Source organism: Arachis hypogaea, chromosome 9 (assembly GCF_003086295.3).
Source record: "Arachis hypogaea cultivar Tifrunner chromosome 9, arahy.Tifrunner.gnm2.J5K5, whole genome shotgun sequence".
Lineage (NCBI taxonomy): Eukaryota > Viridiplantae > Streptophyta > Magnoliopsida > Fabales > Fabaceae > Arachis > Arachis hypogaea.
This window is the reverse complement of record NC_092044.1, coordinates 101,814,476-101,886,564: the sequence shown is the minus strand read 5'-3', so window position 1 is coordinate 101,886,564 and position 72,089 is coordinate 101,814,476. Positions and strand designations below refer to the sequence as shown.

Here is a 72,089-nt window from a genome sequence, read left to right as displayed (position 1 = left end):
GCATGGTCAGTCTATCCCCAAGGCTCTAATTAGGATAAACTGCTCTGATACCATAATGTAACACCCTCACTATCAGAAGTCACGCTTCCGGCTGCGCCACTCTGATAGCAAGAAGTATTACGACTAATTTACATACTAAATACTAAAATAGGAGCCTGTGACTCGCCACTGTATCGCTGATTTCTTTGAAAATCGGAATCAACACTTTATCTTAAGAAAAATACAAACAGGCATAGATTCATATACAAGACTCCTTACATAATAACTCATAATATAGCATACATATAAAACATACAATTCCTATCCCTCTTACAAACTTGTAATAACAAAAACGATGGAAGAAAATAATCTAATTAATACAACATATAAACCAAACGCAGTATAACTCTTCTTAATGCTTCTTCATCCAGTTCCTGAAAAGGTAAAGCTGTAGGGGGTGAGAACCTAACTACACGGTCTCACCACGGAGTTTCAAAGTTGTCATAAGAAGATATTTAATAGGAAAATTATTTTCAAGCTCAGTGATATCATTGCCTTATGAATCTTTTAAAAAAATCCATAGGTAATTGTTCAAAACCTTTTCAAAGAAACAATGTTTAATCTTTCCTTTCTTATAAGAAAATTGAAAGATAGAAACCAACCACCCAATCAAACAACACAATCATTAATTCAGCACTAAAGTTCTATCTCAAATGTAGCACGCCAGGACAAACACAGGCAAGGCAGACAAGGAAAGCACAAATAGGCAGCAGTTACAGCAAAAAAGTTCAAGTAGCAGTTACGAACAGTTTAGCAATTAGGCAAACCAAAACAAGTTCAAACTCGAGCAAAGCATACAAATGCATATGATGCATGCCTGTCCTATGGCTGATGAGGCTCATCTGTCGGTTATCCAGCCAACCCGACAAGCCTGAATTGTACTTAGACTGTCTCCCGACGTGCATCCCCAAGAGTCTATGCATAGCTTTTTCTCAAATAATCAATATTGCTCAATGGGGGTAACATTCCCGGGAATTTATATAGTATCCGGTCACCCACTTACGTCATAAGGTCAACAGAGTATCGAGTTTTCAACCTGGTACACATGGTGGCAAGCCACGGCACTTAATCCAGAGAACCTCGTATCTCAGATATTTCAAATTCATAAGCCATGTGAATAATTCAAAGTTCACATCTCATCATTCTCAACATCATAATCATTCATCAATCCAAATCTCATTTCCAAGTTCATTTCAAAGCCCTATTTCAAAGAAAACCCTCATCATCCTCTTTTTCATTCTGTTTGTTAACAATCTCAATCCCAAAACAAAATTCTTTCTTTGATAGACAAATCAATATTAAAACGTATCATGCTTAAAAATAAATCTTTTTAATTAATTACTTTAAATAAAACTTTCAATTTTATAAAATTTCGGCAGCATCTCCTCTAAAACTCGGACACTGCCACTCTTTTCGGATCCCATCCAAACATTTCTCAAACATTTTCTCAACCATTTCCAAATCTCAAACATTTTCCAGAATTGAACCAGTACCAATGTCAAATTATTTTCAAATCAACCAATTCTAACAATAAAACTCTTTTTAAATTTGAAGCAGCTCAAATATTAAATCATTCATAAAATCAAACCAACTCACAATTAAACTGTTCCCAGAATCAATTTATTTTCATATCTCAAATTATTTCCAAAATTGTTTCATTTTTATTACTAAGTAAACTCTAAAATTAAGAAAATCCACCTTTCTTAATAATCAAGTAAATGACATTCCAAACCGGTTTTTATCCACAACCACACACCACTCACGCAATCAAGCACCCAATAATTCAGTCCAACAAACCATCACATCCATAAGATAAATATAATCACATAAGTAAATCTCTTTGCATCAATATATATTTATCACAACTCTGTAATATAAGATAGATTTTAAAAAAATCCCTACCTCAGTTAGCTGAGTCCACGTAACTTATCGTAATAATTATCTTTTCTTTCAATTCATGGCGACAGCGACAACAATGACCCCCACAGAAACAACAAAAACCTCGACGCCTCTTATAACAACCGTGTCAATGCGAATTGCAATGACAGTGACTGAAATAGTTTCAAGATACTGGAGACAAGGACATATATCAAAAATTGAATCAAAACAAGCATATGACAATAATAATTATAAGGGTTCTAGATGGAAAACTCGTTGCAGCTACAGAAAAACAGAGCGGTGGAGCCGCAAGAAGCAGAAATCAAACCAGGAAATCCGTTCTGGCAGCGGTAGCATTAATCTGAGTGATTAAAGTAGCAGAGATACCAACAGTAATCAGAACAATGAAACAGAATAGAAGCAGAACAGGTTTCAAGAAAAGCAAGAGACAGGGTTACTGGTGAATCTGGCCCGGTTTGGCAACAGCGTACGTAAAGCTTCTGTTTGGCGGTGAGATGCGCCGGTGGCAACCCTAGCGACAGCCAGGCGTGGCGGTGGCTGAAGCTTCATCAACGGTGACTTGGCAGTGGCCTGAACGGCGACGTCAAGGCTTGAACGGCGGCGACTGGGCAACACTGGCTCCGACGGCGCGCAGCAACATGGGTGCATCGACGGTGAACCCAGTAGCTTCGGTGACGGCGGAGAAAAGGCGGTGACGACGCTGTGCGTGACCCTCCTCTCACCGCGTCTCTCTCTCCTCGGCTTCAATGGTGACGACGGCGGCTCTAAGGCGGACCAGCAGCGACGTCAACGGCTCAGGCTGGACGGACGGACAGCAGCGGCGACGTGCTTCCTGGCGAGGATGACGGCTGCGACAGAGACCCGCGAGGACGACGACGAACGCGAGGCAATGGCGGCTTTTCCTCTGCATGCGTCTCTGCTCCCGACGACGGCCAAGGCAACCCGACGGCGTAGCTTAGCCGCTCCGGCGCCCTTCCACAGGCGCTCTCTCACCCCCAGATCTCCCTCTCTTTCTCCCCCTCTCCTTCTTTTTTTTAGATCTCCCTTTCCTTTTTTTTTTGTTTGAAGCTGATAAGGTTAGGGTTTTGGGGAAAGGGTAAGACCGGGGGGGGGGGGTTAAAGGTTAAAATTAGGGTAGTTTAGGAAATTTTAATAAAATTAAGGGTATAAAGTATTAATTAAAAATCTAATTTAATCTATTAAAATTATTTTGAAAATATTATTTGATTATTAATTTACTAATTGACTTTTAATCGAATATTTTAATTTAAAATTAAAAATAATATAATTAATTTTCTTTGTTTTATAAAATTAAAGTATAAAATTCTTATTCTTTTGCGACTGTAAAGCTGTATAACTTAAATATAGAAAATTATTCAATAATTATAAAATTAAGTAAAAAATTTTTAATTTAATGGTCAAAACTTAATTTAACTACTTTTAATAAAATAATTTCTAAAAATAAAGTCTTTAATGAATAAATAAATTGAAATTAACTCATAATATTTTTTTTAAAAAATTATGGGTCTAACATATATCTGTTAAATAAATAAACGTCCACACATTTTTTACAGCAATTTTATTAAGAGTTTTCTATTGGATGTAAATTATTCATGCCGTTTTTTTTTAATTATAGATATGCTTTTAACATAATAAAAATAAAATAGTTTAAAAAATTTGTTCTAAAAAAATTTACACAATTATAATTTTTGTACCAATATATAATAATTTATTATACATATAAATTTCATCCATCTAAATTCATTCATGAAGTACCTCAAAAAATTTATACCGAACTAATTTTTTTTAATCTTAGAACCATTTTATATTTTAGAATTCAAAATTTTGTATTTTTATTTTTATTCAAAGTTTATTTTTATGTTTTATTGTAGTTCTATTAATAAAAAAAATATTAACATTAATTTTAATTTTTAACTTTTAAGATAAATAAAATGATGAGAGCTTTTTCATAAACTAGATGACAGAAAAACGACTTATTATAAAAAAAATAAAGTTTATTTATTGAATATATAAATACATATAATTCACTCTTAATTGTAATTAAAATAAATATAAATTTATTCAATTTATTAAACTTTACATTAATTATTAAAATCATGATATAATGCATGTACTCAATGAAAATAAAGTTTAATTTAAATAATTATAGATAAATAAAATAAGTAATAAAAAACATACATAAAAGTTAACTTTTTTGTTATTTGGTACAAAAATAATATAGTGTAATAATTATGAACTAATATATAATGGTAATTATAACTAAAAGAGTGTTGTGAATACACATTTTTAAATTTGTTTTAAATTAACTAGAATTGAAAAAATAAATAAATTTAATATATAAATAACTAATTTGTAAACAATGTCAGTAACTCTCTATCTTGATTTTGTTACACAACATAATCACATAAATTTTTTATATACTTTTTTAATTTAAATTTATTTATTTTATTTTTTTACATATATTAAATAACTTAAAATAGTTTATTTTTTTATAATTTATTTTATAATTATTGATTTTAAATTTATAATTTTAAAAATAAAAATATAAAATTTTTTATAACACAATAGAAATGGCAATATAATAAAACATAGCCACAACACAATGAATACACTTACTAATAAACTAACCAAAAAAATAAAATCCAAAGGCCAAAACTGCAGCGCGTTCCCCTTACCCCCAAAATCCCTTCATTTCAATTTTTTCAATTTTGGTCTCATCACTCACAGAACCTCCATTTTCGAGTTGAAAAACCAAACCCTTCCAACCCCCTAGTTTGATTGCTTCAACGGTTTCACGGTCACCTTTCGTAGGTCTCGTCTGTCCTTGGCCTCGAGCTGGTCGGCCCATCGTCTCGCCGTCGTGTACCCCTCACCGCCGTCTCGCCCAGTCGTTGTCGTTTCGCCGCTCTCTGCCACTTCGCCTGGTCGCTGTCGTATCGCCGATCGCCCTCATCTCTGCGTTGTCCTGCTCCCCATTAAAGGTTAGTGGCATTATAGTATCTGGATTTTGTGTTGGTTGGTGGCTGTTGGTGGATTCATTTTTGAAGCTAGAACATTTAATATGCGAATGATTTGTGTTAATTTTTATCGCTTCTTTATGAAATATTTGTGTTAATTTTTATATGCTATTGTGAACATGTTTTTTAGTTGTATTTTTTTCGGTTAAAAATTTAATTTATCAAGGGACGTTTTATGATTTAGACTGAAATTAGAAAAAGTATAAAATGAGGTTTCAAATAGTACATACATGAGACACAGAAAAACAATGTTACTTACTTGGATGAAGATCCATATAATTGTCTATTGGTGTGAAAATTAAGGCCTTTAAAAAACTGAAAAACGAAAAAACAAATTCATCGTGTGAAACCAAAACAATTTAATTTGAACAATTCATTGTAGCATATAAATAAATCTTTAAAGAGAAACACAAAAAGAGGAGAACCAGATAGGTGAGTGATGCTTCAGAAATAATTTGTGCTGAACTTGTGTAAACTGATTTTATTGCTTATTAGTAAAGTTTATTTAATTGAAATGGCACGTTTATATACTTTTGAGAAACACAGACTTTTATAACTGATTAGTTCAACAAACATTTGAAATTAAACCGATATTCGCTACTTTTTTGTTAACCTAACAATTTAAATCCATATAAATTATGCAAGCGGTTCAATTTAATTTTTTAAAGAAGCAATAGTTAACCTTTTTAAGTTCATCCCGTAACTTCATAAGAGATTGGGGGCGACAATAAAGGAACAGGGATACATTGCATAATACAAATTTAAGGTGATTTGAAAATTAAAACAATATATTTGAAATGATTAATGTTAAATCCATAGGTCAAATATTGTTGTGATCTCCTCCTAATTCTAAGCATTTTCTGTTTTCTCCATACGTCCCAATTTTTTTATAACTCTCAAACTCTCACCTAAGCTGCACGTCATTCTCATCAGGTGAGAGACTTCTCCCTTTCAAACCCTTACATGAGTTAAACCCTTTCTCTTTGAAATTTTTTTCTATTGCATGTTGAATATAAGACTGTCTTTCTATATGTTCTCAAGCTTCATGCATTTTGGTATACAGTACAATTAAGGAGTCAGAGATCTTTTCTACTGTGCTACACAAAACAACCACTTCTTACAATTTGTCCACATCCATCAATAAGAAACTGAGACCAACCAAGTAAATATTGGATTTGAAATTTAATCTCCAAAGTTAATATATAACTTTTCACTTATATAAGTGTTCTTACTTACCAGATCAAGAAATAATTTGATATACTATAAAATTTATTACACATTCAAATTTATTTATAAACTAAATTTAATTAGGTTAAATAATAAGACTTGAAATAATATTAAATATAATTAATTTTTTTATATTAAACTAATTTATTTAGACTTGATTGATTAAAAACTTAAATTATGTTAAAAAGAAAATAAATTCTAATATTCTATTTATCATGAACTATCATGTAATGTGCCTTACAGTATTCCATATAGATATTCATAATTTTTTATTCCCTAATATTTCTGTATAGTTTGTATTCTCTATTTGCATTAAGGGTATCATTAAGTTGTGCTTGTCATTTGTCTAGTAATATTGTTTTCTATCAAGGTTTATAAGGATGCCTAGGAAACCACAGTACAACATTATACGGGAACCCCCGAAAGATGTCAGAACTAATGCCGAAACTGAAGAGACTACGATAAGAGTTTGTGGTTAACATTTCTTGACGTAACCTTATGTGAAAGTTAGATATCCTTCAATTATATCATTGAGCCATGTTGTAAATTTTTTGTCGCAAAATTACTAGTTTATGAATTCAATTAAGTCTCAATATTAATTCTTTTTTGTAAAAATATAATTCTAAATGATTTTATATTGCCTTAAGGTTGGGTCCATGACTAGAGGAGCTCAGACATAACGTGAGCAACCACGTGATAGAGCTCCTCCAATTTTGTTCTCAGCTAATAGAGCTCTGGCATCCCATAATAATGAATCGTTTCATGCAGAGCGCAACGATCAAAGGCTAGTGCAGTCAAGCAGTGCTGATGACCCTCAAACTCTCACAGGACGCATAGAGACTCGGCATCCTGCGAAAGTGGCTGATCATGAATTTGAGGATGAGGATTACGACCCGTAGGCGGATGAAGTTCCGTCGTTTGATGACCACATTGACGACTTGTTTGCTGCCCAAGAAGTCGAAGGTCAACAAAACAACGAGAAACGCAAAGATACAGATTTCTGGAAAGTTACTATTATCGGTAAACTTTTTTCCTCCTATTTTCGTAAACAGTTATCTTTAAAGTCCTTTACTTCTATTTTCCTTTTGTGCAATGATTAGATAGTAATTTTGTTTCCCATACACTTCGTAGAGGACGTCGTGAGAAAAGTTTATGGGCTGAGCGTGATAACTGTTTCCCCGACTACTAAAAATAGGGTTTTTTCGGACAAAAATTTCAAACAAAATTTATTTCGTCTGAATGCTTTTTCATTTCGGACAAATTTGAGACAAATGTTGAACAATTTTTAGTGGAGACATTGGAATAATATATTCTGTCCTAAATTTGTCTAAATTTTATCCCAAATTTTGGCACCAATTTTTTTTTTTATGGCGCCAAAATTTGGATACAGATTAGCAACACATTTCAGACAAAAACTATAATTCGTCTGTATTCTATCTGAATATGTGCAATAACTTCAGACAGATTTGGGATGCATTTTGAAAAATGTTAATTCTATCCCACATTTGTCTATAATAAGTCTTACATGCTTTTACTATAGCTAAGCCTTTGAAGTAGCTAAAATTTTTTTCCACAAATTTGGGACGAAAATAATATCATTTGTAAATTCTGTTTGAAAGTGCATCAGTTTTCAAACGAATTTTAAATGTTTATTGAAAAATTTTAAAATTTAGTGTAAAAATATTATTTTTATTTTAAATTAGTCTATTATTTTTTAATTTATTCTTTTAATTATTTACTTTATAATAATTCAAAATTTAATTTTGTAACAAATTTAAGATAAACTGTATCTAAAAGAATCACATATATAAAAACTTAAAAATAAATTATATCCAATCTTCTAAAAAACTAATACAAATAATAAATAATAATAAAAAAATCACGTAAAATAAAAAAATCATATACTTTTTTTCATATAAGATTAAGGTATATTAAAAATTAAAAAAAGAAAGTACAAATAAATACATTTTATAGTGCACTTTTTCATACTATTCAGTTTGATCTTCATCCTCATTGTTCTCATCCTCGTCTTTGTCTTCATCCTCATCCTCGTTCTCATCCCCAAGTTTCTCATCATCATCATCATCATCATCATCATCATCATCATCATCATCATCATATATTGTACTATTGGTATCCAGTAAATCAATAATAGTATCAATATCATTTGAGATATGATTGTTAGATTGATTTGTGGCATCTTCTTGATATGCAAAATCTTCTGTTGTTTCAATCTCAATCTCACCTCTTGCTTTAGTCTTGAATACAAATCACTATTATGCTTTTTCTCTGGTGTTGCTCATTGGATGAGATACAAAATATACTTGGATTGCTTTATGTGCAATGATAAATGGATCATATTTACCATATCATCAATTCTTTCGAATCGACGTATGATTCCATACTCTTTGTTTACCTTTGTTCCCTTGCCAATTGTGGGATCAAACCATTCACATTTAAATAGTACAACTCTTTTTAGTGGTAGCTCAGTATACTCAACTTGAATAATTTCATCAAGCTATCCATAGAAATCATTTTCATATTCACCGTAACCTATGCCTTTGACACATATTCCATAATTCTGAGTTGACTTTCCAGTTGAGTGAGATCTTGTGTGAAACTTAAAGCCATTGACTTTGTGAATAGGCCAACATTTAACAATTCTCAAAGGACCCCATGCCAAGGAATGAATATTCAAATTCGTCAAATTATTTAAAGGATCATGAACCTATATTAAATAAGAACCAATAAATTAGAATACAATATGTCATCTACCAAAAAATGTGTGTACAATAAGACTATCATATCTTGACTTACATAATTTTTAAACCACTTTGCAAAATCCACTTCAATAAATTAATCAACTTGTTCATCACTTAAAGTAATATGACCTTGACGTATGAAGTCCACAAAAATACTATAGTACATGAATTTCAAAGAAATTTAAATTATTAATATAAGAAAATATTATTATTAGTAAGAATATACATAGGAAGATAAATACTCACTCAATATATGGCTTAATTTTATCACAATTTATTAGTATATGAATCATGGCTGCACTGAATTCTTTGTCATCTAAATAACGACTCTTGCATTCACCAGCCAAACAACCAGGCAAATTAAAAATAGACAAAATTGGTTGCATTGAATCATCACTCTTATCATTTTGCTTTGCGACAATGCTAGTTTGGTTAAAATAGTACTCACAAAAGTGAGAAATCTCCTCAATTAGATATGATTCAATGATAGATCCTTCAATATGTTGTAACTACTATAAAGATTAAATGGCTTGTTAATTTGATTATTACTCACCTTTGTTCATTGTTAATTTGCTTGCTAATTTTTGTGCATCCTCTGCTAGCTTGAATTGGTTTTTTTCTTTTTATTTATGCATGTTTTTCCTGTTTTCAATGTCAATTTCAATAATGCTTAAAAAGTTTAGCTTGTTGAGGCTGTTATGAATTGAATGCTGTTGAAAATTGCTTGATTATGCTAAATTTCTGAATTGCACACCACATGTTTGTTTGAATGCCTATGTGATGCTTTGCATTTGATATATATGTTGTAGCTACTATAGAGATTAAATGGATTGTTAATTTTGATTCTTACTCAACTTTGTTCATTGTTAATTTGCTTGCTAATTTTTGTGCATCCTCTACCAGCTTGAATTGGTTTTTTTTCTTTTTATTTATGCATGCTTTTCCTATGTTTAATGTCAATTTCAATAACGTTTAAAAACTTTAGCTTGTTGAGGCTGTTATGGATTGAATGCTGCTAAAAATTGCTTGATTATGCTGAATTTTTGAATTGCACACCACATGTTTGATTGAATACCTGTGTGATGCTTTGCATTTGATTTATATGTTGTAGCTACTATAAAGATTAAATGGCTTCTTAATTTGATTGTTACTCAACTTTGTTTATTGTTAATTTGCTTGCTAATTTTTGTGCATCTTCTACCAGTTTGATTTGTTTTTTTTTTCTTTTTATTTATGCGTACTTTTCCTGTTTTCAATGTCAATTTCAATAATGTTTAAAAAGTTTAGCTTCTTGAAGCTGTTATGGATTGAATGCTGCTGAAAATTACTTGATTATACTGAATTTTTGAATTGCACACCACATGTTTGATTGAATGCCTATGTGATGATTTGCATTTGATTTATATGTTGTAGCTACTATAAAGATTAAATGGCTTCTTAATTTTATTGTTACTCAACTTTGTTCATTGTTAATTTGCTTGCTAATTTTTGTGCATCCTTTGCCAGTTTGGTTTGTTTTTTTTCTTTTTATTTATGCATGCTTTTTATGTTTTCAATGTCAATTTCAATAATGTTTGAAAAGTTTAGCTTGTTGAGGCTGTTATGGATTGAATGCTGCTGAAAATTGCTTGATTATGCTGAATTTCTGAATTGCATACCACATGTTTGATTGAATGCCTATGTGATGCTTTGCATTTGATTTATAAGTTGAAGCTACTATATAGATTAAATGGCTTGTTAATTTGATTGTTACTCAACTTTGTGCATTGTTAATTTGTTTGCTAATTTTTGTGCATCCTCTGCCAGCTTGAATTATTTTTTTCTTTTTTATTTATGCATGCTTTTTATGTTTTCAATGTGAATTTCAATAATGTTTAAAAAGTTTATCTTATTGAGGCTGTTATAGATTGAATGCTGCTAAAAATTGCTTGATTATGCTGAATTTCTTAATTGCATACCACATGTTTGATTGAATGCTTATGTGATGCTTTGCATTTGATTTATATGTTGTAGCTACTATAAAGATTAAATGGCTTTAATTCGATTGTTACTCAACTTTATTCATTGTTAATTTGCTTGCTAATTTTTGGGCATCCTCTGTCAGCTTGATTTGTTTTTTTTTCATTTTATTTATGCATGCTTTTCCTGCTTTCAATGTCAATTTCAATAATGTTTAAAAAGTTTAGCTTGTTGAGGCTGTTAGGGATTGAATGCTACTGAAAATTGCTTGATTATGCTGAATGTCTGAATTGCACACTACATGTTTGATTGAATGCCTATGTGATGCTTTGCATTTGATTTATACGTTGTAGCTACTATGAAGATTAAATGGCTTCTTAATTTGATTGTTACTCAATTTTTTTCATTGTTAATTTGCTTGCTAATTTTTGTGCATCCTCTGCCAGCTTGAATTTTTGTCTTTTTATTTATGCAAACTTTTTCTATTTTCAATGTCAATTTCAATAACGTTTAAAAAGTTTAGCTTGTTGAGGTCGTTATGGATTGAATGCTGCTGAAAATTGCTTGATTATGCTGAATTTTTGAATTGCATACCACATGTTTGATTGAATGCCTATGTGATGCTTTGCATTTGATTTATATGTTGTAGCTACTAAGGAGATTAAATGGCTTGTTAATTCAATTGTTACTCAACTTTGTTCATTATTAATTTGCTTGCTAATTTTTGTGCATCCTCTACCAGCTTGATTTGTTTTTTTTTTCTTTTTATTTATGCATGCTTTTTCTGTTTTCAATGTCAATTTCAATAATGTTTAAAAATTTAGCTTGTTGAGGCTGTTATAGATTGAATGCTGCTAAAAATTGCTTGATTATGCTGAATTTATGAACCGCACACCACATGTTTGATTGAATGCCCATGTGATACGTTGCATTTGATTTATATGTTGTAGCTATTATAAAGATTAAATGGCTTCTTAATTTGATTGTTAATCAACTTTGTTCATTGTTAATTTGCTTGCTAATTTTTGTGCATCCTCTGCCAGTTTGGTTTGTTTTTTTTCTTTTTATTTATGCATGCTTTTCCTGTTTTCAATGTCAATTTCGATAATGTTTAAAAAGTTTAGCTTGTTGAGGATGTTATGGATTGAATGCTGCTAAAAATTGCTTGATTATGCTGAATTTCTGAATTGCACACCACATGTTTGATTGAATGCCTATGTGATGCTTTGTATTTGATTTATATGTTGTAGCTACTATAAAGATTAAATGGCTTGGACACTAATAAATTTCCTAAAATTTGATGTAGTGGAAATCTAAGAATAATGGTTGTTATGGATTGAATGCTACTGAAAATTGCTTGATTATGATGAATTTCTGAATTACACACCACATGTTTGATTGAATGCCTATGTGATGCTTTGCATTTGATTTATATGTTGTAGCTACTATAAAGATTAAATGGCTTGGACACTAATAAATTTCCTGAAATTTGCTGTAGTGAAAATCTAAGAATACTGGCCTTGGCCCGTAACTACTTTTATGTGTACTTTTTGCAAGCTTTAGAGAACTATAAAGCAACCATAAATTGATGTTTATTATTTTTACAAAGAAACATTCAAATGATAAAGACATAATTGTTTCATCTAGAAATACAAATTAATTGGTGATTTTTCATCTTCTTTAGATATTGTTGATCATTTGCATGAGCTGATTAACAAAATGAGAATAAGGGGAAGCCTCATACTTGCAACAGCTCTTTCTCTCTAGAAGCCTTCCATTGTCGAAACTGCTCTAGAAGCCTTCCATTGTCAGTGATTTCGTGTGGTCTTTACTTGTAGAAGCTTTTATAGGAAATAAATAACAAATAATTAATAGGAATTGAAGAAGTGGTGCCTGTGGTCTGTTTTTTTTAGTCATATGGTACGTGTGGTCCTTATACAATCTCAAGAGTTGTGAACCCCTTCGTGAATTATTTAAGTTTGTTAACCTTTTGATTGTATCCTTTGTATGGCTTCTTTTTAGAAAAGAGGGAGTCAGTAACAAGCTACACGCACACATACTTTAGTGAAGACTACGACATAATCATGCATTCTTATGAAGAAAAAGAGTAAAAAGGTATTTATGACTGGAATTTTATCGCTAAAACACCTAGCGTTTTATTATGTGATTATTTGATGTAATTGACTTTGGTTTTTGACTATGAATTATAATTATCATTGATATTATTGTGATTATAGTTTAATGGTTGGATTTACTTTGATTATGTCTGTGTTGCGATTATTGTTTTGGTTGAATTGATTGCTTGTAAATGAACCATGTTGCTGCCTTGTTAGAATTGGTAAACGAGAAACTAGGAGAAAATTATTGAGTTAGAATGATATTACTAAGTAGTAACATGAATAAGTGATAAATTAATTACTAGTATTTTTTGTTTCCACCTTTCACACATATAGTATTATCCTTGCTATGAACTTCTTAAAATGCTCATGTGTACATATATATTAGTAGTTTAGTATTAAAGCATAGTAGCATTTTATCTTACATCCTAATTGATTATTTTGGTAGCTAAGTATTATTTTACATTGTTATTATTTTAATTCTTTTGATGATGTACATGTTACTGAAATTTAAATGCAATGTCTTACGAATCTTATAAATTTTTGTTGTTTTAGATGTCAGGTTCTAAAAAAAATAAAAAACACTTGTCAATTAAAGTACAAAAGTCTGTTAATAATGAGGTGATTAGTGCACACAAAACTAAGCTTTCACACCATAAACCTACAAAATCACGAGCTCCAGTTCCTTCACATGTATCTAAAAAGCCTTCAGCATTACCACCCTCTTTTTCGTAGCCACCACAAAAATTCAAGAGAAATTTACTATCATCCCATGCCGATCATACACCATCACCATCACCATCACCAACTGAATCACCATACTGTTCACCTATCCAACCTCAATCATTTGATAATGCTCTTAATAATGAACGAAATTTACATCATGCTCACTCATCGGATGAAAATCATCAAGATGAATCTCTTACTCAAGAAGGTGAACCTGTCACTCAAGAAGGGCTTTTAGCAAAGAGTAAGTACAACAATCACTTTTGTGTTTTAACGTTCTCTCTATATTGTTTTTATTGTGAATACATGTGTAATTACTCATTATTTGATCTTCTTATAGGTTTAATTCATGTACTGCTGTTTGTCATGTAACAACTGCCATTAAAAGCAAATTTTCAGAATTCTGCCCTACATTGATACATGCCAGTGATCAAATGCGAGATTTGTGGTTTATTGAATTTAAGGTAAGTATTTATTATCATTTTTTTTGTTATTTTGATATTATACATAGTGGGTAATTCAATGTATATGTTTGTTTTCTTTTATAGAAATATTATATGTGGGAACTTCAACACAATGCAAAAATTCGTCAAATTTTTTAGATTAAAGGGAGTGCTCGATTAAGAGGGTTGATGAATCAGGAGAGACTCAATTATTCAAAAGACCCTAACAATGTACCAAAATATAATCCTGAACCCGTTTGGCGTCAACTATTACATTATTGGGCTACATATCCGCATTTTAAGAACTGGTCAGCAGCAAATACTGTGAATCGAGCATCAAATGCTGGAAGTTTCATGCATACTGGTGGTTCCATATCTGTGGGTGAACATGCATGCAAAATGGTAAGATAAAAATAGTTTAATTTTAGTCTTATTCTTATTATGTGCAATATTTTCTTATTCTTTTATCTTTCCTATCGATTAAAACTATTATATTATAGGAGAAAGCTACGGGAGTAAAACCTTCTCTAGAGGAGCTTTATACTAAATGCAACACCAAAAAGGACAAAAGTTGGATTGATGAAAGATCTGAAAAAGTCATTGTATGTGATGCTAGTTTGTTCTTTTTTTGTCGTTTTCAAAAATAATTTTCACTATATATTAGTATTTGTTCATGGCATAATTGGTTGTGATTAAAATGAATTAGTTTTGTAGGGTGAATTCAAAAAGCGAAAGACAGAACTTTCTCAAGTAGCTTTATCCTTGGATAATGAGGAAAATGTTGAGGCATCTAAGGAAAGCCTAGATATACCAGATGATTACACTATTTGGAACAAAGTTGTGACAAAGGAAAAAAAGAAAGCTGCTTTTGGTTTAGGTTCTTTTAGTTTAGATCTCTCTTCAAAGTTGGATTCCAGAAATTGCTCAGAGACATCCAAAGACAATCTTAATATTGAGCAAGAACTTCACATGTGGAAAGAAAAGGTAAAGGAGCAATAAATGATCAATGAAGAGCAAAAGGTTAAGTTGAATGATGCTGAGCATAAGTTAAAGGATTAAGGACGTCAACTAAAAGCTCAACAGAAAATAATTGGTTCTACTGAAAAGACACTTCATGCTTTGTATAAAAAGTTGAATCTCCCACTTCCTTCAACCATGTCTGTTCTTGCGGATGATGAGCTTGGGACAGATCTAGTGATGATGAGGATGATAACATGAGTGATTGATATCTAGAGTATATATTTTTTCTTATTTAGATTAAGGAATTTTTAGGTGAATTAGTTAGTACATTTGATTTTATTCATGATATTTGACCTTTTTAAAGGCTTTTTTTGTTTTAGTTTAATTGTTTTTTTATTTTGGTTTGATTACATTTATGGATAAGTATTTTAATAATAAATATTTTTTTAACTCTTTTATGGTAATTGGCTTTTTCATGACTTTATTATGTGTTTATAATTTTGATGATGTAATATGAAAAAAATGATTATGATGGTCTTAATAGAAAGCAAATCGAATACATTTTTTTCTAAAATATTTATATATTAAATAGCAAATTATTTTGTATGAAAATTGTTTGAATTATTATATTAAATTTGTGCAAAAATAATTTTTTGTTTTGTATGAAATTTGTTTCAAATACGTAAATTCTTTTAAATTAAATTTGTCTGAAATTTAATTGAAAATAAATATTTGATTTGTCTAAAATTTGTTCGAAAAAAATTTGTAATATTTAACTAAATTTGTTAGAAATTTGTCTGAAATAAAGTATATTTTTTGTTTGAAATTTGTCTAAAAAGAATTTTTTATGTTTGAAATTTGTCTGAAATACGTTGTCTTTATGTTGGCTAATCTGTCTAAAATTCGTCTAAAATACATCATAATAGTTAGAAATCTAGCAGATAAATGCCTATTCGAAATCTGTCACAAAATCGTTTGAAAAAAAATTCGGACAAAATTTCAGACAAAATGTAAATTAGCAACAAGGCTTTTTGGGACAAAAAAAATTCGTCCCAATTTTGTTTGATAGAAAAAATTTGTCTCTAATTTGTTCAAAATTTATTTTAATTTCGTCTCAAAATTTGTCCGAAAAAACCCTATTTCTAGTAGTTTCTTCCAATACAAAGATAGTACTCCCATTTAACAAAGAGCTGCAATCGATTAGTCAGGCAGCTGGATTATTCAATAGTTTCTTAGGGAGTTTGGGTGCAGATTATTCCTAGTTCCCCATATATGCAGATAGTTGGAAGCATGTGAACAAAGTTAAGAAAGAACATGTATACAACATGATCAAGGTTCATCTTTAAGCTTCAATAATTTAAGCAATTTTAGTTTTCTGTTTTTTTTGTAAGATCTTTTGCATAGGTAAATTATATGGTTGATAAAATTTTCAAATTTCGTTTTTCACATGTTTATTTCAGCACTTCTATTTTATACGTAATTGCGACTGCTTGTACTGGATTTGAGTGTCATACTTTATCAATTTAAATTAGCTTATAATGGTTGTGGATATTCTTCAAATTATCAGTCTTATGCTTGTTAGTTAGTCTTGGTTAATGACAATGTCAACTAATTGCAGCGAGTCTTTCACTATGAGGACGATACCGGAGGAAAAATAAAGCGCGGAATTATGAAGAGGATAGGAAAGAACTGGAAGGATACAAGGCACAACTTGTATCATAAGTGTTACAAAGAAACAAGGACTTATAAGGAAAATCTTGAGCATTGCCAAAAAGGAATAGAAGAAAATGAATGGAAACGGTTCCTTAACTATTGCCAGAAGGAAAAAACAAAGGTAAGCCTTGGTATTCTTTATTATTTCCACAAAACATATATGTGTATATATTTTACACCTGTTACGTTTTATATTCAACATGTCTTTCTCATTTATATTTGTTCTGTTATTTGTTCATAAAAAAAGTGTAAACAAAACGCTTTAAATCGGAGCAAGCAACTTTACACACATACTGGGGGCTCCGAAACATTGGCAAGAAAAAAAAGACGAAGTGGTAATAAGTAATTATTTGCATTAAGATTTTGATTAATCTTCCTGAATATGTTATTGTTGTTTATATAATTGTGTCGATATCAATGATATAGGAGAAAGAGCAAGGAAGGCCCGTTGGTAGAGGAGAGTTGTTTATTATGACTCATAAGAAAAAAATGGCTCGTATATCCATTCTGATGCGCGTGTTGTTAGTGTAAGTCATGTCTGAAAATTTTAAATTTAGCTTACTGTATATATCGTGCTACTGTTAACTCATGCTTTCCAATGTATTGTATATTTATAGGAAGCAATTGCGAATGTTGAGAGGCAGGATGAATCCTCTAAGCACCTTTCACAAAATGATTTGCTAGCACAAGTTCTTAGAAAGGAGCACCCAGGACGAGTTCATGCCTTAGGTGCTGGACCATGTCCCACCCAAGTCTTTAGTAATGTTGCTGGACGACTGTCGGGTTCTGCAGAGCCCAATGAAGAGTATGAGAGGAGAATTGCAGAATTGACGGCTAAGCTAGAAGAAGAGTAGGCAAAGAGACAGTCGATACATAAGATCTTGGGATATCTAGTCCAACAGCAAGGAGGCAATTTGCCAGCCGAGGTTGCTGCAGAGCTGGCTTTTATGGGCAGTATACTGGACTCGTCACGCGCGGGGCCATCTTCATCTGGCAATCACGACCCGCAACAGAAATTTTGAATTTCAATAAATGTTTTTAGATACTTTTGCATTTAAGTTGGTTTAGTGATTTATGCTTATTTTCTTCAAGTTAAGCATTCTTACTTTATTTTGGATGATGTTATGACAATCTCATTATATATGTTATGTTTGTATATATATAATTTTGTTTGTTATGTTATTTGGTTGTTTTACTTGGTTACAATTTTTTTAAATTAATTAAAAATTAAAAAATTAAAGTTTAATAAACAGACGTTTTTAAAAGAGGCAAAATAATAAAAAACCTGAAATTTTAATAGGAAACCGCAAAACAATCATATTGTTCATTTTTCTGATATAGCGGCGGTTATCACCCGCCACAAAACGGCTTTCTTTTCAAATTATTGACATTTAGTGGCAGTTGAAAACTGCTGCAAAATTGGAAATATCATTTTTGACCCTCTTATGACAACGGGTAATAACCGCCACAAAACTAATTCACATTTCGCGGAGGTTATTCCAGCGGTTGAAAAAAACCGCCGCTAACCGTTTGCCCGTGTCTCATCTTTTGGTGGTTAATTAACTGCCGTAAAATGTTTTGCGACAGTTCAAACCCACCGTAAAACGGCTCCAAAAACCGCCGTAAAGTAGGTAAATCTTATTAGGTGTCATAGCTAATCAATGAAAGAAAGTATGTGTCATGCTTTTAGATAATTTAAATTAATAGAATAAGTTATAATTAAATTAAATTTCAATAATTATAAAATTTTATTTAATTATTTTTATTAAAAATAATTTTTTTAAAAATAAAATCTCAATATAATATAATAACTCATAAATAACTAATTATTTAATTTCAAAAATTTGAGATGTTACATATTTCATTCTAGAGTTTGATTAGTCCAGTTTGCATACGTAGATACTACTTAATGATTAGGAGCGTTAGTTAAGATTTCACGTCCTAGTTGACTAACGAAGAGAGATTGCGTTGTCTAACATAAATAAACGTTAAAAATTATTTTAAGTATTTAAAACCTAAAAGACTAAAGTGTCTGATTTTAAGAATTTCGGTAAGAGTAAACCACAAAAATGTACCTGAATAATTTTATTGTTGACAAAAATACCCTCAAATAATATAAAAATGCAACAAAAATGTTCAATATTAAATTTGTATTCTCAAAAAAATTTTAAAAATTGAATTTTGATGTAATTTTTTGCAAGCATGATTACAAAAATGAGATATTTTTATTCTTTAAATTTAGTGATTTTTCGCTAGGTATATATCTTTTTGTGATTTTTTGGTCAATAACTAATAATACTTTTAAAAAATAAAAAATATAGAAATCAAAATTTTATTTGATTTTTTGTGTGTATTTTTTAAATAGTTATCTAAATATTTTTATTAAATTCTGAATCAAATACATAAGCAGTCTGTCAAATATAAAAATTGTTTGCCACTTAAAAAAAATATTTTAGAGATTTTTCTTTTATTTTTAAATTATTTAAGGATATTTTTGTTAATAACAAAATTTAAATTTTTTTTATCAACATTAAAATTATTGAAATGCAATTTTATTTGTTTACTTATTGATAATTACTAATTACTTAAATATTTTTGTTCATGTGAATTGGAATAAGTAGAGTATCTGAGTAAATAGGTAATAAGTAGGTAATAATTGTATGAGGAAAAATATGAAAGAATGTTAAGTGCTTGTGTCGGTATTATTAAATCAATAAAAAATATATATTTTTTTTATTTTATAGTGTATTTGATACACTTCTAATAATAAAAATAAAAATATTAAAAAAATTAAAAAATAAATTTTTTTAAAAAATTATAATTTATATTTTTTTAAAAGATCTTTTTTTAAAAAATATTTTTTACATAATAAATAAAAAAATATTTTTATATTATTTTATTTAAATATGATTAATAAATAAAAAATTTTTTTACATAAAATATTTAAACAAATTTTTTTTATTTTTATAAAATTTTTTTAAAAAAAGTATCATTAAAAAATATTTTGTGAAAATTGCACCCAAACAAACCCTAACAGCATTTACATTTACATTAGTAATCCCTTATTCACGCCGGTGGGACGCCTGTCTCTCACTTCCCCTTTCTTCCCTCAAAGTTCAAACCCTTATTCACAAACATTTTATTTTATTTATTTATTTAATTAATTTATTGAATCGTGTGTGATCTTATTCACCATATTCATCTTCGTCATCACCATCACCATCACCATGCATTCTCTCAAAGAAAAAGTCTCGGACAAGATTTACAACCTCTTTTCTACTTCTTCCACCCCTTCATCTTCCTCGCCTCAGGTTTCTCCTTTTCCATTCAAAATCTTCCAGTTTATATTATTATTATTATTATTATTATTATTATTTAGAAACAAATTATTATTATTATTTTTTTTTTGTATTTTATCGGCATTGTTAATCTGTTACTGTATCCGTTCGTTTGAGCTTTGACGAGGTTTCACCTAAAAGTCAGATCTGCTCTCTGTGAAAAAAATTCTGAATCCGGTGGTTGGATTGAGTTGTTTTTGGTTATGCGTTTGTACTGTTTGTTAAATGTACCAAAGAAAACTAGGTAAAAGGAGAATAGCTCTGATACTTTCCCCATGGTTCTTTTTGCATTCACATTAAGAACTGGATTTCTATGATGTTTGCTATGTTCATTAGCAAAGAATGATAAGAATAGTAATAGTAAATAAAATAGTTAGCCTTTATCACCCCCTTGAGGCCTTGATGTCTTCTAAGTACTAACTTGTGGTTAAGAGACATGGGATTATTACTATTAGAATTAAGATGTACCAAAAATATTAAATTTGCAAAATTTGTTGAGTATGTTACCATTATGTACCCAGCAAGTATTGGTTTTTCAGGAACATACTTGGTACTGGTATCAAGTATGGGATCCGTTTTGGAGTAGTTATACAATGATAGTAGAAGTACAAGTTTGTTATGTATTTTAACCCCTACAGTCTTCGGTTGAGTTCACCTACTATAGCTGCTTCTTTTTTGTTGTTGTTGTTGTTATGATTAATTTTATTTTGAATGCTTTATCATTTGTGATGTATTAGTGCGTTACTACCATGTGAACTGTGGAACAACTATTCTCAGCTTATCAATTGATGAATGTATTAGTGCGTTACTACCATAGGAAATATGAACTGTGGAACAACTATACTCAGCTTATCAATTGATGACTTATGCATATTAGACCTTTTTCTATTTTTTTTTACAGGACTTAAAAAGGAATTGCATCTCATTAATGATAAAAATCTAAGTTTGAAAGAATTCTGTATGTGGTCCTTGCATGATATGAACCTTGTGCTAATTAATTCTGCATCTTACAAGTGGAAAAAGATCACCTTAACTCTGTTTTTTCCCCTCCCTTTTTTGTTTGCCTTCTCACAAGTGGATTTTTATTTGTATAGGCTAGCACATATGATAAAGAGGATAAATCTTGGTCATCATATTTTTCTCATGTTATCCCTTCATTTCGCTTTGGTGGATCCACGACAAGCAAGCACCAAGATGATCTTAAACACGTTCAATCAATTTCTGCTAGATATGATCAAGAAAATTTTAGATATCAGGATATTCCAATGGATGAATATGCTGATTGTAATGCACTTAATACCCCAGATCTAGTGAAAGATGAAACTGATGAAGATCCTACCTCTAGAAGGAGCAGTAGCAGTTCTGAAGATTTTGCAGAAGCAAAGGAGCAGCAAACACCAATAGCATCAAAAGAGCATCCACTCAAACTTACCGAGGACTCGACTTTTATTTCTTATGATTTGTATGAATTTTTTGAATCATGCATACCTAACATTGTAAAAGGATGTCACTGGGTCTTAGTTTACAGGTATGTTTGCTCTGTACTCCCTCTTCCCCCCCCCCATTTTTTTTTTTGCCTTGTGCATTGAGTAGTATTGTGCCAGTGATTGATTGAAATACTGATTCAGTATTTGTTCTTTGAATTAAGGGCAGTACTTTGAAACATGGAACATCACTTCGCACACTTATTCGCAAGAGTGCTGAACTCTCTGGTCCTGGTTTGCTGGTATGCAGTCCATTTAGAGATAAATCTACATTCCAGTAGTAGTATAGATATGATTTGATGGTTGTGGATCAATTTATAAGTTCTTTTTTTCTCAAATTGACAAATGAATTTATTGATTATTGTTTTTCCTGAGTTGTTAGATTGTTGGAGATCGGCAAGGTGCTGTCTTTGGTGGGCTGCTAGACTGTCCTTTGAAACCTACAGCAAAGCGAAAATATCAAGTATGTTCGTTATTCTTTTTAAATGCAGATAATGCTTCTTTACGAATCAAGTTCTACAACTTGAGGTATGGTTTAATTTCCCTACTCTCATGACAGGGAACAAATCAAACTTTTGTCTTTACTACTATATATGGTGAGCCAAGGTTGTTTCGGCCAACTGGTAAGGGTTCTCATTTCGTAAATGCTTACAAATCTGATCTCCTCATTGGTATTCTATGCATTACAGTGGTCAATTCTTTTTCAATAATAATAAGGCTTGTTTCTAGAAAGAAAACTTAAAAAGACAGTCTAGTGAAATGCAAGTTATTGGGTGGATAGATGTATGCAACCTTAGCCCCCCATGTGGAAATGTTGATTCTAGGATTCCAATCACTGTAAAGTGTAAACCCTCGAAATGATTTACAGTGGTTCCTTCTTTCTAATGGGAGGGCTCATTGAAATTGGGAGGTGTCTGAGCATATTGTCCCAACCATAATTTATAAAAATTTTGGTCAGGTACTGGGACCTTGACCATGATGCGTGGACCTCTAACTCACAAGGCAACAATCTTATCATATTGTAAAGGCAAATCATAGGCTAGGAAATAATATCGATTGGTCATGGCCACTACTCACTGGCAACCAGTAAAATGTTGGATGTTCTATTGTTTGAGACTTTGCAATTGATGAGTTTTGTTAATTGTTAGGTGAAATTGCTGCTGTTGGGAATTATTACTAATATACTCTGTTTCTCTCTTTATTCAGGGCACAAGATTTTTTTTTATTTTAAGCATGAGTTGCTAACCTAACTTTTTCTTTCTTCCTTTTGAGTTTCTCCGAAGCTGGAAGGTTCTGATTAAATATCTTTTTGTACAGGTGCCAATCGGTACTACTACATGTGTTTGAATGATTTGCTTGCACTTGGTGGTGGGGGTAATTATGCCTTATGCTTACATGAAGATTTGTAAGTATTACAACCATGCTGCCTAGTTTCTTTTATTGCATTTTGTTATATTTGAACTGTTTAAGTACTCCTAGTGAAATCTCTTGATTGCATCCTTCTGGTTTAAAAGGTTAACTGGAACTAGTGGAACTTGTGATACATTCGGGAACAAATGTCTTGCTCATAATCCAGAGTTTGAGTTAAAAGATGTTGAGGTAATATCCTTTCCACTGAGCTTGATATGTTGCTTACAACAAAATCCTAATACTCAAGTTTGGACTTAGAAGTAGGCATTATTAATTGTTTTCTCCACCTAGATGGGTCATCATGAAACATCACCATAATTTAAACTTAGTTTGAATGCAGATTTGGTTTTAATTTTTTTCCCCACTTAGATGGATTTTTCGCAACTTAGTTTGTGTTCTCATTTCCAGCTTTTATTTGTGTTTCCTGGTCTTTAAGATTTTGTAAAGTCAATTGTTAAAAGAATACAAGATCTTGTCAAGTTTCAATTTAAAACAACATTCTGTTTTTCATAACTACCAAATGGTTTGTTATACATTTTCTTTGCATAAAGCTATATGATAATTGACCATTTATGATTTATTCACTATCTTTCTAATATGTGCAGCTATGGGGTTTTACACATGATTCACCTCGACCGTAAGACGGTTCTATATGGATGTCCAAAAATATTCCCCCTTTCCCTCCCTCTTCTTCCAAACCCTTATCTTTTTTATAGTTTGCGATATAGTTCAGTAGTTAGATCTTAGTGTCCTGAGTTCGTTAGAGGTGATTTCTTGCCCCTCTAGTGATTGACCAACTTGATATGATGTTAGGTATGTCCTTAAGTTGTTACTAGTAGATTGTGTCAATGTATGCTTGAAAATTCCATTTTGCAAAAGAAAATGTTTGGGCTTGTGGAAACTGGACAGGTCACAGAATGAAGGTTGTAGAGTAGAATGTAATGGATGAATCTATACAGACAACTACTAAGAAGCAAACTAGGTGTATCGATGGTAAGTTTATCTAGAAAAGTGACAAGGCAATTCAATTTTGTGGATGTAAAGTAGTTGATAAAATTCAGATTATTAAAAGACAAATGAAAAAGGTAATTCATATAATTTATTGTTGCACTCATGTATCAATTTCACGTATTGATATATGATTTACTATGTGATAGATATGAAACTAAAATTTGTACTTGTGGCAAGACTATTTGAAAGCACACGACATGGATGTGTTTCACCTTAAAATGTGAACAAAAAGCAACAGCAAATATCATCACGTGCCGGGCTTCGTTTTCTTCTTTTCTTTTTTTCTTTTTTTTTTTGGGTTGTTGTTAGTAGTTTCGAGTAAATGGGAGAGAAATAATAAAGGTCACTACTTACTCTTCCTCAATTAATTGGCATTTTTAAAGAATAATTGAGGAATTAATTTTTAATTAGTTAATATTAGTTATTTTTTACTGTAAAATTATGTCTTTATTTTTTTGTTGTTTAAGATTTGTTTCCTAAAGTATAAATTTTGGGTTTGAAATTTAAAATAAAAGGAGAATTTCAAGAAAGTTAGTTGAAAATTAATTAATTTGTTAGTTTTTTTTTAATTAAATTAAGAGGATCTATTCCGTTAGATGCAAATGCAGCACATGGTATCGGCACTAATAGTCAAAAGTCAAAATTCGTGTAATATATCATTAACTAGTGTAAGATCTTCTATTTTAGGAAAAGCTATCTTCGATGTTTATCACTGGAGATAAGGCCCAAAAATCTAGATATGATTCATTAGCAAAGTTGGGTTCTTTTTCCTATTTATTTTCTTTAGAATTCAATTCAATTGATGTTCTCATCCTTTATTTTATTTTAAGGTAGCGTTGAAAAAAGATGGAACAAACTCTATCTTACTCTAAATTTTGTCCTTGTACTAGTGACTGAGTATATATAAATCATATGTCATACACAAGCAAGTAGTATTTCTTATTTTTCAAATAATTTAATTTTGATGCAATGTAAAATAATTTTGTACCTATATTTAATTATATATTGTTATGTTAGTAAAAATAATTATTATTTTTATTAACGGTATAAATGATCATTTAAAAAATAAACGTGATAGAATATTTGTCATTATTTGTGCATCAAAATTAAATTTTGTTTCAAATATATATATATATATATATATTTTTTTTACAAAACAAGATATTTGGTCTCACGATACAGAAAAAAAATATACTTGAAAATAATTATTTGTTCGATACTTTGACTTTTATCTTTATCCGTCAAATATCATGTAGGGATAATCTGCAGTTTTACTACATTAGTACATTTCATTTGCACTTATATGTGAAGATTGAAGATTGGAATATTTAGATTGGTCTCTTTAATCTGTCTTAAAACAGAAAAAAAAGATGTTTTTATTACTAAAATTTGAAATTAAGACTATTGGCCGTGAGTACAATCTTTACTAATGGTCACATTAATTATTATTTTACAATAACAATAATAAAAATACAGATACAAAAAATATTAATAGAAACTGCTTCGCTTGATTTTCGTTCGACCCTCGATCGTCGATCAAATTTGTATAAAAAAATCTCAATTTGAAAAGTAAATACGACTCCTCTAAAGAAATAAGTTCGACTTGGACTTATTAATTTAGTGTCGATCGAAATCGGCTTGCAAAAACGAGATTTACATATAATATCTGAACAAATTTATAATGAAGTAATGCAATTGAACTAAATAAACTTAATAAATTAAAAAAACTATTTAAGATAACAAAAATAATAAACAAAGCTTAGAATTTAAGTAAACAAATAAATTAAAGTAATAAACAAAAGGATCAAATAAAATAACTTGACTTAAAACACTTACAAGCACTTTCAATTCATACTTTTTTTAACGTTAGTGTGACTTTGAAATTTTTAGAGGGGTTTAGTATAATTTGAGATGTTGAAAATCGAAATCCCTTTTAAATTTCTTGATTCTCCTTTTGTTAAAAGATAAATCTAAGCCATGTTGAGTAATTTTCTCTCCCACGATCTAGTTTACCTTGTCTTTTAAGTTCAACCACCTATGTTTTATTACACCTTGGTCATCAAGTAATCATCCCATGTTCTCTTTCATTAAAAAGCTTTTATTTTTTCACGTATTTCTTTATTGTTTTAACCCAGACTTCTTTGTTGAGTTTCTTCCATCCTGTCAACCTAATTATTTGTCAATTTATATGCTACGGTCAACGTCATGATTCTTGTCAAACTTTTTGCGCTAACAAGATCATTCAAATAATGATAATAACGATAATCATCACTATTTTCTCACGTACATGTTAGCATATTAAAAAAAGAAATGTTATAGATGTAAGCAATTGAAAATATACACTTTCTATTATACTTTTAGTAAACAATCAATATAAAAAAACATACTCTCAATGATACATATAAACAATTGAAAAAATAAATGTTATCTACATAATTTTTCGTATACATTTTATGTATACACTTTTATTTTTATTATTAAAATGATAAAAACAATAATAGGCAAAGATGATGTTAATTATATCCGTCTTTTTCTAAGCGCATTTAAAAATATAATGTTATTCACAATGACTAAATAGATATTATATTAAAAAGTGCTATGTAGCCAAGTAATTTTTTTTAACAAAGTTCATCTAAATCATCGTGCACTTTTTCTTCGTATGTATATAACTTCTTTAAAATTTGGATTTTCATAAGATGGCGAATAGTTAAGTGGTCACCCATATAAAGGTCAAGTAGAGGGGGTAGTAAATGAGATTCTTTCTGAAATCCTTATTGGATTAGTTCTTTTACCTAGAGGTGGCAAGCAGGGAAGTCCATCCTGCCAAAAGCCCGTGCTTTGGTGGGTTGGTCCGCTCCGTCCCGCTTAATGAGGTGGTCCTGAAACCTCACTCCACCCTGCCAAACGGCCGGCTGGCGGGTCAAACCCGCCAAATCTCCTCTCTTTTTTCTATTACGTATTAAATAATATATATAATTTCACAACTATTTTAATAAATTTATAATTTCTAAAGATACAAAAAATTATAATTTTTAAATTCACAAAATTCAAGTCTTTAAAATTATAAATATGTAATAAATATAATTTTAAAGTAATTTTTTTGAAACAAAATAATAAATCCAACTTTATCCAAAGCAAAATAAATATTGTCTCCAAAGCAAAATAAATATAATCCAAAATACTAGATTAGAACGAATGTTAGGAGAAGTTGGATTTTGGGCAAAAAATTCTCTTGGCAAAAAAAAATACTGAGCCCACCGGGAAAGCCCTCACTGCCCCGCCAAATCCCATAGTTTAAACGGTGCGGGTTAGGTGGAATTTTGATGCGTGGCAGTCTTAATTTTACAACCCGTCCCACCTTTTTTGGCGGGTTACGTGGGCCAACCCGACGGGTTTAGGCCCATTTGCCACCCCTACTTTTACCCATACTGACTATTGAAAATGTTAATTCGGCCTCTATCCCTCTCATAACAAGTTTTTCAGGTCATCTAAAGTCGTTATTCGACGTGTCAGTCGAAGTGGAAGCTCTATCAGACATTTTCACTAGCTTTCCATTATGTAACCGCATACGTCCCACCGATTGTGCTAATTTATTTCACTTGATTTTTGTTCAATCCTCGACCGCAGATGTCGATCGAACTTGTATCAGAAAATCTTAATTTGGAGAGTAGATACGACTCTTGTAAAGAAGTAAGCTCAACCTGGTACTTATTAATTTAGTGTCGATCGAAACCGGCTTATAAAAACGAGATTTGCGTATGATTTTTGAACAAATTTATAATAAAGTAATGCAATTAAATATAACTTGAAAAAGAATGATTATAGTAAATAAACTTAATAAATTAAAAGAAATTATTTAAAATAACAAAAATAATAAACAAAGCTTAGAATTTAATTAAACAAATAAATTAAAGTAATAAATAAAAGGATTAAATAAAATAAATTGACTTCAAACACTTACAACCACTTTTATTCCATGACTTATTCTAACGTTAGTGTAACTTTGGAATTTTTAGAGGGATTTGGTATAGCTTGAGATGTTGAAAATTGAAGTTCCTTTTAAATTTATTGACTCTCCTTTTCATAAAGGATAAATCTAAGCTATGCTAAGTAATTTTCTCTCCCACGATCTTATTTACCTTGTTTTTCAAGTTCAGCCACTCTCATTCTACTACAGCTTGGTCATCAAGTAATCATCCCATATTCTCTTCCATTAAAAACTTTTATTTTCACGTATTTTTGTTATTGTTTCGACTCAGACTTTTTTGTTGAGTTTTATCCATCCCGTCGACCTAATCATTTGTCAATTTATATGCTACAGTCCACGTCATGATTCTTGTCAAACTTTTTGTGCTAACAAGATTATTCAAATAATGATAATAACCATAATCATCATCATCATCTCACGTACATGTAAGCATTTTGAAAAAAGAAATGTTACAGATGTAAGCAATTGAAAATATTCACTTTCTATTTTTAATAAACAATCAATATCAAAATACGCATTTTAATCACACATGTAAGCAAATGAAAAAATAAATGTTATCTACATAATTTTTCGTATACATATTATGTATACACTTTTATTTCTATTATTAAAATGATAAAAAAATAGGCGAAGATGATGTTAATTATATCCGTCTTTTTCTAAACACATTTTAAAAATATAATTTGATTCACAATGACTAAATAGATATTACATTCAAAACTATCCAGCCAAGTAAATTTTTTTAACAAAGTTCATCTAAGTCATCGTGCACTTTTTCTTCGTATGTATATAACTTCTTTAAAACTTGGGTTTTCATAAGATGACGAATAGTTAGGTGGTTATCCATATAAAGACCTAGTAGAGGGGATAGTAAATGGGATTCCTTCTGTTATCGGATTAGTCCTTCTTACCTAGAGATGGGAAACGGAAAAGTTCGTCCCACCAAAAGCCCGCCCTTTGGCAGGCTAGCCCTGAAACCTCACCCCGCCCTGCTTAACGGTGGGCTGGTGGGCCAAGTCGGCCAAATCTCTTCTTTTTTTTCTATTAAGTATTAAATAATATATATAATTTCACAACTATTTTAATAAATTTATATTTTCTAAAGACATAAAAAAATTATAATTTTTAAATTCACAAAATTATAATCTTTATAATTATAAATATGTAATAAACAAAAGGTTTAATTACTCTGTTGGTCCCTATATTTTTACAAAATTTTCAATTAGGTCTCTATACTTTTTTTTCTTTTAATTGGGTCTCTGTATCAATTTTTTTTCAATTAGGTCCCTCTTGGTAGTAATTGGCTTAATTTTACAGGGACCCAACTAAAAAAAAATTTTGTGCAGGGACCCAAATAAAAGAAAAAAACAAGTGCAGGAACCTAATTAAAAATTTTGCGAAACTATAGAGATCAACAGAGTAATTAAACCTAAACAAAATTATAAACCAAGTTTTTTGAAACAAAATAAGAAAAGCAACATTGTCCAAAGCAAAATAAATGTTATTCAAAGCAATATAAATAGTCTCCAAATAAAAAATAAACATAATCCAAAACACTAGATTAGAACCAATGTTGGGAGAAGTTGGGTTTTGAGAAAAAAAATTGCAAAAAATATCCCTGGCCAAAAAAATACTGAGTCCGCCGGGAAAGCCCTCACCGCCCAACCAAAACCCACAGTTTAAGCGGTGTGGGTTAGACGGGATTTTGATGTGTGGCGGTCTTAATTTTTCAACCCGACCCGCCTTTTTTGGCAGGTTACACGGGCCAGCCCGGCGAGTTTAGATCCATTTGCAACCCCTACTTCTATCCATACTGACTATTGGAAATGTTGATTCGGTCTCTATCCCTCTCATAACATGTTTCTCAGGTTGTCCAAAGTCGTTATTCGATGTGTCAGTCAAAGTGGAAGCTCTGTCAGACCTTTTCACTAGCTTTCCACTATGTAATTACATACAATAATTGATACTAAATTCGCTCAAAGTCCTACCGGCAGTGCTAATTTATTTCGCTTGATTTTTGTTCGACCCTCGATCGCAGATGTCGATCAAGCTTGCATATAAAAGTCTCAATTCGGAGAGTAGATAGACTCCTCTAAAGAAGTAAGCTCGACTTGAGACTTATTAATTTAGTGTTGATCAAAATCGGCTTGCAAAAATGAGATTTGCATATGATATCCGAACAAATTTATAATAAAGTAATGCAATTGAATGTAACTTGAAAAAAAATGATTATAATAAATGAACTTAAAAAATTAAAAGAAATTATTTAAGATAACAAAAATAATAAACAAAAATTATCATCGTACAATTTTTCTTTGTACGTATACAATTTCTTTAAAATTTGGGTTTTTCATAAGATGGAGAATAATTAGGTAGTCACCCATATAAAGATCAAGTAGAGGGCGTAGTAAATGAGATTTTTTCTGAAACCCTTATCGGATTAGTCCTTCTACCTAGAGATGGCAAGAGGGAAAGCTCGTCTCGCCAAAATTCCGCCCTTTGGTAGGCTGGCTTGCTCCTCCCTACTAATGAGGCGGTCCTGATACCTCACTCCGCCCGCCAAGCTCGCCAAATCTCCTCTTTTTTTTTCTGTTAAGTATTAAATAATATATATAATTTCATAACCATTTTAATAAATTTATAATTTCTAAAGATATAAAAAAATTATAATTTCTAAATTCACAAACATTAAAGTCTTTATAATTATAAATATGTAATAAACATAATTATAAACCAAGCTCGCTAAATCTCCTCTTTTTTTTTTTTTTTTAATTATTTACAATTAATAAATTTAAATTTATAAATATAATAAAATATAAAAAATATAATTTCTAAATCCACAAACATTAAAGTCTTTATAATTATAAATATGTAATAAACATAATTATAAACCAAGTTTGTTGAAACAAAATAATAAAACTAACATTGTCCAAAGCAAAATAAATATTGTCCAAAGCTAAATAAATATTGTTCCCAAAGCAAAATAAACATAATTCAAAACACTAGATTAGAACCAATGTTGGGAAAAATTGGGTTTTGGGAAAAAAAATACACAAAAATACCCTTGGTAAAAAAAAACGTTGAGCCCATAGGAAAGTCTTTTCCGCCCCGCCAAAATCTACGGTTAAGTGGTGCGGGTTAGGTGCAATTTTGATGTGTGGCGGTTATAATTTTTCAACCCGTCCTGCCTTTTTTGACAGGTTACGCGGGCCATCCTGGTGGGTTTAGGCCCGTTCACCACTCCTACTTCAACCCATACTGTCTATTGAAAATGTTGATTCGACCTCTATCCCTCTCATAACATGTTTCCCAAGTTGTCCAGAGTCGTTATTCGACGTGTTAGTCGAAGTGGAACCTCTATCAGACATTTTCACTAGCTTTCCATTATGTAATCGCATACAACAATTGATACTAAATTCGCTTAAGGTCCTATCGGTTGTGCTAATTTGTTTCGCTTGATTTTTGTTTGACCTTCGATCGCAGATGCCGATCAAGTTTGTATAAAAAAATCTCAATTCGGAGAGTAGATACGATTCCTCTAAAGAAGTAAGCTTGACTTGGGACTTATTAAGTTAGTGTCGATCGAAACTGACTTGCAAAAAGGAGATTTGCATATGATTTCCAAACAAATTTTGAATGAAGCAAAGTAATTGAATGTAACTTGAAAAAGAATGATTATAATAAATGAACTTGAAAATTAAAAGAAATTATTTAAGATAACGAAAATAATAAATAAAGCTTAGAATTTAAGTAAACAAATAAATTAAAGTAATAAACAAAAGGATCAAATAAAATAAATTGACTTCAAACACTCACAAGCACTTTTGATCACTCAATGACTTTTTCTAACGTCAGTGTGACTTTGAAATTTTAGAGGGGTTTAATATAGCTTGAGATGTTGAAAATTGAAGTACCTTTTAAATTCTTTGACTCTCCTTTTTATAAAGGATAAATCTATGCCATGCTGAGTAAATTTCTATCCCACGATCTGGTTTACCTTGTCTTTTAAGTTCAACCACCTATGTTTTACTATACCTTGGTCATCAAGTAATCATCTCATGTTCTCTCCATTAAAAAGCTTTTATTTTTCGAGTATTTCTTTATTGTTTCGACCTAGACTTCTTTGTTGAGTTTCATCCATCCCGTCGACCTAATCATTTGTCAATTTATATGCTACAGTCCACGTCATGATTCTTGTCAAAATTTTTGTGTTAACAAGATCATTCAAATAATGATAATAACGATAATCATCACCATCCTCTCACGTACATGTAAGCATATTGAGAAAAAAATGTTATAGATGTAAACAATTGGAAATATGCACTTTCTATTTTTAGTAAATAATCAATATCAAGATACACACTTTCAATCATACATGTAAGCAATTGAAAAAATAAATGTTATCTACATAATTTTTCGTATACATATTATGTATACACTTTTATTTCTATTATTAAAATGATAAAAAAATAGGCGAAGATGATGTTAATTATATCCGTCTTTTTCTAAACACATTTTAAAAATATAATTTGATTCACAATGACTAAATAGATATTACATTCAAAACTATCCAGCCAAGTATTGGGAGCAACTATGGATAGAAGCACCAAAATTACTATAAATCATTCAACAGAAGCAAGGAAGAGACATAGAGGAGCTCAAAGAGCACCATTGGACCTTCAAGAAGGCACCACCCTCACTCAGGTGGACTCATTCCTTGTTCTTATTTCTTTCTGCTTTTCGGTTTTTAATTAGTATGTTTTATCTATGTTTTGTGTCTCTACTTCATGATCATTAGTATGTAACCATGCCTTAAAGCTATGAATAAAATCCATTAATCCTTCACCTCTCTTAAATGAAAAATGTTTTAATTCAAAAAGAACAAGAAGTACATAGATTTCGAATTTATTATTGAATTTAATTTAATTATATTGATGTGGTGGCAATAATTTTTGTTTTCTGAATGAATGCTTGAACAGTGCATATTTTTGATCTTGTTGTTTATAAGTGTTAAAATTGTTGGCTCTTGAAAGAATGATGAACAAAGAGAAATGTTATTGATGATCTGAAAAATCATGAAATTGATTCTTGAAGCAAGAAAAAGCAGTGAAAAAGGAAGTTTGCGAAAAAAAAAGGGGTGGCGAAAAAAAAAATTAGAAAGAAAAAGAAGGAGCAGTAGAAAAAGCCAATAGCCCTTAAAACCAAAAGGCAAGGGTAAAAAGGATCCAAGGCTTTGAGTATTAATGGATAGGAGGGCCCAAGGAAATTAAATCCAGGCCTAAGCGGCTGAATCAAGCTGTCCCTAACCATGTGCTTGTGTCATGAAGGTCCAAGTGAAAAGCTTGAGACTGAATGGTTAAAGTCGTGATCCAAAGCTAAAGAGTGTGCTTAAGAGCTCTGGACACCACTAACTGGGGACTTTAGCAAAGCTAAGTCACAATCTGAAAAGGTTCACCCAGTTATGTGTCTGTGGCATTTGTGTATCCGGTGGTAATACTGGAAGACAAAGTGCTTAGGGCCACAGCCAAGACTCATAAGTAGCTGTGTTCAAGAATCAACATGCCTAACTAGGAAAGTCAATAACACTATCTGAAATTCTAAGTTCCTAGAGAAGCCAATCACTCTAAACTACAAAGGAAAAAGTGAGATGCCAAAACTGTTCAGAAGCAAAAAGCTACAAGTCCCGCTCATCTAATTAAATTAATATTCATTGATATTTTGGACTTTATAGTATATTCTCTTCTTTTTATCCTATTTGATTTTCAGTTGCTTGGGGACAAGCAACAATTTAAGTTTGGTGTTGTGATGAGCGGATAATTTATACGCTTTTTGGCATTGTTTTCATATAGTTTTTAGTAAGTTTAAGCTACTTTTAGGGATGTTTTCATTAGTTTTTATGTTAAATTCACATTTCTGGACTTTACTATGAGTTTGTGTGTTTTTCTGTGATTTCAGGTAAATTCTGACTGAAATTGAGGGATTTGAGCAAAACTCTGAAGAAGGCTGACAAAAGGACTGCTGATGCTGTTGGAATCTGACCTCCCTGCACTCGAAATGGATTTTCTGGAGCTACAGAACTCCAATTGGCGCGCTCTCAACGGCGTTGGAAAGTAGACATCCAGGGCTTTCCAGCAATATATAATAGTCCATACTTTATTCGAAGAATGACGACGTAACTTGGCGTTAAACGCCAAGTACACGCTGCTGTCTGGAGTTAAACGCCAGAAAAACGTCATGATCCGGAGTTAAACGCCCAAAACACGTCATAACTCAAAGTTTAACGCCAAGAAATGCCTTAGCTCGTGGAATGATCAAGCTCAGCCCAAGCATACACCAAGTGGGCCCTGGAAGTGGATTTATACATCAATTACTTACTCATGTAAACCCTAGTAGCTAGTTTATTATAAATAGAACATTTATCTATTGTATTAGATATCTTTTGACCACTTTAAGTCTTTCTTTGGTCACTTGATCATGGAGAGGGCTGGCCATATTGGCCATGCCTGAACCTCTTTTGCTTATGCATTTTCAACGGTGGAGTTTCTGCACACCATAGATTAAGGGTGTGGAGCTCTGCTGTACCTCAAGTATTAATGAAATTCTATCTTCTTTTATTCAAATCTCTCTTATTCTTATTCCAAGATATTCATTCGTACCCAAGAACATGATGAATGTGATGAGTCAAATTACCCTTATCATTATTCTCACTTATGAACGCGCGTGATTGACAACCACTTACGTTCTACATGCAACAGAGCTTGAATGCGTATCTCTTAGATTCCCCAACAGAATCTTCGTGGTATAAGCTAGATAGATGGCGGAATTTATGAGGATCCGGAAAGTCTCACCTTGTCTGTGGTATTCCGAGTAGGATCTTGGGAATCCGGAAAGTCCACCTTGTCTGTGGTGTTCCGAGTAGGATTCCGGTAATGAGTGACCGTGACGTGCTTCAAACTTTAACCTGCTGGGCGTTAGTGACAGACGCAAAAAAGGGATTCTATTCCAGTAGGAGCGGGAACCAACCGGTGATTAGCCGTACTGTGACAGAGTGCGTTAGCATAGTTTTCACTGCGAGGATGGGACGTAGCCATCAGCCATGGGTGATGCCTCCAGACTGGTTAGCTGTGCGAGTGACAGCCGCACAGGATATTTCCCCGTGAGGAATGAAAGTAGCCACAGTTGATGGTGAACCCCTATACAAAGCTTGCCATGGAAAGGAGTAAGATGGATTGAGTAGAAGGAGTAGGAGAGCAGGTGTCCGAGAGCTCTACAGCATCTCCATCCGCTTATCTGAAATTCCCACCAATGAATCTGCATAAGTGTTCTATCCCTTTTATTTCTATTTTCGAAAAACCCATAAACTATTTTAATCTGCCTGACTGAGATTTGCAAGGTGACCATAGCTTGCTTCATACCAACAATCTCTGTGGATTCGACCCTTACTCACGTAAGGTTTATTACTTGGACGACCCAGTACACTTGCTGGTTAGTTGAACGGAGTTGTGAAAATAAACAATGCCCTCAGAGTATACATCCTACAAGTAAAAAGAACAAGTGATCACAATTTCGTCCACCAATTTTCAGTTGCTTGGGGACAAGCAACAATTTAAGTTTGGTGTTGTGATGAGCGGATAATTTGTACGCTTTTTGGCATTGTTTTTAGTATGTTTTTGGTATGATCTAGTTAGTTTTTAGTATATTTTTATTAGTTTTTAGTTAAAATTCACTTTTCTGGACTTTACTATGAGTTTGTGTGTTTTTCTGTGATTTCAGGTATTTTCTGGCTGAAATTGAGGGACCTGAGCAAAAATCTGATTCAGAGACTAAAAAGGACTGCAGATGCTGTTGGATTCTGATCTCCCTGCACTCGAAGTGGATTTTCTGGAGCTACAGAAGCCCAATTGGCGCGCTCTCAACGGCGTTGGAAAGTAGACATCCTGGGCTTTCCAGCAATATATGATACTCCATACTTTGCCCAAGATTTGATGGCCCAAACCGGCGTTCAAAGTCACCCTCAGAAATTCCAGCGTTAAACGCCGGAACTGGCACCAAAATGGGAGTTAAACGCCCAAACTGGCATAAAAGCTGGCGTTTAACTCCAAGAGGAGTCTCTACACGAAAATGCTTCAATGCTCAGCCCAAGCACACACCAAGTGGGCCCGGAAGTGGATTTTTATGTCATTTACTCATCTCTGTACACCCTAGGCTACTAGTTCTCTATAAGTAGGACCTTTTACTATTGTATTAGAAATCTTTTTGGACATCTAGTTCTTAGATCAGATCTTGGTTCTTCTGGTTCCCTCTCTGGGACCGAAGCCAATGATCACTCTTGTTCTTATGTATTTTCAACGGTGGAGTTTCTACACACCATAGATTAAGGTGTGGAGCTCTGCTGTACCTCGAGTATTAATGCAATTACTATTGTTCTTCTATTCAATTCCGCTTGTTCTTGTTCTAAGATATCACTTGTTCTTCAACTTGATGAATGTGATGATCCGTGACACTCATCATCATTCTCACCTATGAACGTGTGACTGACAACCACCTCCGTTCTACCTTCGATTGGGTGAATATCTCTTGGATTCCTGATACACGATGCATGGTTGATCGCCTGACAACCGAGTGCTCGCCTGACAAACGAGCCAGCCATTCCGTGAGATCAGAGTCTTCGTGGTATAGGCTAGAACTGATGGCGGCATTCAAGAGAATCCGGAAGGTCTAACCTTGTCTGTGGTATTCTGAGTAGGATTCAATAATTGAATGACTGTGACGTGCTTCAAACTCCTGAGGGCGGGGCGTTAGTGACAGACGCAAAAGAATCACTGGATTCTATTCCGGCCTGATCGAGAACCGACAGATGGATAGCTGTGCCGTGACAGGGTGCGTTGAACATTTCCACTGAGAGGATGGGAGGTAGCCACTGACAACGGTGAAACACTTGCTTAAGCTTGCCATGGAAAGGAAGAAGAAGGATTGGATGAAGACAGTAGGAAAGCAGAGAGACGGAAGGGAAGGCATCTTCATACGCTTATCTGAAATTCCTACCAAGGAATTACATAAGTATCTCTATCTTTATCTTTATGTTTTATGCGTCTATCACCATACCCATTTGAGTTTGCCTGACTAAGATTTACAAGGTGACCATAGCTTGCTTCATACCAACAATCTCTGTGGGATCGACCCTTACTCGCGTAAGGTTTATTACTTGGACGACCCAGTACACTTGCTGGTTAGTTGTGCGAAGTTGTGTTTATGCCATGGTATTGAACACCAAGTTTTTGGATTCATTACCGGGGATTATTTGATTTGTGAAAAGTATTGATCACAATTTCGCGCTACCAAGTTTTTGGCACTGTTGCCGGGGATTGTTGAGTTTGGACAACTGACGGTTCATCTTGTTGCTTAGATTAGGTATTTTTTTTCTTCAGAGTTCTTAAGAACGAATTCTAGAGTTTCATGATGATCTGTTGAAATCTGGCTGGCTGTGAAGCCATGTCTAATTTCATTGGACCGAGGTTTCAACTTATCATCACAAGAGCTTGTTGATTTCTATCAATCTTGCTGTTGGAGCAGTGATCTGCTAAAGCTTGGCTGGCTGTGAAGCCATGTCTAATTCCTGGACCGGAGTCTTAAACTAGCATTGCACTGATTCCTGGAATTCTCATTAAGAACTTTGATATCTTTTTCCACTTTATTTTCGAAAAGCACACAAAAAAAATTACAAAATCATAAAATCCAAAAATATTTCTTGTTTGAGTTTAGTGTCTCATGTTAAGTTTGGTGTCAATTGCATGCATTCATTCATGTGTCTTAAGGACTTCAAATAATTCTTGATGATTTCTTACTCTGATCTTTGAATTCTCTTGACTTGAATGTTTTTGTGTGTCTCATATGCATTCTCATTAGTGTCAGTAGTATACAAACTGCTAAGTTTGGTGTCCTGCATGCATTGATATTTGATTTTAGTTGCATTTTGATTTTTCCTTATTATTAAAAATCCAAAAATATTTTTAATTTGTGTCTTCTCAAGTCAATAATACAGAGAATTGAAGGTTCAGAACATACAGTAGAGGAATTGCACAGAAAAAGCTGGGCGTTCAAAACGCCCAGTGAAGAAGGATAGACTGGCGTTTAAACGCCAGCCAGGGTACCTGGTTGGGCGTTTAACGCCCAAAAGGGTATAGTTTTAGGCGTTAAACGCCAGAATGTGCACCATTCTGGGCGTTTAACGCCAGGATGGCACAAGAGGGAAGATTCTGTTTTCAATGCAATTTTTTTTTCAAGTTTTCAAAGTTTTTCAAAATCAAATCTTTTTCAAATCATATCTTTTCAATCATATGTTTTCAAAATTGATTTCTTTCCATTTTCAAAGATACTTGCTATCAATTAATGATTTGATTCAACATTTCAAGTATGTTGCCTTTTCTGTTGAGAAAGGTTTAATGTTTGAATCATATCTTTTCTTGATAGCCAAGACATTGATTTTCAAAATCAAATCTTTTAAAATGTTTTTCAAATAATATCTTCTCAATCACATCTTTTTAAAACCAATCATATCTTCTTAACCACATCTTTTTCAAGATAGTTTTTAATCAAATCTTTTTGATTTCTAATTTCAAAATCTTTTTCAAAAATCACTTGATTTCTTTTCCACTTTCATTTTCGAAAATCAATTAGTGTTTTTCAAAAATGTTTTCAAAATCTTTTACTTAATTTTCGAAAATTACTTCCCTTCTTCTCACATTCTTCTGTTTATGGACTAACACTATTCCTTAATGCAAAATTTGAACTCCATCTTCTTTGATAAGTTCGAATTTTCTACTTCTGTCTTCTACTTTTCTTCTCCTCTGACACCTAAAGGAATCTCTATACTGTGACATAGAGGATTCTACATTTTCTTGTTCCCTTCTCTTTCTTATGAGCAGGAGCAAGGACAAAAGCATTCTTGTTGAGGCTGATCCTGAACCTGAAAGGACCTTGAAGAGAAAGCTAAGAGAAGCCAAAGCACAACTCTCTGTAGAGGACCTAACAGAAATCTTCAAAGAAGAAGAACCTATGGCAGCCGAAAACAACAACAATGCCAACAATGCAAGGAAGGTGCTGGGTGACTTTACTGCACCTACTCCCGACTTCTATGGGAGAAGCATCTCTATCCCTGCCATTGGAGCAAACAACTTTGAGCTTAAGCCTCAATTAGTTTCTCTAATGCAACAGAATTGCAAGTTCCATGGACTTCCATTGGAAGATCCTCATCGGTTTTTAGCTGAATTCTTGCAAATCTGTGACACTGTCAAGACTAATGGGGTTGACCCTGAGGTCTACAGACTTATGCTATTCCCTTTTGCTGTAAGAGACAGAGCTAGAACATGGTTGGACTCTCAACCTAAAGAAAGCCTGGACTCTTGGGAAAAGCTAGTCAATGCCTTCTTGGCAAAGTTCTTTCCACCTCAAAAATTGAGTAAGCTTAGAGTGGAAGTCCAAACCTTCAGACAGAAGGAAGGAGAATCCCTCTATGAAGCTTGGGAAAGATACAAACAATTAATCAGAAAGTGTCCTTCTGATATGCTTTCTGAATGGAGCATCATAGGTATTTTCTATGATGGTCTCTCTGAACTATCCAAAATGTCTTTGGATAGCTCTGCTGGAGGATCTCTTCATCTGAAGAAGACGCCTACAGAAGCTCAAGAGCTGATTGAAATGGTTGCAAATAACCAATTCATGTACACTTCTGAAAGAAATCCTGTGAACAATGGGACCAATCAGAAGAAAGGAGTTCTTGAGATTGACACTCTGAATGCCATATTGGCTCAGAACAAAATATTGACTCAACAAGTCAATATGATTTCTCAAAGTCTGTCTGGAATGCAAAATGCACCAAGCAGTACTAAGGAAGCTTCATCTGAGGAAGAAGCTTATGATCCTGAGAACCCTTCAATGGAAGAGGTGAATTACATGGGAGAACCCTATGGAAACACCTATAATCCTTCATGGAGAAATCATCCAAATTTTTCATGGAAGGATCAACAGAGACCTCAACAAGGTTTCAACAACAATAATGGTGGAAGAAACAGGTTTAGCAATAGCAAACCTTTTCCATCATCTTCTCAGCAACAGACAGAGAGTTCTAAGCAAAATAACTCTGACTTAGCAACCATGGTCTCTGATCTGATCAAAACCACTCAAAGTTTCATGACTGAAACAAGGTCCTCCATTAGAAATTTGGAGGGACAAGTGGGTCAGCTGAGCAAGAAAATTACTGAACTCCCTCCTAGTACTCTCCCAAGCAATACAGAAGAAAATCCAAAAGGAGAGTGCAAAGCCATCAACATGGCCGAATTTTGGGAGGAAGGAGAGGCAGTGAACGCCACTGAGGAAGACCTCAATGGACGTCCACTGGCCTCCAATGAGTTCCCCAATGAGGAACCATGGGAATCTGAGGCTCAAAATAAGACCATAGAGATTCCATTGGACTTACTTCTGCCATTCATGAGCTCTGATGAGTATTCTTCCTCTGAAGAGGATGAGTATGTCACTGAAGAGCAAGTTGCTAAATACGTTGGAGCAATCATGAAGTTAAATGACAAGTTATTTGGAAATGAGACTTGGGAGGATGAAGCTCCTTTGCTCACCAAAGAACTGGATAACTTGTCTAGGCAGAAACTGCCTCAAAAGAGACAGGATCCTGGGTAGTTTTCAATACCTTGTACTATAGGCACCATGACCTTCAAGAAGGCCTTGTGTGACTTAGGGTCAAGTGTAAACCTCATGCCTCTCTCTGTAATGGAGAAGTTAGGGATCTTTGAGGTGCAAGCTGCAAAAATCTCACTAGAGATGGCAGACAATTCAGGAAAACAAGCCTATGGACTTGTAGAGGATGTTCTGGTAAAAGTTGAAGACCATTACATCCCTACTGATTTCATAGTCCTAGAGACTGGGAAGTGCATGGATGAATCCATCATCCTTGGCAGACCCTTCCTAGCCACAGCAAAGGCTGTGATTGATGTTGATAGAGGAGAGTTGATCATTCAAGTGAATAAAGAATCCTTGGTGTTTAAGGCCCAAGGATATCCCTCTGTCACCATGGAGAGGAAGCATGAAGAGCTCCTCTCAAAACAGAGCCAAACAGAGCCCCCACAGTCAAACTCTAAGTTTGGTGTTGGGAGGCCACAACCAAACTCTAAGTTTGGTGTTGAACCCCCACATTCAAACTCTAAGTTTGGTGTTAGGAGGTTCCAACATGGCTCTGAGCATTTCTGAGGCTCCATGAGAGCCCACTGTCAAGCTACTGACATTAAAGAAGCGCTTGTTGGGAGGCAACCCAATATTATATTTTGACTATTTTTCTTTGTTATTTTATGTTTTTTGTAGGTTGATGATCATAAGAAGTCACAAAATCAATGAAAAAAGCAAAAACAGAATGAAAAACAGAAAGAAAAACAGCACACCCTGGAGGAAGAACCCACTGGCGTTTAAACGCCAGTGAGGCTAGCTGTTGGGCGTTTAACGCCCAGTCTGGCACCATTCTGGGCGTTTAACGCCAGAAAGGGGCACCAGACTGGCGTTAAACGCCAGAAAAGGGCAAGAAGCTGGCGTTAAACGCCAGAAATGGGCACCAGCCCGGCGTTTAACGCCAGAATTGGCACAAAACGAGATTTTGCTTGCCATTTGGTGCAGGGATGACTTTTCCTTGACACCTCAGGATCTGTGGACCCCACAGGATCCCCACCTACCCCACCACTCTCTCTCTTCTTCTTCACCCATTCACCAATCACCTCAACACCTCTTTCCCAAAGCCCCTTCACCTATCAAATCCCTTCTTTCTCTTCACCACTCACATCCATCCTTCATAAAACCCCACCTACCTCACCATTCAAATTCAAACCACTTTCCCTCTCAAACCCACCCATATATGACCGAACCCCAAAGCCATCTCCATCTCCTTCATTTCTTCTTCTTCTACTCTCTTCTTTCTTCTTTTGCTCGAGGACGAGCAAACCTTTTAAGTTTGGTGTGGTAAAATCATTGCTTTTTGTTTTTCCATAACCATTTATGGCATCCAAGTCCGAAGAAACCTCTAGAAAGAGAAAAGGGAAGGCAAAAGCTTCTACCTCCGAGTCAGGGGAGATGGAGAGATTCATCTCAAGGGATGCACTTTCCTCCACAAAACTATTGGGAGCAACTAAACACCTCCCTAGGAGAATTGAGTTCCAACATGGGACAACTAAGGGTGGAGCACCAAGAACACTCCATCATCCTCCATGAAATTAGAGAAGATCAAAGAATCATGAGAGAGGAGCAACAAAGACAAGGAAGAGACATTGAGGGGCTCAAGCACTCCATAGGATCTTCAAGAGGAAGAACAAGCCGCCATCACTAAGGTGGACCCGTTCTTTAAACTCCTTGTTCTTTAATTGTCTGTCTTTCGAATTTTCATGCTTATGTTTATCCATGTTTGTGTCTTATGATCATTAGTGTCTTAGTGTCTATGCCTTAAAGTTATGAATGTCCTCTGAATCCATCACCTTTCTTAAATGAAAACTGTTTTCATCACAAAAGAACAAGAAGTACAGGATTTCGAATTCATCTTTAAAACTAGCTTAATTAGTTTGATGTGGTGACAATACTTTTTGTTTTCTAAATGTATGCTTAAACAGTGCATATGTCTTTTGAATTTGTTGTTCATGAATGTTAAAATTGTTGGCTCTTGAAAGAATGATGAAAAAGGAGACATGTTACTGAGGATCTGAAAAATCATAAAAATGATTCTTGAAGCAAGAAAAAGCAGTGAATACAAAAAAAAAGAGACGAAAAAAAAGAAAGAAAAAAGAAAGAAAGAGACAAAGAAAGAAAAAGAAAGAAATAAAGTTGTGATCCAAGGCAAAAAGAGTGTGCTTAAGAACCCTGGACACGTCTAATTGGGGACTCTAGCAAAGCTGAGTCACAATCTGAAAAGGTTCACCCAATTATGTATCTGTGGCATGTATGTATCCGGTGGTAATACTGGAAAACAGAGTGCTTTGGGCCACGGCGAAGACTCAATAAGTAGCTGTGTTCAAGAATCATCATACTTAACTAGGAGAATCAATAACACTATCTGGATTCTGAGTTCCTAAAGAAGCCAATCATTCTGAATTTCAAAGGATAAAGTGAGATGCCAAAACTGTTGGAGGCAAAAAGCTACTAGTCCGCTCATCTAATTTGGAGCTAAGTTTCATTGATAATTTGGAGTCTATAGTATATTCTCTTCTTTTTATCTTATTTGATTTTTGATGAGCGGATAATTTATACGCTTTTTGGCATTGTTTTCATATAGTTTTTAGTAAGTTTAAGCTACTTTTAGGGATGTTTTCATTAGTTTTTATGTTAAATTCACATTTCTGGACTTTACTATGAGTTTGTGTGTTTTTCTGTGATTTCAGGTAAATTCTGACTGAAATTGAGGGATTTGAGCAAAACTCTGAAGAAGGCTGACAAAAGGACTGCTGATGCTGTTGGAATCTGACCTCCCTGCACTCGAAATGGATTTTCTGGAGCTACAGAACTCCAATTGGCGCGCTCTCAACGGCGTTGGAAACTAGACATCCAGGGCTTTCCAGCAATATATAATAGTCCATACTTTATTCGAAGAATGACGACGTAACTTGGCGTTAAACGCCAAGTACACGCTGCTGTCTGGAGTTAAACGCCAGAAAAACGTCATGATCCGGAGTTAAACCCCAAAACACGTCATAACTCAAAGTTTAACGCCAAGAAATGCCTTAGCTCGTGGAATGATCAAGCTCAGCCCAAGCATACACCAAGTGGGCCCGGAAGTGGATTTATACATCAATTACTTACTCATGTAAACCCTAGTAGCTAGTTTATTATAAATAGAACATTTATCTATTGTATTAGATATCTTTTGACCACTTTAAGTCTTTCTTCGGTCACTTGATCATGGAGAGGGCTGGCCATATTGGCCATGCCTGAACCTCTTTTGCTTATGTATTTTCAACGGTGGAGTTTCTGCACACCATAGATTAAGGGTGTGGAGCTCTGCTGTACCTCAAGTATTAATGAAATTCTATCTTCTTTTATTCAAATCTCTCTTATTCTTATTCCAAGATATTCATTCGTACCCAAGAACATGATGAATGTGATGAGTCAAATTACCCTTATCATTATTCTCACTTATGAACGCGCGTGATTGACAACCACTTACGTTCTACATGCAACAGAGCTTGAATGCGTATCTCTTAGATTCCCCAACAGAATCTTCGTGGTATAAGCTAGATAGATGGCGGCAATTTATGAGGATCCGGAAAGTCTCACCTTGTCTGTGGTATTCCGAGTAGGATCCTGGGAATCCGGAAAGTCCACCTTGTCTGTGGTGTTCCGAGTAGGATTCCGGTAATGAGTGACCGTGACGTGCTTCAAACTTTAACCTGCTGGGCGTTAGTGACAGACGCAAAAAAGGGATTCTATTCCAGTAGGAGCGGGAACCAACCGGTGATTAGCCGTACTGTGACAGAGTGCGTTAGCATAGTTTTCACTGCGAGGATGGGACGTAGCCATCAGCCATGGGTGATGCCTCCAGACTGGTTAGCTGTGCGAGTGACAGCCACACAGGATATTTCCCCGTGAGGAATGAAAGTAGCCACAGTTGATGGTGAACCCCTATACAAAGCTTGCCATGGAAAGGAGTAAGAAGGATTGAGTAGAAGGAGTAGGAGAGCAGGCGTCCGAGAGCTCTACAGCATCTCCATCCGCTTATCTGAAATTCCCACCAATGAATCTGCATAAGTGTTCTATCCCTTTTATTTCTATCCTTTATTTCTATTTTCGAAAAACCCATAAACTATTTTAATCTGCCTGACTGAGATTTGCAAGGTGACCATAGCTTGCTTCATACCAACAATCTCTGTGGATTCGACCCTTACTCACGTAAGGTTTATTACTTGGACGACCCAGTACACTTGCTGGTTAGTTGAAGGAGTTGTGAAAATAAACAATGCCCTCAGAGTATACATCCTACAAGTAAAAAGAACAAGTGATCACAATTTCGTCCACCAAGTTTTTGGCGCCGTTGCCGGGGATTGTTCGAGTATGGACAACTGACGGTTCATCTTGTTGCTCAGATTAGGTAATTTTCTTTTCAAAAATCTTTTTCAAAACTTTTTTCTTTTATTTTTCGTTTTTACAAACCTTATTTTCGAAAAAAAAATTTTAATAAAAATACAAAAAAAAAATTAGAAAATCATAAAAATCAAAAATATTTTGTGTTTCTTGTTTGAGTCTTGAGTCAAATTTTAAGTTTGGTGTCAATTGCATGCTTTTAAAATTTTTCTTGCATTGTTTTCGAAAATCCATGCATTCATAGTGTTCTTCATGATCTTCAAGTTGTTCTTGACAAGTCTTCTTGTTTGATCTTGATGATTTCTTGTTTGGTGTCTTTTGTTGTTTTTCATGTGCATTTTTGCATTCATATTTTCCATGCATTAAAGATTTCTAAGTTTGGTGTCTTGCATGTTTTCTTTGCATTAAAAAGTTTTTCAAAATTATGTTCTTGATGTTCATCATGATCTTCAAAGTGTTCTTGGTGTTCATCTTGACATTCATAGCATTCTTGCATGCATCTTGTGTCTTGATCCAAAATTTTCATGTTTTGGGTCATTTTTGTGTTTTTCATTCAAAATGTGATTTCAAAAATATCTTTTCCTCATTTCCCTCCAAAATTTCGAAATTTTGGGATTGACTTGGTCAAAAAATTTCAAAATTAGTTGTTTCTTACAAGTCAAATCAAAATTTCAATTTTAAAAATCTTATCTTTTCAAAATCTTTTTCAAAAATCATATCTTTTTCATTTTTTATATAATTTTCGAAAATTTCAAAAATTATTTTTCAAATATTTCAAAATCTTTTTCTTATCTTTTTATCTAATTTTCGAAAATTAAGCTAACAATTAATGTGATTAGTTCAAAAATTTGAAGTTTGTTACTTTCTTGTTAAGAAAGGTTCAATCTTTAAATTCTAGAATCTTATCTTGTAGTTTCTTGTTAGTTAAGTCTTTTTAAAATTAAATCTTTTTCAAAATATCTTTTTCAAATATATCTTTTTATCTTTTATCTTATCCTTTTCAAAAATTTTATCTTTTTCAAAATTTGATTTCAAAATATCTTATCTAAACTTCTTATCTCCTTATCTTTTCAAAATTTGATTTCAAATCTTTTTCAATCAGCTAACTAACTTTTTGTTTGTTTCTTATCTTTTTCAAAACCACCTAACTACTTTTCCCTCTCTAATTTTCGAAAATTCTCCCTCTCTTTTTCAAAAATTCTTTTTGTTTTAAATTTTAATTTTAATTATATTTTATCTCTAATTTTCGAAAATCACTAACTCTTTTTCAAAAATTATTTTCGAATTTTCTCTTTTCTTCTTCTATTTAACTATTCAATTACTAACACTTCTCTTCACCTCTCTAAGAATCCAAACTTCTTATATCCCTTGTATTTGGATTCTTCACCCCTTTCTTCTTCTACTAACATAAAGGAATCTCTATACTGTGACATAGAGGATTCCTCTTTCTTTTCTTGTTTTCTTCTCTTTCATATGAGCAGGAACAAGGATAAAGGCACTCTTGTTGAAGCTGATCCAGAACCTGAAAGGACTCTGAAGAGAAAATTAAGAGAAGCTAAATTACAACAATCCAGAAATAACCTTTCAGAAATTTTTGAACAGGAGAAGGATATGGCAGCCGAAAATAATAATAATAATAATGCAAGGAGAATGCTTGGTGACTTCACAAAGCCAACATCCAAGTTTGATGGAAGAAGCATCTCCATTCCTGCCATCGGAGCCAATAACTTTGAGCTTAAGCCTCAACTAGTTGCATTAATGCAACAAAACTGCAAGTTTTATGGACTTCCATCTGAAGATCCTTATCAGTTTTTAACTGAATTCTTGCAGATCTGTGAGACTGTAAAGACGAATGAGTTGATCCTGAAGTCTACAGACTCATGCTTTTCCCTTTTGCTGTAAGAGACAGAGCTAGAATATGGTTGGATTCACAACCTAAGGACAGCCTGAACTCTTGGGATAAGCTGGTTACTGCCTTCTTAGATAAGTTCTTTCCTCCTCAAAAGCTGAGCAAGCTGAGAGTGGATGTTCAAACCTTCAAGCAAAAAGATGGTGAATCCCTCTATGAAGCTTGGGAAAGATACAAGCAGCTGACCAAAAGATGTCCATCTGACATGTTTTCAGAATGGACCATGTTAGATATATTCTATTATGGTCTCTCTGAATTTTCGAAAATGTCACTGGATCATTCTGCAGGTGGATCTATTCACCTGAAGAAAACGCCTGAAGAGGCTCAAGAACTCATTGACATGGTTGCTAACAACCAGTTCATGTATACCTCTGAGAGGAATTCTGTGAATAATGGGATACCTCAGAAGAAAGGAGTTCTTGAAATTGATGCTCTGAATGCCATACTGGCTCAGAACAAAGTGTTGACTCAACAGGTCAACATGATCTCTCAAAATCTGAATGGATTGCAACATGCATCCAACAGTACTAGAGAGGTAGCTTCTGAAGAAGCTTATGATCCTGAGAACCCTGCCATGACAGAGATTAATTATTTGGGTGAACCTTATGGAAACACCTATAACCCATCATGGAGAAATCACCCAAATTTCTCCTGGAAGGATCAACAAAAACCTCAACAAGGTTTTAACAATGGTGGACGCAATAGGCTGAATAATAGTAAGCCATATCCATCATCTTCTCAGCAACAGACAGAGAATGCTGAACAAAATAATTCTAATTTAGCTAATATAGTCTCTGATCTGTCAAAGGCCACTTTCAGTTTCATGAATGAAACCAGATCCTCCATTAGAAATTTGGAGGCACAAGTAGGCCAGCTGAGTAAGAAAGTTATTGAAACTCCTCCCAGTACTCTCCCAAGCAATACAGAAGAAAATCCAAAAGGAGAGTGCAAAGCCATTGACTTAGTCAACATGGCCGAATGCACTAGGGAGGAGAAGGATGAAAATCCTAGTGAGGAAGACCTCCTGGGACGTCCTTCAAGCAAGAAGGAGCTTCCTATTAAGGATCCTGAGGAATCTGAGGCTCATACAGAGACCATAGAGATTCCATTAAATCTCCTTCTGCCATTCATGAGCTCTGACTATTATTCATCCTCTGAAGAGGATGAAGATGTGACTGGTGAGCAAGTTGCTCAATATCTAGGAGCTATCATGAAACTGAATGCCAAGCTATTTGGTAATGAGACTTGGGAAAGTGAACCTCCCTTGCTCATTAGTGATTTGGATACTTGGATTCAGGAAACTCTACCTCAAAAGAAACAAGATCCTGGCAAGTTCTTAATACCCTGCACCATTGGCACCATGAGCTTTGAAAAAGCTCTATGTGATCTTGGGTCAGGGATAAATCTGATGCCACTCTCTGTAATGGAGAAGCTGGGAATCATTGAGGTACAACCTGCATTGTTTTCATTACAATTGGCAGATAAGTCAATGAGACAAGCATATGGATTAGTAGAGGACGTGCTAGTAAAGGTTGAAGGCCTTTACATCCCTGCTGATTTCATAATCCTAGACACTAGGAAGGAAGATGATGAATCCATCATCCTAGGAAGACCTTTCCTAGCCACAGCAGAAGCTGTGATAGATGTCAACAGAGGAGAGTTAGTCCTTCAATTGAATGGGGAATACCTTGTGTTTCAAGCACATGGCCATCCCTCTGTGACAAAGGAGAGTAAGCATGAAGAGCTTCTCTCAGTTCAGAGTCAAGAAGAGCCCACACAGTCAAACTCTAAGTTTGGTGTTGTGAGGCCACAACCAAACTCTAAGTTTGGTGTTCAAATTCCATATCCAAACTCTAAGTTTGGTGTGGAGACAACACACTAAATTGACCTGATCATCTTGTGGCTCCATGAGAGCCACTGTCAAGCTATTGACATTAAAGAAGCGCTTGTTGGGAGGCAACCCAATTTTATTTATCTAATTTTATTTTATTTTGTTTCTTTGTTATTTTTGTGTTTAATTAGGTACATGATCATAAGGAGTCACGAAAAAATCAAGAAAATTAAAAACAGAGTCAAAAACAGAAGAAAAAAATTTTTCACCCTGGAGGACGCACGGGCTGGCGTTCAACGCCCAGAAGGTGCATCTGGCCGGCGTTCAACGCCAGAACAGAGCACCATTCTGGCGCTGAACGCCAGAAACAAGCAACAACCTGGCGTTTAACGCCAGGATGTGCACACAGAGGACAATCTGGCGCTGAACGCCAGAAACAAGCATGAAACTGGCGTTCAACGCCAGAAACATGCATCACATGGGCGTTTAACGCCCAGAACATGCACCAATGGGCGATTGAACGCCAGAATGATGCATGGAGGCAATTTACATGCCTATATGGTGAAGGAATGGTATTTCTTTTCACCTCAGGATCTGTGGACCCCACAAGATCCCCACCTACCATATTCCCACCTTACCTTCTAATCCTATTTTTGTGATTTGAATTCCCCATGTCACAATTCCCAATCTTCTTCACCATTCACATCAATCTCCTCTTCCCCATACACCCCACCTACCTCTACAATTCAACTTCTCTTTCCCACCCAATCCCACCCACATAGCCGAACCTACTTCTCCCCCTTTCTCCCATATTCTCTTCTTCTTCTTCTACTTTTCTTTTCTTTCTTGCTCGAGGGCGAGCAATATTTTAAGTTTGGTGTGGTAAAAGCATAGCTTTTTTTTTTCCATTACCATTAATGGCACCTAAGGCCAGAGAAACCTCAAAGGGAAGACAAAAGCTTCCACCTCTGAGTCTTGGAAGATGGAAAGACTCATGTAAGCTGGAATAGCTCAGTTGGTTAGAACATGTGGCTGCAAATCAAGAGATCCCTGAGATACCTCAGGGAATAAATGATCCTCCACACAACTATTGGGAGCAACTATGGATAGAAGCACCAAAATTACTATAAATCATTCAACAGAAGCAAGGAAGAGACATAGAGGAGCTCAAAGAGCACCATTGGACCTTCAAGAAGGCACCACCCTCACTCAGGTGGACTCATTCCTTGTTCTTATTTCTTTCTGCTTTTCGGTTTTTAATTAGTATGTTTTATCTATGTTTTGTGTCTCTACTTCATGATCATTAGTATGTAACCATGCCTTAAAGCTATGAATAAAATCCATTAATCCTTCACCTCTCTTAAATGAAAAATGTTTTAATTCAAAAAGAACAAGAAGTACATAGATTTCGAATTTATTATTGAATTTAATTTAATTATATTGATGTGGTGGCAATAATTTTTGTTTTCTGAATGAATGCTTGAACAGTGCATATTTTTGATCTTGTTGTTTATAAGTGTTAAAATTGTTGGCTCTTGAAAGAATGATGAACAAAGAGAAATGTTATTGATGATCTGAAAAATCATGAAATTGATTCTTGAAGCAAGAAAAAGCAGTGAAAAAGGAAGTTTGCGAAAAAAAAAGGGGTGGCGAAAAAAAAAATTAGAAAGAAAAAGAAGGAGCAGTAGAAAAAGCCAATAGCCCTTAAAACCAAAAGGCAAGGGTAAAAAGGATCCAAGGCTTTGAGTATTAATGGATAGGAGGGCCCAAGGAAATTAAATCCAGGCCTAAGCGGCTGAATCAAGCTGTCCCTAACCATGTGCTTGTGTCATGAAGGTCCAAGTGAAAAGCTTGAGACTGAATGGTTAAAGTCGTGATCCAAAGCTAAAGAGTGTGCTTAAGAGCTCTGGACACCACTAACTGGGGACTTTAGCAAAGCTAAGTCACAATCTGAAAAGGTTCACCCAGTTATGTGTCTGTGGCATTTGTGTATCCGGTGGTAATACTGGAAGACAAAGTGCTTAGGGCCACAGCCAAGACTCATAAGTAGCTGTGTTCAAGAATCAACATGCCTAACTAGGAAAGTCAATAACACTATCTGAAATTCTAAGTTCCTAGAGAAGCCAATCACTCTAAACTACAAAGGAAAAAGTGAGATGCCAAAACTGTTCAGAAGCAAAAAGCTACAAGTCCCGCTCATCTAATTAAATTAATATTCATTGATATTTTGGACTTTATAGTATATTCTCTTCTTTTTATCCTATTTGATTTTCAGTTGCTTGGGGACAAGCAACAATTTAAGTTTGGTGTTGTGATGAGCGGATAATTTATACGCTTTTTGGCATTGTTTTCATATAGTTTTTAGTAAGTTTAAGCTACTTTTAGGATGTTTTCATTAGTTTTTATGTTAAATTCACATTTCTGGACTTTACTATGAGTTTGTGTGTTTTTCTGTGATTTCAGGTAAATTCTGACTGAAATTGAGGGATTTGAGCAAAACTCTGAAGAAGGCTGACAAAAGGACTGCTGATGCTGTTGGAATCTGACCTCCCTGCACTCGAAATGGATTTTCTGGAGCTACAGAACTCCAATTGGCGCGCTCTCAACGGCGTTGGAAAGTAGACATCCAGGGCTTTCCAGCAATATATAATAGTCCATACTTTATTCGAAGAATGACGACGTAACTTGGCGTTAAACGCCAAGTACACGCTGCTGTCTGGAGTTAAACGCCAGAAAAACGTCATGATCCGGAGTTAAACGCCCAAAACACGTCATAACTCAAAGTTTAACGCCAAGAAATGCCTTAGCTCGTGGAATGATCAAGCTCAGCCCAAGCATACACCAAGTGGGCCCTGGAAGTGGATTTATACATCAATTACTTACTCATGTAAACCCTAGTAGCTAGTTTATTATAAATAGAACATTTATCTATTGTATTAGATATCTTTTGACCACTTTAAGTCTTTCTTCGGTCACTTGATCATGGAGAGGGCTGGCCATATTGGCCATGCCTGAACCTCTTTTGCTTATGTATTTTCAACGGTGGAGTTTCTGCACACCATAGATTAAGGGTGTGGAGCTCTGCTGTACCTCAAGTATTAATGAAATTCTATCTTCTTTTATTCAAATCTCTCTTATTCTTATTCCAAGATATTCATTCGTACCCAAGAACATGATGAATGTGATGAGTCAAATTACCCTTATCATTATTCTCACTTATGAACGCGCGTGATTGACAACCACTTACGTTCTACATGCAACAGAGCTTGAATGCGTATCTCTTAGATTCCCCAACAGAATCTTCGTGGTATAAGCTAGATAGATGGCGGAATTTATGAGGATCCGGAAAGTCTCACCTTGTCTGTGGTATTCCGAGTAGGATCTTGGGAATCCGGAAAGTCCACCTTGTCTGTGGTGTTCCGAGTAGGATTCCGGTAATGAGTGACCGTGACGTGCTTCAAACTTTAACCTGCTGGGCGTTAGTGACAGACGCAAAAAAGGGATTCTATTCCAGTAGGAGCGGGAACCAACCGGTGATTAGCCGTACTGTGACAGAGTGCGTTAGCATAGTTTTCACTGCGAGGATGGGACGTAGCCATCAGCCATGGGTGATGCCTCCAGACTGGTTAGCTGTGCGAGTGACAGCCGCACAGGATATTTCCCCGTGAGGAATGAAAGTAGCCACAGTTGATGGTGAACCCCTATACAAAGCTTGCCATGGAAAGGAGTAAGATGGATTGAGTAGAAGGAGTAGGAGAGCAGGTGTCCGAGAGCTCTACAGCATCTCCATCCGCTTATCTGAAATTCCCACCAATGAATCTGCATAAGTGTTCTATCCCTTTTATTTCTATCCTTTATTTCTATTTTCGAAAAACCCATAAACTATTTTAATCTGCCTGACTGAGATTTGCAAGGTGACCATAGCTTGCTTCATACCAACAATCTCTGTGGATTCGACCCTTACTCACGTAAGGTTTATTACTTGGACGACCCAGTACACTTGCTGGTTAGTTGAACGGAGTTGTGAAAATAAACAATGCCCTCAGAGTATACATCCTACAAGTAAAAAGAACAAGTGATCACAATTTCGTCCACCAATTTTCAGTTGCTTGGGGACAAGCAACAATTTAAGTTTGGTGTTGTGATGAGCGGATAATTTGTACGCTTTTTGGCATTGTTTTTAGTATGTTTTTGGTATGATCTAGTTAGTTTTTAGTATATTTTTATTAGTTTTTAGTTAAAATTCACTTTTCTGGACTTTACTATGAGTTTGTGTGTTTTTCTGTGATTTCAGGTATTTTCTGGCTGAAATTGAGGGACCTGAGCAAAAATCTGATTCAGAGACTAAAAAGGACTGCAGATGCTATTGGATTCTGACCTCCCTGCACTCGAAGTGGATTTCTGGAGCTACAGAAGCCCAATTGGCGCGCTCTCAACGGCGTTGGAAAGTAGACATCCTGGGCTTTCCAGCAATATATGATAGTCCATACTTTGCCCAAGATTTGATGGCCCAAACCGGCGTTCAAAGTCACCCTCAGAAATTCCAGCGTTAAACGCCGGAACTGGCACCAAAATGGGAGTTAAACGCCCAAACTGGCATAAAAGCTGGCGTTTAACTCCAAGAGGAGTCTCTACACGAAAATGCTTCAATGCTCAGCCCAAGCACACACCAAGTGGGCCCGGAAGTGGATTTTTATGTCATTTACTCATCTCTGTACACCCTAGGCTACTAGTTCTCTATAAGTAGGACCTTTTACTATTGTATTAGAAATCTTTTTGGACATCTAGTTCTTAGATCAGATCTTGGTTCTTCTGGTTCCCTCTCTGGGACCGAAGCCAATGATCACTCTTGTTCTTATGTATTTTCAACGGTGGAGTTTCTACACACCATAGATTAAGGTGTGGAGCTCTGCTGTACCTCGAGTATTAATGCAATTACTATTGTTCTTCTATTCAATTCCGCTTGTTCTTGTTCTAAGATATCACTTGTTCTTCAACTTGATGAATGTGATGATCCGTGACACTCATCATCATTCTCACCTATGAACGTGTGACTGACAACCACCTCCGTTCTACCTTCGATTGGGTGAATATCTCTTGGATTCCTGATACACGATGCATGGTTGATCGCCTGACAACCGAGTGCTCGCCTGACAAACGAGCCAGCCATTCCGTGAGATCAGAGTCTTCGTGGTATAGGCTAGAACTGATGGCGGCATTCAAGAGAATCCGGAAGGTCTAACCTTGTCTGTGGTATTCTGAGTAGGATTCAATAATTGAATGACTGTGACGTGCTTCAAACTCCTGAGGGCGGGGCGTTAGTGACAGACGCAAAAGAATCACTGGATTCTATTCCGGCCTGATCGAGAACCGACAGATGGATAGCTGTGCCGTGACAGGGTGCGTTGAACATTTCCACTGAGAGGATGGGAGGTAGCCACTGACAACGGTGAAACACTTGCTTAAGCTTGCCATGGAAAGGAAGAAGAAGGATTGGATGAAGACAGTAGGAAAGCAGAGAGACGGAAGGGAAGGCATCTTCATACGCTTATCTGAAATTCCTACCAAGGAATTACATAAGTATCTCTATCTTTATCTTTATGTTTTATGCGTCTATCACCATACCCATTTGAGTTTGCCTGACTAAGATTTACAAGGTGACCATAGCTTGCTTCATACCAACAATCTCTGTGGGATCGACCCTTACTCGCGTAAGGTTTATTACTTGGACGACCCAGTACACTTGCTGGTTAGTTGTGCGAAGTTGTGTTTATGCCATGGTATTGAACACCAAGTTTTTGGATTCATTACCGGGGATTATTTGATTTGTGAAAAGTATTGATCACAATTTCGCGCTACCAAGTTTTTGGCGCTGTTGCCGGGGATTGTTGAGTTTGGACAACTGACGGTTCATCTTGTTGCTTAGATTAGGTATTTTTTTTCTTCAGAGTTCTTAAGAACGAATTCTAGAGTTTCATGATGATCTGTTGAAATCTGGCTGGCTGTGAAGCCATGTCTAATTTCATTGGACCGAGGTTTCAACTTATCATCACAAGAGCTTGTTGATTTCTATCAATCTTGCTGTTGGAGCAGTGATCTGCTAAAGCTTGGCTGGCTGTGAAGCCATGTCTAATTCCTGGACCGGAGTCTTAGACTAGCATTGCACTGATTCCTGGAATTCTCATTAAGAACTTTGATATCTTTTTCCACTTTATTTTCGAAAAGCACACAAAAAAAATTACAAAATCATAAAATCCAAAAATATTTCTTGTTTGAGTTTAGTGTCTCATGTTAAGTTTGGTGTCAATTGCATGCATTCATTCATGTGTCTTAAGGACTTCAAATAATTCTTGATGATTTCTTACTCTGATCTTTGAATTCTCTTGACTTGAGTGTTTTTGTGTGTCTCATATGCATTCTCATTAGTGTCAGTAGTATACAAACTGCTAAGTTTGGTGTCCTGCATGCATTGATATTTGATTTTAGTTGCATTTTGATTTTTCCTTATTATTAAAAATCCAAAAATATTTTTAATTTGTGTCTTCTCAAGTCAATAATACAGAGAATTGAAGGTTCAGAACATACAGCAGAGGAATTGCACAGAAAAAGCTGGGCGTTCAAAACGCCCAGTGAAGAAGGATAGACTGGCGTTTAAACGCCAGCCAGGGTACCTGGTTGGGCGTTTAACGCCCAAAAGGGTATAGTTTTAGGCGTTAAACGCCAGAATGTGCACCATTCTGGGCGTTTAACGCCAGGATGGCACAAGAGGGAAGATTCTGTTTTCAATGCAATTTTTTTTTCAAGTTTTCAAAGTTTTTCAAAATCAAATCTTTTTCAAATCATATCTTTTCAATCATATGTTTTCAAAATTGATTTCTTTCCATTTTCAAAGATACTTGCTATCAATTAATGATTTGATTCAACATTTCAAGTATGTTGCCTTTTCTGTTGAGAAAGGTTTAATGTTTGAATCATATCTTTTCTTGATAGCCAAGACATTGATTTTCAAAATCAAATCTTTTAAAATGTTTTTCAAATAATATCTTCTCAATCACATCTTTTTAAAACCAATCATATCTTCTTAACCACATCTTTTTCAAGATAGTTTTTAATCAAATCTTTTTGATTTCTAATTTCAAAATCTTTTTCAAAAATCACTTGATTTCTTTTCCACTTTCATTTTCGAAAATCAATTAGTGTTTTTCAAAAATGTTTTCAAAATCTTTTACTTAATTTTCGAAAATTACTTCCCTTCTTCTCACATTCTTCTGTTTATGGACTAACACTATTCCTTAATGCAAAATTTGAACTCCATCTTCTTTGATAAGTTCGAATTTTCTACTTCTGTCTTCTACTTTTCTTCTCCTCTGACACCTAAAGGAATCTCTATACTGTGACATAGAGGATTCTACATTTTCTTGTTCCCTTCTCTTTCTTATGAGCAGGAGCAAGGACAAAAGCATTCTTGTTGAGGCTGATCCTGAACCTGAAAGGACCTTGAAGAGAAAGCTAAGAGAAGCCAAAGCACAACTCTCTGTAGAGGACCTAACAGAAATCTTCAAAGAAGAAGAACCTATGGCAGCCGAAAACAACAACAATGCCAACAATGCAAGGAAGGTGCTGGGTGACTTTACTGCACCTACTCCCGACTTCTATGGGAGAAGCATCTCTATCCCTGCCATTGGAGCAAACAACTTTGAGCTTAAGCCTCAATTAGTTTCTCTAATGCAACAGAATTGCAAGTTCCATGGACTTCCATTGGAAGATCCTCATCGGTTTTTAGCTGAATTCTTGCAAATCTGTGACACTGTCAAGACTAATGGGGTTGACCCTGAGGTCTACAGACTTATGCTATTCCCTTTTGCTGTAAGAGACAGAGCTAGAACATGGTTGGACTCTCAACCTAAAGAAAGCCTGGACTCTTGGGAAAAGCTAGTCAATGCCTTCTTGGCAAAGTTCTTTCCACCTCAAAAATTGAGTAAGCTTAGAGTGGAAGTCCAAACCTTCAGACAGAAGGAAGGAGAATCCCTCTATGAAGCTTGGGAAAGATACAAACAATTAATCAGAAAGTGTCCTTCTGATATGCTTTCTGAATGGAGCATCATAGGTATTTTCTATGATGGTCTCTCTGAACTATCCAAAATGTCTTTGGATAGCTCTGCTGGAGGATCTCTTCATCTGAAGAAGACGCCTACAGAAGCTCAAGAGCTGATTGAAATGGTTGCAAATAACCAATTCATGTACACTTCTGAAAGAAATCCTGTGAACAATGGGACCAATCAGAAGAAAGGAGTTCTTGAGATTGACACTCTGAATGCCATATTGGCTCAGAACAAAATATTGACTCAACAAGTCAATATGATTTCTCAAAGTCTGTCTGGAATGCAAAATGCACCAAGCAGTACTAAGGAAGCTTCATCTGAGGAAGAAGCTTATGATCCTGAGAACCCTTCAATGGAAGAGGTGAATTACATGGGAGAACCCTATGGAAACACCTATAATCCTTCATGGAGAAATCATCCAAATTTTTCATGGAAGGATCAACAGAGACCTCAACAAGGTTTCAACAACAATAATGGTGGAAGAAACAGGTTTAGCAATAGCAAACCTTTTCCATCATCTTCTCAGCAACAGACAGAGAGTTCTAAGCAAAATAACTCTGACTTAGCAACCATGGTCTCTGATCTGATCAAAACCACTCAAAGTTTCATGACTGAAACAAGGTCCTCCATTAGAAATTTGGAGGGACAAGTGGGTCAGCTGAGCAAGAAAATTACTGAACTCCCTCCTAGTACTCTCCCAAGCAATACAGAAGAAAATCCAAAAGGAGAGTGCAAAGCCATCAACATGGCCGAATTTTGGGAGGAAGGAGAGGCAGTGAACGCCACTGAGGAAGACCTCAATGGACGTCCACTGGCCTCCAATGAGTTCCCCAATGAGGAACCATGGGAATCTGAGGCTCAAAATAAGACCATAGAGATTCCATTGGACTTACTTCTGCCATTCATGAGCTCTGATGAGTATTCTTCCTCTGAAGAGGATGAGTATGTCACTGAAGAGCAAGTTGCTAAATACGTTGGAGCAATCATGAAGTTAAATGACAAGTTATTTGGAAATGAGACTTGGGAGGATGAAGCTCCTTTGCTCACCAAAGAACTGGATAACTTGTCTAGGCAGAAACTGCCTCAAAAGAGACAGGATCCTGGGTAGTTTTCAATACCTTGTACTATAGGCACCATGACCTTCAAGAAGGCCTTGTGTGACTTAGGGTCAAGTGTAAACCTCATGCCTCTCTCTGTAATGGAGAAGTTAGGGATCTTTGAGGTGCAAGCTGCAAAAATCTCACTAGAGATGGCAGACAATTCAGGAAAACAAGCCTATGGACTTGTAGAGGATGTTCTGGTAAAAGTTGAAGACCATTACATCCCTACTGATTTCATAGTCCTAGAGACTGGGAAGTGCATGGATGAATCCATCATCCTTGGCAGACCCTTCCTAGCCACAGCAAAGGCTGTGATTGATGTTGATAGAGGAGAGTTGATCATTCAAGTGAATGAAGAATCCTTGGTGTTTAAGGCCCAAGGATATCCCTCTGTCACCATGGAGAGGAAGCATGAAGAGCTCCTCTCAAAACAGAGCCAAACAGAGCCCCCACAGTCAAACTCTAAGTTTGGTGTTGGGAGGCCACAACCAAACTCTAAGTTTGGTGTTGAACCCCCACATTCAAACTCTAAGTTTGGTGTTAGGAGGTTCCAACATGGCTCTGAGCATTTCTGAGGCTCCATGAGAGCCCACTGTCAAGCTACTGACATTAAAGAAGCGCTTGTTGGGAGGCAACCCAATATTATATTTTGACTATTTTTCTTTGTTATTTTATGTTTTTTGTAGGTTGATGATCATAAGAAGTCACAAAATCAATGAAAAAAGCAAAAACAGAATGAAAAACAGAAAGAAAAACAGCACACCCTGGAGGAAGAACCCACTGGCGTTTAAACGCCAGTGAGGCTAGCTGTTGGGCGTTTAACGCCCAGTCTGGCACCATTCTGGGCGTTTAACGCCAGAAAGGGGCACCAGACTGGCGTTAAACGCCAGAAAAGGGCAAGAAGCTGGCGTTAAACGCCAGAAATGGGCACCAGCCCGGCGTTTAACGCCAGAATTGGCACAAAACGAGATTTTGCTTGCCATTTGGTGCAGGGATGACTTTTCCTTGACACCTCAGGATCTGTGGACCCCACAGGATCCCCACCTACCCCACCACTCTCTCTCTTCTTCTTCACCCATTCACCAATCACCTCAACACCTCTTTCCCAAAGCCCCTTCACCTATCAAATCCCTTCTTTCTCTTCACCACTCACATCCATCCTTCATAAAACCCCACCTACCTCACCATTCAAATTCAAACCACTTTCCCTCTCAAACCCACCCATATATGACCGAACCCCAAAGCCATCTCCATCTCCTTCATTTCTTCTTCTTCTACTCTCTTCTTTCTTCTTTTGCTCGAGGACGAGCAAACCTTTTAAGTTTGGTGTGGTAAAATCATTGCTTTTTGTTTTTCCATAACCATTTATGGCATCCAAGTCCGGAGAAACCTCTAGAAAGAGGAAAGGGAAGGCAAAAGCTTCTACCTCCGAGTCAGGGGAGATGGAGAGATTCATCTCAAGGGATGCACTTTCCTCCACAAAACTATTGGGAGCAACTAAACACCTCCCTAGGAGAATTGAGTTCCAACATGGGACAACTAAGGGTGGAGCACCAAGAACACTCCATCATCCTCCATGAAATTAGAGAAGATCAAAGAATCATGAGAGAGGAGCAACAAAGACAAGGAAGAGACATTGAGGAGCTCAAGCACTCCATAGGATCTTCAAGAGGAAGAACAAGCCGCCATCACTAAGGTGGACCCGTTCTTTAAACTCCTTGTTCTTTAATTGTCTGTCTTTCGAATTTTCATGCTTATGTTTATCCATGTTTGTGTCTTATGATCATTAGTGTCTTAGTGTCTATGCCTTAAAGTTATGAATGTCCTATGAATCCATCACCTTTCTTAAATGAAAACTGTTTTCATCACAAAAGAACAAGAAGTACAGGATTTCGAATTCATCTTTAAAACTAGCTTAATTAGTTTGATGTGGTGACAATACTTTTTGTTTTCTAAATGTATGCTTAAACAGTGAATATGTCTTTTGAATTTGTTGTTCATGAATGTTAAAATTGTTGGCTCTTGAAAGAATGATGAAAAAGGAGACATGTTACTGAGGATCTGAAAAATCATAAAAATGATTCTTGAAGCAAGAAAAAGCAGTGAATACAAAAAAAAAGAGACGAAAAAAAAGAAAGAAAAAAGAAAGAAAGAGACAAAGAAAGAAAAAGAAAGAAATAAAGTTGTGATCCAAGGCAAAAAGAGTGTGCTTAAGAACCCTGGACACGTCTAATTGGGGACTCTAGCAAAGCTGAGTCACAATCTGAAAAGGTTCACCCAATTATGTATCTGTGGCATGTATGTATCCGGTGGTAATACTGGAAAACAGAGTGCTTTGGGCCACGGCCAAGACTCAATAAGTAGCTGTGTTCAAGAATCATCATACTTAACTAGGAGAATCAATAACACTATCTGGATTCTGAGTTCCTAAAGAAGCCAATCATTCTGAATTTCAAAGGATAAAGTGAGATGCCAAAACTGTTCGGAGGCAAAAAGCTACTAGTCCCGCTCATCTAATTTGGAGCTAAGTTTCATTGATAATTTGGAGTCTATAGTATATTCTCTTCTTTTTATCTTATTTGATTTTTGATGAGCGGATAATTTATACGCTTTTTGGCATTGTTTTCATATAGTTTTTAGTAAGTTTAAGCTACTTTTAGGGATGTTTTCATTAGTTTTTATGTTAAATTCACATTTCTGGACTTTACTATGAGTTTGTGTGTTTTTCTGTGATTTCAGGTAAATTCTGACTGAAATTGAGGGATTTGAGCAAAACTCTGAAGAAGGCTGACAAAAGGACTGCTGATGCTGTTGGAATCTGACCTCCCTGCACTCGAAATGGATTTTCTGGAGCTACAGAACTCCAATTGGCGCGCTCTCAACGGCGTTGGAAAGTAGACATCCAGGGCTTTCCAGCAATATATAATAGTCCATACTTTATTCGAAGAATGACGATGTAACTTGGCGTTAAACGACAAGTACACGCTGCTGTCTGGAGTTAAACGCCAGAAAAACGTCATGATCCGGAGTTAAACGCCCAAAACACGTCATAACTCAAAGTTTAACGCCAAGAAATGCCTTAGCTCGTGGAATGATCAAGCTCAGCCCAAGCATACACCAAGTGGGCCCCGGAAGTGGATTTATACATCAATTACTTACTCATGTAAACCCTAGTAGCTAGTTTATTATAAATAGAACATTTATCTATTGTATTAGATATCTTTTGACCACTTTAAGTCTTTCTTCGGTCACTTGATCATGGAGAGGGCTGGCCATATTGGCCATGCCTGAACCTCTTTTGCTTATGTATTTTCAACGGTGGAGTTTCTGCACACCATAGATTAAGGGTGTGGAGCTCTGCTGTACCTCAAGTATTAATGAAATTCTATCTTCTTTTATTCAAATCTCTCTTATTCTTATTCCAAGATATTCATTCGTACCCAAGAACATGATGAATGTGATGAGTCAAATTACCCTTATCATTATTCTCACTTATGAACGCGCGTGATTGACAACCACTTACGTTCTACATGCAACAGAGCTTGAATGCGTATCTCTTAGATTCCCCAACAGAATCTTCGTGGTATAAGCTAGATAGATGGCGGAATTTATGAGGATCCGGAAAGTCTCACCTTGTCTGTGGTATTCCGAGTAGGATCTTGGGAATCCGGAAAGTCCACCTTGTCTGTGGTGTTCCGAGTAGGATTCCGGTAATGAGTGACCGTGACGTGCTTCAAACTTTAACCTGCTGGGCGTTAGTGACAGACGCAAAAAAGGGATTCTATTCCAGTAGGAGCGGGAACCAACCGGTGATTAGCCGTACTGTGACAGAGTGCGTTAGCATAGTTTTCACTGCGAGGATGGGACGTAGCCATCAGCCATGGGTGATGCCTCCAGACTGGTTAGCTGTGCGAGTGACAGCCGCACAGGATATTTCCCCGTGAGGAATGAAAGTAGCCACAGTTGATGGTGAACCCCTATACAAAGCTTGCCATGGAAAGGAGTAAGATGGATTGAGTAGAAGGAGTAGGAGAGCAGGTGTCCGAGAGCTCTACAGCATCTCCATCCGCTTATCTGAAATTCCCACCAATGAATCTGCATAAGTGTTCTATCCCTTTTATTTCTATCCTTTATTTCTATTTTCGAAAAACCCATAAACTATTTTAATCTGCCTGACTGAGATTTGCAAGGTGACCATAGCTTGCTTCATACCAACAATCTCTGTGGATTCGACCCTTACTCACGTAAGGTTTATTACTTGGACGACCCAGTACACTTGCTGGTTAGTTGAACGGAGTTGTGAAAATAAACAATGCCCTCAGAGTATACATCCTACAAGTAAAAAGAACAAGTGATCACAATTTCGTCCACCAAGTTTTTGGCGCCGTTGCCGGGGATTGTTCGAGTATGGACAACTGACGGTTCATCTTGTTGCTCAGATTAGGTAATTTTCTTTTCAAAAATCTTTTTCAAAACTTTTTTCTTTTATTTTTCGTTTTTACAAACCTTATTTTCGAAAAAAAATTTTAATAAAAATACAAAAAAAAAATTAGAAAATCATAAAAATCAAAAATATTTTGTGTTTCTTGTTTGAGTCTTGAGTCAAATTTTAAGTTTGGTGTCAATTGCATGCTTTTAAAATTTTTCTTGCATTGTTTTCGAAAATCCATGCATTCATAGTGTTCTTCATGATCTTCAAGTTGTTCTTGACAAGTCTTCTTGTTTGATCTTGATGATTTCTTGTTTGGTGTCTTTTGTTGTTTTTCATGTGCATTTTTGCATTCATATTTTCCATGCATTAAAGATTTCTAAGTTTGGTGTCTTGCATGTTTTCTTTGCATTAAAAATTTTTTCAAAATTATGTTCTTGATGTTCATCATGATCTTCAAAGTGTTCTTGGTGTTCATCTTGACATTCATAGCATTCTTGCATGCATCTTGTGTCTTGATCCAAAATTTTCATGTTTTGGGTCATTTTTGTGTTTTTCATTCAAAATGTGATTTCAAAAATATCTTTTCCTCATTTCCCTCCAAAATTTCGAAATTTTGGGATTGACTTGGTCAAAAAATTTCAAAATTAGTTGTTTCTTACAAGTCAAATCAAAATTTCAATTTTAAAAATCTTATCTTTTCAAAATCTTTTTCAAAAATCATATCTTTTTCATTTTTTATATAATTTTCGAAAATTTCAAAAATTATTTTTCAAAATCTTTTTCTTATCTTTTTATCTAATTTTCGAAAATTAAGCTAACAATTAATGTGATTAGTTCAAAAATTTGAAGTTTGTTACTTTCTTGTTAAGAAAGGTTCAATCTTTAAATTCTAGAATCTTATCTTGTAGTTTCTTGTTAGTTAAGTCTTTTTAAAATTAAATCTTTTTCAAAATATCTTTTTCAAATATATCTTTTTATCTTTTATCTTATCCTTTTCAAAAATTTTATCTTTTTCAAAATTTGATTTCAAAATATCTTATCTAAACTTCTTATCTCCTTATCTTTTCAAAATTTGATTTCAAATCTTTTTCAATCAGCTAACTAACTTTTTGTTTGTTTCTTATCTTTTTCAAAACCACCTAACTACTTTTCCCTCTCTAATTTTCGAAAATTCTCCCTCTCTTTTTCAAAAATTCTTTTTGTTTTAAATTTTAATTTTAATTATATTTTATCTCTAATTTTCGAAAATCACTAACTCTTTTTCAAAAATTATTTTCGAATTTTCTCTTTTCTTCTTCTATTTAACTATTCAATTACTAACACTTCTCTTCACCTCTCTAAGAATCCAAACTTCTTATATCCCTTGTATTTGGATTCTTCACCCCTTTCTTCTTCTACTAACATAAAGGAATCTCTATACTGTGACATAGAGGATTCCTCTTTCTTTTCTTGTTTTCTTCTCTTTCATATGAGCAGGAACAAGGATAAAGGCACTCTTGTTGAAGCTGATCCAGAACCTGAAAGGACTCTGAAGAGAAAATTAAGAGAAGCTAAATTACAACAATCCAGAAATAACCTTTCAGAAATTTTTGAACAGGAGAAGGATATGGCAGCCGAAAATAATAATAATAATAATGCAAGGAGAATGCTTGGTGACTTCACAAAGCCAACATCCAAGTTTGATGGAAGAAGCATCTCCATTCCTGCCATCGGAGCCAATAACTTTGAGCTTAAGCCTCAACTAGTTGCATTAATGCAACAAAACTGCAAGTTTTATGGACTTCCATCTGAAGATCCTTATCAGTTTTTAACTGAATTCTTGCAGATCTGTGAGACTGTAAAGACGAATAGAGTTGATCCTGAAGTCTACAGACTCATGCTTTTCCCTTTTGCTGTAAGAGACAGAGCTAGAATATGGTTGGATTCACAACCTAAGGACAGCCTGAACTCTTGGGATAAGCTGGTTACTGCCTTCTTAGATAAGTTCTTTCCTCCTCAAAAGCTGAGCAAGCTGAGAGTGGATGTTCAAACCTTCAAGCAAAAAGATGGTGAATCCCTCTATGAAGCTTGGGAAAGATACAAGCAGCTGACCAAAAGATGTCCATCTGACATGTTTTCAGAATGGACCATGTTAGATATATTCTATTATGGTCTCTCTGAATTTTCGAAAATGTCACTGGATCATTCTGCAGGTGGATCTATTCACCTGAAGAAAACGCCTGAAGAGGCTCAAGAACTCATTGACATGGTTGCTAACAACCAGTTCATGTATACCTCTGAGAGGAATTCTGTGAATAATGGGATACCTCAGAAGAAAGGAGTTCTTGAAATTGATGCTCTGAATGCCATACTGGCTCAGAACAAAGTGTTGACTCAACAGGTCAACATGATCTCTCAAAATCTGAATGGATTGCAACATGCATCCAACAGTACTAGAGAGGTAGCTTCTGAAGAAGCTTATGATCCTGAGAACCCTGCCATGACAGAGATTAATTATTTGGGTGAACCTTATGGAAACACCTATAACCCATCATGGAGAAATCACCCAAATTTCTCCTGGAAGGATCAACAAAAACCTCAACAAGGTTTTAACAATGGTGGACGCAATAGGCTGAATAATAGTAAGCCATATCCATCATCTTCTCAGCAACAGACAGAGAATGCTGAACAAAATAATTCTAATTTAGCTAATATAGTCTCTGATCTGTCAAAGGCCACTTTCAGTTTCATGAATGAAACCAGATCCTCCATTAGAAATTTGGAGGCACAAGTAGGCCAGCTGAGTAAGAAAGTTATTGAAACTCCTCCCAGTACTCTCCCAAGCAATACAGAAGAAAATCCAAAAGGAGAGTGCAAAGCCATTGACTTAGTCAACATGGCCGAATGCACTAGGGAGGAGAAGGATGAAAATCCTAGTGAGGAAGACCTCCTGGGACGTCCTTCAAGCAAGAAGGAGCTTCCTATTAAGGATCCTGAGGAATCTGAGGCTCATACAGAGACCATAGAGATTCCATTAAATCTCCTTCTGCCATTCATGAGCTCTGACTATTATTCATCCTCTGAAGAGGATGAAGATGTGACTGGTGAGCAAGTTGCTCAATATCTAGGAGCTATCATGAAACTGAATGCCAAGCTATTTGGTAATGAGACTTGGGAAAGTGAACCTCCCTTGCTCATTAGTGATTTGGATACTTGGATTCAGGAAACTCTACCTCAAAAGAAACAAGATCCTGGCAAGTTCTTAATACCCTGCACCATTGGCACCATGAGCTTTGAAAAAGCTCTATGTGATCTTGGGTCAGGGATAAATCTGATGCCACTCTCTGTAATGGAGAAGCTGGGAATCATTGAGGTACAACCTGCATTGTTTTCATTACAATTGGCAGATAAGTCAATGAGACAAGCATATGGATTAGTAGAGGACGTGCTAGTAAAGGTTGAAGGCCTTTACATCCCTGCTGATTTCATAATCCTAGACACTAGGAAGGAAGATGATGAATCCATCATCCTAGGAAGACCTTTCCTAGCCACAGCAGAAGCTGTGATAGATGTCAACAGAGGAGAGTTAGTCCTTCAATTGAATGGGGAATACCTTGTGTTTCAAGCACATGGCCATCCCTCTGTGACAAAGGAGAGTAAGCATGAAGAGCTTCTCTCAGTTCAGAGTCAAGAAGAGCCCACACAGTCAAACTCTAAGTTTGGTGTTGTGAGGCCACAACCAAACTCTAAGTTTGGTGTTCAAATTCCATATCCAAACTCTAAGTTTGGTGTGGAGACAACACACTAAATTGACCTGATCATCTTGTGGCTCCATGAGAGCCACTGTCAAGCTATTGACATTAAAGAAGCGCTTGTTGGGAGGCAACCCAATTTTATTTATCTAATTTTATTTTATTTTGTTTCTTTGTTATTTTTGTGTTTAATTAGGTACATGATCATAAGGAGTCACGAAAAAATCAAGAAAATTAAAAACAGAGTCAAAAACAGAAGAAAAAAATTTTTCACCCTGGAGGACGCACGGGCTGGCGTTCAACGCCCAGAAGGTGCATCTGGCCGGCGTTCAACGCCAGAACAGAGCACCATTCTGGCGCTGAACGCCAGAAACAAGCAACAACCTGGCGTTTAACGCCAGGATGTGCACACAGAGGACAATCTGGCGCTGAACGCCAGAAACAAGCATGAAACTGGCGTTCAACGCCAGAAACATGCATCACATGGGCGTTTAACGCCCAGAACATGCACCAATGGGCGATTGAACGCCAGAATGATGCATGGAGGCAATTTACATGCCTATATGGTGAAGGAATGGTATTTCTTTTCACCTCAGGATCTGTGGACCCCACAAGATCCCCACCTACCATATTCCCACCTTACCTTCTAATCCTATTTTTGTGATTTGAATTCCCCATGTCACAATTCCCAATCTTCTTCACCATTCACATCAATCTCCTCTTCCCCATACACCCCACCTACCTCTACAATTCAACTTCTCTTTCCCACCCAATCCCACCCACATAGCCGAACCTACTTCTCCCCCTTTCTCCCATATTCTCTTCTTCTTCTTCTACTTTTCTTTTCTTTCTTGCTCGAGGGCGAGCAATATTTTAAGTTTGGTGTGGTAAAAGCATAGCTTTTTTTTTTCCATTACCATTAATGGCACCTAAGGCCAGAGAAACCTCAAAGGGAAGACAAAAGCTTCCACCTCTGAGTCTTGGAAGATGGAAAGACTCATGTAAGCTGGAATAGCTCAGTTGGTTAGAACATGTGGCTGCAAATCAAGAGATCCCTGAGATACCTCAGGGAATAAATGATCCTCCACACAACTATTGGGAGCAACTATGGATAGAAGCACCAAAATTACTATAAATCATTCAACAGAAGCAAGGAAGAGACATAGAGGAGCTCAAAGAGCACCATTGGACCTTCAAGAAGGCACCACCCTCACTCAGGTGGACTCATTCCTTGTTCTTATTTCTTTCTGCTTTTCGGTTTTTAATTAGTATGTTTTATCTATGTTTTGTGTCTCTACTTCATGATCATTAGTATGTAACCATGCCTTAAAGCTATGAATAAAATCCATTAATCCTTCACCTCTCTTAAATGAAAAATGTTTTAATTCAAAAAGAACAAGAAGTACATAGATTTCGAATTTATTATTGAATTTAATTTAATTATATTGATGTGGTGGCAATAATTTTTGTTTTCTGAATGAATGCTTGAACAGTGCATATTTTTGATCTTGTTGTTTATAAGTGTTAAAATTGTTGGCTCTTGAAAGAATGATGAACAAAGAGAAATGTTATTGATGATCTGAAAAATCATGAAATTGATTCTTGAAGCAAGAAAAAGCAGTGAAAAAGGAAGTTTGCGAAAAAAAAAGGGGTGGCGAAAAAAAAAATTAGAAAGAAAAAGAAGGAGCAGTAGAAAAAGCCAATAGCCCTTAAAACCAAAAGGCAAGGGTAAAAAGGATCCAAGGCTTTGAGTATTAATGGATAGGAGGGCCCAAGGAAATTAAATCCAGGCCTAAGCGGCTGAATCAAGCTGTCCCTAACCATGTGCTTGTGTCATGAAGGTCCAAGTGAAAAGCTTGAGACTGAATGGTTAAAGTCGTGATCCAAAGCTAAAGAGTGTGCTTAAGAGCTCTGGACACCACTAACTGGGGACTTTAGCAAAGCTAAGTCACAATCTGAAAAGGTTCACCCAGTTATGTGTCTGTGGCATTTGTGTATCCGGTGGTAATACTGGAAGACAAAGTGCTTAGGGCCACAGCCAAGACTCATAAGTAGCTGTGTTCAAGAATCAACATGCCTAACTAGGAAAGTCAATAACACTATCTGAAATTCTAAGTTCCTAGAGAAGCCAATCACTCTAAACTACAAAGGAAAAAGTGAGATGCCAAAACTGTTCAGAAGCAAAAAGCTACAAGTCCCGCTCATCTAATTAAATTAATATTCATTGATATTTTGGACTTTATAGTATATTCTCTTCTTTTTATCCTATTTGATTTTCAGTTGCTTGGGGACAAGCAACAATTTAAGTTTGGTGTTGTGATGAGCGGATAATTTATACGCTTTTTGGCATTGTTTTCATATAGTTTTTAGTAAGTTTAAGCTACTTTTAGGGATGTTTTCATTAGTTTTTATGTTAAATTCACATTTCTGGACTTTACTATGAGTTTGTGTGTTTTTCTGGGATTTCAGGTAAATTCTGACTGAAATTGAGGGATTTGAGCAAAACTCTGAAGAAGGCTGACAAAAGGACTGCTGATGCTGTTGGAATCTGACCTCCCTGCACTCGAAATGGATTTTCTGGAGCTACAGAACTCCAATTGGCGCGCTCGCAACGGCTTTGGAAAGTAGACATCCAGGGCTTTCCAGCAATATATAATAGTCCATACTTTATTCGAAGAATGACGACGTAACTTGGCGTTAAACGCCAAGTACACGCTGCTGTCTGGAGTTAAACGCCAGAAAAACGTCATGATCCGGAGTTAAACGCCCAAAACACGTCATAACTCAAAGTTTAACGCCAAGAAATGCCTTAGCTCGTGGAATGATCAAGCTCAGCCCAAGCATACACCAAGTGGGCCCTGGAAGTGGATTTATACATCAATTACTTACTCATGTAAACCCTAGTAGCTAGTTTATTATAAATAGAACATTTATCTATTGTATTAGATATCTTTTGACCACTTTAAGTCTTTCTTCGGTCACTTGATCATGGAGAGGGCTGGCCATATTGGCCATGCCTGAACCTCTTTTGCTTATGTATTTTCAACGGTGGAGTTTCTGCACACCATAGATTAAGGGTGTGGAGCTTTGCTGTACCTCAAGTATTAATGAAATTCTATCTTCTTTTATTCAAATCTCTCTTATTCTTATTCCAAGATATTCATTCGTACCCAAGAACATGATGAATGTGATGAGTCAAATTACCCTTATCATTATTCTCACTTATGAACGCGCGTGATTGACAACCACTTACGTTCTACATGCAACAGAGCTTGAATGCGTATCTCTTAGATTCCCCAACAGAATCTTCGTGGTATAAGCTAGATAGATGGCGGAATTTATGAGGATCCGGAAAGTCTCACCTTGTCTGTGGTATTCCGAGTAGGATCTTGGGAATCCGGAAAGTCCACCTTGTCTGTGGTGTTCCGAGTAGGATTCCGGTAATGAGTGACCGTGACGTGCTTCAAACTTTAACCTGCTGGGCGTTAGTGACAGACGCAAAAAAGGGATTCTATTCCAGTAGGAGCGGGAACCAACCGGTGATTAGCCGTACTGTGACAGAGTGCGTTAGCATAGTTTTCACTGCGAGGATGGGACGTAGCCATCAGCCATGGGTGATGCCTCCAGACTGGTTAGCTGTGCGAGTGACAGCCGTACAGGATATTTCCCCGTGAGGAATGAAAGTAGCCACAGTTGATGGTGAACCCCTATACAAAGCTTGCCATGGAAAGGAGTAAGATGGATTGAGTAGAAGGAGTAGGAGAGCAGGTGTCCGAGAGCTCTACAGCATCTCCATCCGCTTATTTGAAATTCCCACCAATGAATCTGCATAAGTGTTCTATCCCTTTTATTTCTATCCTTTATTTCTATTTTCGAAAAACCCATAAACTATTTTAATCTGCCTGACTGAGATTTGCAAGGTGACCATAGCTTGCTTCATACCAACAATCTCTGTGGATTCGACCCTTACTCACGTAAGGTTTATTACTTGGACGACCCAGTACACTTGCTGGTTAGTTGAACGGAGTTGTGAAAATAAACAATGCCCTCAGAGTATACATCCTACAAGTAAAAAGAACAAGTGATCACAATTTCGTCCACCAATTTTCAGTTGCTTGGGGACAAGCAACAATTTAAGTTTGGTGTTGTGATGAGCGGATAATTTGTACGCTTTTTGGCATTGTTTTTAGTATGTTTTTGGTATGATCTAGTTAGTTTTTAGTATATTTTTATTAGTTTTTAGTTAAAATTCACTTTTCTGGACTTTACTATGAGTTTGTGTGTTTTTCTGTGATTTTAGGTATTTTCTGGCTGAAATTGAGGGACCTGAGCAAAAATCTGATTCAGAGACTAAAAAGGACTGCAGATGCTGTTGGATTCTGACCTCCCTGCCCTCGAAGTGGATTTTCTGGAGCTACAGAAGCCCAATTGGCGCGCTCTCAACGGCGTTGGAAAGTAGACATCCTGGGCTTTCTAGAAATATATGATAGTCCATACTTTGCCCAAGATTTGATGGCCCAAACCGGCGTTCAAAGTCACCCTCAGAAATTCCAGCGTTAAACGCCGGAACTGGCACCAAAATGGGAGTTAAACGCCCAAACTGGCATAAAAGCTGGCGTTTAACTCCAAGAGGAGTCTCTACACGAAAATGCTTCAATGCTCAGCCCAAGCACACACCAAGTGGGCCCGGAAGTGGATTTTTATGTCATTTACTCATCTCTGTACACCCTAGGCTACTAGTTCTCTATAAGTAGGACCTTTTACTATTGTATTAGAAATCTTTTTGGACATCTAGTTCTTAGATCAGATCTTGGTTCTTCTGGTTCCCTCTCTGGGACCGAAGCCAATGATCACTCTTGTTCTTATGTATTTTCAACGGTGGAGTTTCTACACACCATAGATTAAGGTGTGGAGCTCTGCTGTACCTCGAGTATTAATGCAATTACTATTGTTCTTCTATTCAATTCCGCTTGTTCTTGTTCTAAGATATCACTTGTTCTTCAACTTGATGAATGTGATGATCCGTGACACTCATCATCATTCTCACCTATGAACGTGTGACTGACAACCACCTCCGTTCTACCTTCGATTGGGTGAATATCTCTTGGATTCCTGATACACGATGCATGGTTGATCGCCTGACAACCGAGTGCTCGCCTGACAAACGAGCCAGCCATTCCGTGAGATCAGAGTCTTCGTGGTATAGGCTAGAACTGATGGCGGCATTCAAGAGAATCCGGAAGGTCTAACCTTGTCTGTGGTATTCTGAGTAGGATTCAATAATTGAATGACTGTGACGTGCTTCAAACTCCTGAGGGCGGGGCGTTAGTGACAGACGCAAAAGAATCACTGGATTCTATTCCGGCCTGATCGAGAACCGACAGATGGATAGCTGTGCCGTGACAGGGTGCGTTGAACATTTCCACTGAGAGGATGGGAGGTAGCCACTGACAACGGTGAAACACTTGCTTAAGCTTGCCATGGAAAGGAAGAAGAAGGATTGGATGAAGACAGTAGGAAAGCAGAGAGACGGAAGGGAAGGCATCTTCATACGCTTATCTGAAATTCCTACCAAGGAATTACATAAGTATCTCTATCTTTATCTTTATGTTTTATGCGTCTATCACCATACCCATTTGAGTTTGCCTGACTAAGATTTACAAGGTGACCATAGCTTGCTTCATACCAACAATCTCTGTGGGATCGACCCTTACTCGCGTAAGGTTTATTACTTGGACGACCCAGTACACTTGCT

General features: G+C 35.4%; 1 protein-coding gene, 1 long non-coding RNA gene and 2 other non-coding genes across 4 annotated transcripts; 1 reads left to right on the top strand and 3 right to left on the bottom strand.

Annotated features, from left to right (window-relative positions):
* Positions 1 to 180: 180 nt before the first annotated feature.
* On the bottom strand, positions 181 to 3,033 carry LOC140175350 (uncharacterized). The gene is made up of 3 exons (XR_011865980.1): positions 2,368 to 3,033; positions 1,942 to 2,278; positions 181 to 413 (listed from the first exon to the last, which is right to left on the bottom strand). It is a non-coding gene; the product is annotated as an uncharacterized lncRNA (long non-coding RNA).
* Positions 3,034 to 19,933: 16,900 nt separating this feature from the next.
* On the top strand, positions 19,934 to 24,213 carry LOC112711350 (uncharacterized). The gene is made up of 8 exons (XM_025763978.3): positions 19,934 to 20,194; positions 21,316 to 21,749; positions 21,875 to 21,947; positions 22,088 to 22,168; positions 22,265 to 22,328; positions 23,023 to 23,110; positions 23,220 to 23,304; positions 23,721 to 24,213. Exons 1-8 carry the CDS (start codon positions 20,111 to 20,113, stop codon positions 23,754 to 23,756), a joined length of 945 nt encoding a protein of 314 aa, XP_025619763.1. The 5' UTR covers positions 19,934 to 20,110; the 3' UTR covers positions 23,757 to 24,213.
* Positions 24,214 to 39,574: 15,361 nt separating this feature from the next.
* LOC112713989 (small nucleolar RNA R71) lies at positions 39,575 to 39,682 on the bottom strand. The gene has a single exon (XR_003158947.1). It is a non-coding gene; the product is annotated as a small nucleolar RNA R71 (small nucleolar RNA).
* A 17,267-nt stretch (positions 39,683 to 56,949) lies between these two features.
* On the bottom strand, positions 56,950 to 57,057 carry LOC112713987 (small nucleolar RNA R71). Its single transcript, XR_003158946.1, has one exon. It is a non-coding gene; the product is annotated as a small nucleolar RNA R71 (small nucleolar RNA).
* Between the last annotated feature and the right edge of the window lie 15,032 nt (positions 57,058 to 72,089).

What these genes read in the sequence shown, in the direction of transcription:
- LOC112711350 (XM_025763978.3), top strand. Translation starts at nt 20,111, where the DNA reads ATGCATTCTCTCAAAGAAAAAGTCTCGGACAAGATTTACAACCTCTTT. An exon ending in CTTCATCTTCCTCGCCTCAG is followed by an intron (nt 20,195 to 21,315) that starts GTTTCTCCTTTT and finishes TTATTTGTATAG; the next exon opens with GCTAGCACATATGATAAAGA. An exon ending in TTGAGTTAAAAGATGTTGAG is followed by an intron (nt 23,305 to 23,720) that starts GTAATATCCTTT and finishes TAATATGTGCAG; the next exon opens with CTATGGGGTTTTACACATGA.